This window comes from Hemitrygon akajei, chromosome 12, assembly GCF_048418815.1.
Source record: "Hemitrygon akajei chromosome 12, sHemAka1.3, whole genome shotgun sequence".
Taxonomy (NCBI): domain Eukaryota; kingdom Metazoa; phylum Chordata; class Chondrichthyes; order Myliobatiformes; family Dasyatidae; genus Hemitrygon; species Hemitrygon akajei.
The window spans coordinates 102,528,760-102,600,848 of NC_133135.1; positions in this window are offsets into that span (position 1 = coordinate 102,528,760).

Genomic DNA, 72,089 nt, shown 5'->3' on the forward strand with positions numbered 1-72,089 from the left:
TACCTCGTGACGTCCCCTCACCTGTACACTCTTCACTGGGATCTACCTCGTGATGTCCCCTCGCCTGTACACTCTTCATTGTGATCTACCTCGTGACATCCCTTCACCTGTACACTCTTAACTGGGACCTGCCTCGTGACATCCCCTCACTTGTACACTCTTCACTGGGATCTTCCTCGTGACATCCAATCACCTGTACACTCTTCACTGGGATCTGCCTCGTGACATCCCCTCACCTGTACACTCTTCACTGGGATCTTCCTCGTGACGTCCCCTCACCTGTACACTCTTCATTGGGATCTACCTCGCGACTTCCCCTCGCCTGTACACTCTTCACTGGGATCTACCTCATGACATACGCTCACCTGTACACACTTCACTGGGATCTGTCTCGTGACGTCCCCTCAACTGTACACTCTTCACAGGGATCATCCTCATGATATCCCCTCACCTGTACACTCTTCACTGGGATCTACCTCATGACATACGCTCACCTGTACACACTTCACTGGGATCTGTCTCGTGACATCCCCTCAACTGTACACTCTTCATTGGGATCTTCCTCGTGTCATCCCCTCACCTGTACACACTTCACTGGGATCTTCCTCGTGACATCCCCCTCACCTGTACACTCCTCACTGGGTTCTTCCACGTGACATCCCCTCACCTGTACACTCCTCACTGGGATCTTCCTCATGACATCCCCTCACCTGTACACTCTTCACTGGGATCTTCCTCGTGACATCCCCTCACCTGTACACGCTTCATTATGATCTGCCTCGTGCCATCCCCCTCACCTGTACACTCCTCACTGGGATCTTCCTCGTGACATCCCCTCACCTGTACACACTTCACTGGGATCTGCCTCTTGACATCCCTCTCACCTGTACACACATCACTGGGATCTGTCTCGTGACATCCCCTCAACTGTACACTCCTCACTGGGATCTTCCTCGTGACATCCCCTCACCTGTACACACTTCACTGGGATCTGCCTCGTGACATCCCCCTCACCTGTACACACCTCACTGGGATCTTCCTCGTGACATCCCCTCTCCTGTACACACTTCACTGGGATCTGCCTCGTGACATCTCCGTCACCTGTGCAGTCTTCACTGGGATCTTCCTCGTGACATCCCCTCACTTGTACCCTCTTCACTGGGATCTGCCTCGTGACATCTCCGTCACCTGTGCAGTCTTCACTGGGATCTACCTCGTGACGTCCCCTCACCTGTACACACTTCACTGGGATCTGCCTCGTGACATCCCCCTCACCTGTACACACCTCACTGGGATCTTCCTCGTAACATCCCCTCACCTGTACACTCTTCACTGGGATCTGCCTCGTGACATCCCCCTCACTTGTACACACTTCACTGGGATCTGCCTCGTGACATCCCTTCACCTGTACACTCTTCGTTGCGATCTACCTCGTGACATCCCCTCACCTGTACACTCCTCACTCGGATCAGCCTCGTGACATCCCCCTCACCTGTACACTCTTCATTGTGATCTACCTCGTGACATACCGTCACCTGTACACTCTTCATTATGATCTGCGTCGTGCCACCCGCCCTACCTGTATACTCTTCATTGGGATCTTCCTCGTGACATACCCTCACCTGTACACTCTTTATTATGATCTGCCTCGTTCCATCCCCTTCACCTGTACACTCCTCACTGGGATCTTCCTCGTGACATCCCTTCACCTGTACACACTTCACTGGGATCTGCCTGGTGACATCCCCCTCAGCTGTACACTCCTCACTGGGATCTTCCTCGTGAGATCGCCTCACCTGTACACTCTTCAATGGGATCTGCCTCGTGACATCCCCCTCACCTGTACACTCTTCAGTGGGATCTTCCTCGTGACATCCCCTCACCTGTACACTCTTCACTGGGATCTACCTCGTCACATCCCCTCACCTGTACACTCGTCACTCGATTCTGCCTTGTGACATCCCCCTCAACTGTACACTCTTCATTGTGATCTACCTCGTTCCATCCCCTTCACCTGTACACTCCTCACTGGGATCTTCCTCGTGAGATGGCCTCACCTGTACACTCTTCAATGGGATCAGCCTCGTGAGATCGCCTCACCTGTACACTCTTCACTGGGATCTGCCTCGTGACATCCCCCTCACCTGTACACTCCTCATTGGGATCTTCCTCGTGAGATCACCTCACCTGTACACTCTTAAATGGGATCAGCCTCGTGACATACCCCTCACCTGTACACTCCTCACTGGGATCTACCTCGTCACATCCCCTCACCTGTACACTCGTCACTCGATTCTGCCTTGTGACATCCCCCTCACCTGTACACTCTTCATTGTGATCTACCTCGTAACATCCCCTCACCTGTACACTCTTCATTGTGATCTACCTCATGACATACCGGCTCCTGTACACTCTTCATTGTGATCTACCTCATGACATACCGGCACCTGTACACTCTTCATTATGATCTACCTCGTGCCATCCCCCTCACCTGTTCACTGCTCACTGGGATCTTCCTCGTGACATCCCCTCACCTGTACACAATTCACTGGGATCTGCCTCGTGACATCCCTTCACCTGTACACTCTTAACTGGGAACTGCCTCGTGACATCCCCTCACCCGTACACTCTTCACTGGGATCTTCCTCGTGACATCCGATCACCTGTACACTCTTCACTGGGATCTGCCTCGTGACATCCCCTCACCTGTACACTCTTCACTGGGATCTTCCTCGTGACGTCCCCTCACCTGTACACTCTTCATTGGGATCTACCTCGCGACTTCCCCTCGCCTGTACACTCTTCACTGGGATATTCCTCGTGACGTCCCCTCAACTGTACACTCTTCACAGGGATCATCCTCATGATATCCCCTCACCTGTACACTCTTCACTGGGATCTACCTCATGACATACGCTCACCTGTACACACTTCACTGGGATCTGTCTCGTGACATCCCCTCAACTGTACACTCTTCACTGGGATCTTCCTCGTGTCATCCCCTCACCTGTACACACTTCACTGGGTTCTTCCACGTGACATCCCCTCACCTGTACACTCCTCACTGGGATCTTCCTCGTGACATCCCCTCACCTGTACATGCTTCATTATGATCTGCCTCGTGCCATCCCCCTCACCTGTACACTCCTCACTGGGATCTTCCTCGTGAGATCCCCTCACCTGTACACACTTCACTGGGATCTGCCTCGTGACATCCCCATCAACTGTACAATCCTCACTGCGAAGTTCCTCGTGACATCCCCTCATCCTGTACACTCCTCACTGGGATCTTCCTCGTGACATCCCCTCACCTGTACCCACTTCACTGGGATCTGCCTCGTGACATCCCCATCACCTGTACACACCTCACTGGGATCTTCCTCGTGACATCCCCTCACCTGTACACTCTTCACTGGGATCTGCCTCGTGACATCCCCCTCACTTGTACACACTTCACTGGGATCTGCCTCGTGACATCCCTTCACCTGTACACTCTTCGTTGCGATCTACCTCGTGACATCCCCTCACCTGTACACTCCTCACTCGGATCAGCCTCGTGACATCCCCCTCACCTGTACACTCTTCATTGTGATCTACCTCGTGACATACTGTCACCTGTACACTCTTCATTATGATCTGCGTCGTGCCACCCGCCTCACCTGTATACTCTTCATTGGGATCTTCCTCGTGACATACCCTCACCTGTACACTCTTTATTATGATCTGCCTCGTTCCATCCCCTTCACCTGTACACTCCTCACTGGGATCTGCCTCGTGACATCCCATTTACCTGTACACTCCTCACTGGGATCTTCCTTGTGAGATTGCCTCACCTGTACACTCTTCAATGGGATCTGCCTCGTGACATCCCCCTCACCTGTACACTCTTCACTGGGATCTTCCTCGTGACATCCCCTCACCTGTACACTCTTCACTGGGATCTACCTCGTCACATCCCCTCACCTGTACACTCGTCACTCGATTCTGCCTTGTGACATCCCCCTCACCTGTACACTCTTCATTGTGATCTACCTCGTTCCATCCCCTTCACCTGTACACTCCTCACTGGGAAGTTCCTCGTGACATCTCCCTCACCTGTACACTCTTCATTGTATTCTACCTCGTGACATACCGTCACCTGTACACTCTTCATTATGATCTGCCTCGTGCCATCGGCCTCACCTGTATACTCTTCATTGGGATCTTCCTCATGACATACCCTCACCTGTACACTCTTTATTATGATCTGCCTCGTTCCATCCCCTTCACCTGTACTCTCCTCACTGGGATCTTCCTCGTGACATCCCCTCACCTGTACACACTTCACTGCGATCTGCCTCGTGACATCCCCCTCACCTGTACACTCCTCACTGGGATCTTCCTCGTGAGATCCCCTCACCTGTACACTCTTCACTGGGATCTGCCTCGTGACATCCACCTCACCTGTACACTCTTCACTGGGATCTTCCTCGTGACATCCCCTCACCTGTACACACTTCACTGGGATCTACCTCGTCACATCCCCTCACCTGTACACTCATCACTCGATTCTGCCTTGTGACATCCCCCTCACCTGTACACTCTTCATTGTGATATACCTCGTTACATCACCTCACCTGTACACTCTTCATTGTGATCTACCTCATGACATACCGGCACCTGTACACTCTTCATTATGCTCTGCCTCGTGCCATCCCCCTCACCTGTACACTCTTCACTGGGATCTTCCTCGTGACATCCCCTCACCTGTACACTCTTCACTGGGATCTACCTCGTCACATCCCCTCACCTGTACACTCGTCACTCGATTCTGCCTTGTGACATCCCCCTCACCTGTACACATTTCATTGTGATCTACCTCGTTACATCCCCTCACCTGTACACTCTTCATTGTGATCTACCTCATGACACACCGGCACCTGTACACTCTTCATTATGATCTGCCTCGTGCTATCCGCCTCACCTGTATACTCTTCATTGGGATCTTCCTCGTGACATACACTCACCTGTACACTCTTTATTATGAGCTGCCTCGTTCCATCCCCTTCACCTGTACTCTCCTCACTGGGATCTTCCTCGTGACGTCCCCTCACCTGTACACTCTCCACGGGATCTTCCTCGTGATATCCCCCACAACTGTACACTCTTCACTGAGATCTACCTCGTGACGTCCCCTCACCTGTACACTCTTCATTGGGATCTACCTTGTGACATCCCCTCACCTGTACGCTGTTCACTGGGATCTACCTCATGACATACGCTCACCTGTACACACTTCACTAGGATCTGCCTCGTGTCATCCCCTCAACAGTACACTCTTCACTGGGATCTTCCTCGTGAAATCTTCTTCACCTGTACACACTTCACTGGGATCTGCCTCGTGACATCCCCTTCACCTGTACACACCTCACTGGGATCTGCCTCGTGACATCCCCTCACCTGTACACTCTTAACTGGGATCTACCTCGTGACGTCCCCGTAAGTGTACACTCTTACATTGGGATCTACCTCGTGACGTCCCCTCACCTGTACACTCTCCCTGGGATCTTCCTCGTGATATCCCCCTCACCTGTACACTCTTCATTGGGATCTTCCTCGTGACATACACTCACCTGTACACTCTTTATTATGAGCTGCCTCGTTCTATCCCCTTCACCTGTACTCTCCTCACTGGGATCTTCCTCGTGACGTCCCCTCACCTGTACACTCTCCACTGGGATCTTCCTCGTGATATCCCCCTCACCTGTACACTCTTCATTGGGATCTACCTTGTGACATCCCCTCACCTGTACACTCTTCATTGGGATCTACCTCGTGACGTCCCCTCACCTGTACACTCTCCACTGGGATCTTCCTCGTGATATCCCCCTCACCTGTACACTCTTCATTGGGATCTACCTTGTGACATCCCCTCACCTGTACGCTGTTCACTGGGATCTACCTCATGACATACGCTCACCTGTACACACTTCACTAGGATCTGCCTCGTGTCATCCCCTCAACAGTACACTCTTCACTGGGATCTTCCTCGTGAAATCTTCTTCACCTGTACACACTTCACTGGGATCTGCCTCGTGACATCCCCCTCACCTGTACACACCTCACTGGGATCTGCCTCGTGACATCCCCTCACCTGTACACTCTTAACTGGGATCTACCTCGTGACGTCCCCGTAAGTGTACACTCTTACATTGGGATCTACCTCGTGACATCCCCTCACCTGTACACTCTCCCTGGGATCTTCCTCGTGATATCCCCCTCAACTGTACACTCTTCATTGGGATCTACCTCGTGACATCCCCTCACCTGTACACTCTTCATTGGGATCTACCTCATGACATACGCTCACCTGTACACACTTCACTGGGATCTGCCTCATGACATCCCCTCAACTGTACAATCTTCACTGGGATCTTCCTCGTGACATCCCCTCACCTGTACACACTTCACTGGGATCTGCCTCGTGACAGCCCCTCAACTGTACACTCTTCATTGGGAACTTCCTCGTGACATCCCCTCACCTGTACACACTTCACTGGGATCTTCCTCGTGACATCCCCTCACCTGTACACACTTCACTGGGATCTACCTCGTCACATCCCCTCACCTGTACACTCGTCACTCGATTCTGCCTTGTGACATCCCCCTCACCTGTACACTCTTCATTGTGATCTACCTCGTTACATCACCTCACCTGTACACACTTCATTGTGATCTACCTCATGACATACCGGCACCTGTACACTCTTCATTATGATCTGCCTCGTGCCATCCCCCTCACCTGTACACTCTTCACTTGGATCTTCCTCGTGACATCCCCTCACCTGTACACTCTTCACTGGGATCTACCTCGTCACATCCCCTCACCTGTACACTCGTCACTCGATTCTGCCTTGTGACATCCCCCTCACCTGTACACACTTCATTGTGATCTACCTCGTTACATCCCCTCACCTGTACACTCTTCATTGTGATCTACCTGATGACATACCTGCACCTGTACACTCTTCATTATGATCTGCCTCGTGCCATCCGCCTCACCTGTATACTCTTCATTGGGATCTTCCTCGTGACATACACTCACCTGTACACTCTTTATTCTGAGCTGCCTCGTTCCATCCCCTTCACCTGTACTCTCCTCACTGGGATCTTCCTCGTGACGTCCCCTCACCTGTACACACTTCACAGGGATCATCCTCGTGTTATCCGCTCACCTGTGCACTCTTCACTGGGATCTACCTCGTGACGTCCCCTCACCTGTACACTCTTCATTGGGATCTACCTCGTGACGTCCCCTCACCTGTACACTCTCCACTGGGATCTTCCTCGTGATATCCCCCTCACCTGTACACTCTTCATTGGGATCTACCTTGTGACATCCCCTCACCTGTACGCTGTTCACTGGGATCTACCTCATGACATACGCTCACCTGTACACACTTCACTAGGATCTGCCTCGTGTCATCCCCTCAACAGTACACTCTTCACTGGGATCTTCCTCGTGAAATCTTCTTCACCTGTACACACTTCACTGGGATCTGCCTCGTGACATCCCCCTCACCTGTACACACCTCACTGGGATCTGCCTCGTGACATCCCCTCACCTGTACACTCTTAACTGGGATCTACCTCGTGATGTCCCCGTAAGTGTACACTCTTACATTGGGATCTACCTCGTGACATCCCCTCACCTGTACACTCTCCCTGGGATCTTCCTCGTGATATCCCCCTCAACTGTACACTCTTCATTGGGATCTACCTCGTGACATACCCTCACCTGTACACTCTTTATTATGATCTGCCTCGTTCCATCCCCTTCACCTGTACACTCCTCACTGGGATCTGCCTCGTGACATCCCACTCACCTGTACACTCCTCACTGGGATCTTGCTTGTGAGATCGCCTCACCTGTACACTCTTCAATGGGATCTGCCTCGTGACATCCCCCTCACCTGTACACTCTTCACTGGGATCTTCCTCGTGACATCCCCTCACCTGTACACTCTTCACTGGGATCTACCTCGTCACATCCCCTCACCTGTACACTCGTCACTCGATTCTGCCTTGTGACATCCCCCTCACCTGTACACTCTTCATTGTGATCTACCTCGTTCCATCCCCTTCACCTGTACACTCCTCACTGGGAAGTTCCTCGTGACATCTACCTCACCTGTACACTCTTGATTGTATTCTACCTCGTGACATACCGTCACCTGTACACTCTTCATTATGATCTGCCTCGTGCCATCCGCCTCACCTGTATACTCTTCATTGGGATCTTCCTCATGACATACCCTCACCTGTACACTCTTTATTATGATCTGCCTCGTTCCATCCCCTTCACCTGTACTCTCCTCACTGGGATCTTCCTCGTGACATCCCCTCACCTGTACACACTTCACTGGGATCTGCCTCGTGACATCCCCCTCACCTGTACACTCCTCACTGGGATCTTCCTCGTGAGATCCCCTCACCTGTACACTCTTCACTGGGATCTGCCTCGTGACATCCACCTCACCTGTACACTCTTCACTGGGATCTTCCTCGTGACATCCCCTCACCTGTACACACTTCACTGGGATCTACCTCGTCACATCCCCTCACCTGTACACTCATCACTCGATTCTGCCTTGTGACATCCCCCTCACCTGTACACTCTTCATTGTGATATACCTCGTTACATCACCTCACCTGTAAACTCTTCATTGTGATCTACCTCATGACATACCGGCACCTGTACACTCTTCATTATGCTCTGCCTCGTGCCATCCCCCTCACCTGTACACTCTTCACTGGGATCTTCCTCGTGACATCCCCTCACCTGTACACTCTTCACTGGGATCTACCTCGTCACATCCCCTCACCTGTACACTCGTCACTCGATTCTGCCTTGTGACATCCCCCTCACCTGTACACATTTCATTGTGATCTACCTCGTTACATCCCCTCACCTGTACACTCTTCATTGTGATCTACCTGATGACATACCGGCACCTGTACACTCTTCATTATGATCTGCCTCGTGCCATCCGCCTCACCTGTATACTCTTCATTGGGATCTTCCTCGTGACATACACTCACCTGTACACTCTTTATTATGAGCTGCCTCGTTCCATCCCCTTCACCTGTACTCTCCTCACTGCGATCTTCCTCGTGACGTCCCCTCACCTGTACACTCTTCACAGGGATCATCCTCGTGTTATCCGCTCACCTGTACACTCTTCACTGGGATCTACCTCGTGACGTCCCCTCACCTGTACACTCTTCATTGGGATCTACCTCGTGACGTCCCCTCACCTGTACACTCTCCACGGGATCTTCCTCGTGATATCCCCCACAACTGTACACTCTTCACTGAGATCTACCTCGTGACGTCCCCTCACCTGTACACTCTTCATTGGGATCTACCTTGTGACATCCCCTCACCTGTACGCTGTTCACTGGGATCTACCTCATGACATACGATCACCTGTACACTCTTCACTAGGATCTGCCTCGTGAAATCTTCTTCACCTGTACACACTTCACGGGGATCTGCCTCGTGACATCCCCCTCACCTGTACACACCTCACTGGGATCTGCCTCGTGACATCCCCTCACCTGTACACTCTTAACTGGGATCTACCTCGTGACGTCCCCGTAAGTGTACACTCTTACATTGGGATCTACCTCGTGACGTCCCCTCACCTGTACACTCTCCCTGGGATCTTCCTCGTGATATCCCCCTCAACTGTACACTCTTCATTGGGATCTACCTCGTGACATCCCCTCACCTGTACACTCTTCATTGGGATCTACCTCAAGACATACGCTCACCTGTACACACTTCACTGGGATCTTCCTCGTGACATCCCCTCACCTGTACACACTTCACTGGGATCTGCCTCGTGACAGCCCCTCACCTGTACACTCTTCATTGGGATCTTCCTCGTGACATCCCCTCACCTGTACACACTTCACTGTGATCTGCCGCGTGACATCCCCCTCACCTGTACACACCTCACTGGGATCTTCCTCATGTCATCCCCTCACCTGTACACTCTTCACTGAGATCTGCCTCGTGACATCCCCCCCACTTGTACACACTTCACTGGGATCTGCCTCGTGATATCCCTTCACATGTACACTCTTCGTTGCGATCTACCTCGTGACATCCCCTCACCTGTACACTCCTCACTCGGATCAGCCTCGTTACATCCCCCTCACCTGTACACTCTTCACTGGGATCTACCTCGTGACGTCCCCTTACCTGTACACTCTTCATTGTGATCTACCTCGTGACATCCCCTCACCTGTACACTATCCCTGGGATCTTCCTCGTGATATCCCCCTCACCTGTACACACTTCACTGGGATCTGCCTCGTGACATCCCCTCAACTGTACACTCTTCACTGGGATCTTCCTCGTGACATCCCCTCACCTGTACACACCTCATTCGGATCAGCCTCGTTACATCCCCCTCACCTGTACACTCTTCACTGGGATCTGCCTCGTGACATCCCCCTCACCTGTACACACCTCACTGGGATCTTCCTCATGACATCCCCTCACCTGTACACTCTTCACTGTGATCTGACTCGTGACATCCCCCTCACTTGTAAACACTTCACTGGGATCTGCCTCGTGACATCCCTTCACCTGTACACTCTACGTTGCGATCTACCTCGTCACATCCCCTCACCTTTACACTCGTCACTCGATTCTGCCTTGTGACATCCCCCTCACCTGTACACTCTTCATTGTGATCTACCTCGTTACATCACCTCACCTGTACACTCTTCATTGTGATCTACCTCATGACATACCGGCACCTGTACACTCTTCATTATGATCTGCCTCGTGCCATCCCCCTCACCTGTACACTCTTCACTGGGATCTTCCTCGTGACATCCCCTCACCTGTACACTCTTCACTGGGATCTACCTCGTCACATCCCCTCACCTGTACACTCGTCACTCGATTCTGCCTTGTGACATCCCCCTCACCTGTACACACTTCATTGTGATCTACCTCGTTACATCCCCTCACCTGTACACTCTTCATTGTGATCTACCTGATGACATACCTGCACCTGTACACTCTTCATTATGATCTGCCTCGTGCCATCCGCCTCACCTGTATACTCTTCATTGGGATCTTCCTCGTGACATACACTCACCTGTACACTCTTTATTCTGAGCTGCCTCGTTCCATCCCCTTCACCTGTACTCTCCTCACTGGGATCTTCCTCGTGACGTCCCCTCACATGTACACACTTCACAGGGATCATCCTCGTGTTATCCGCTCACCTGTGCACTCTTCACTGGGATCTACCTCGTGACGTCCCCTCACCTGTACACTCTTCATTGGGATCTACCTCGTGACGTCCCCTCACCTGTACACTCTCCACTGGGATCTTCCTCGTGATATCCCCCTCACCTGTACACTCTTCATTGGGATCTACCTTGTGACATCCCCTCACCTGTACGCTGTTCACTGGGATCTACCTCATGACATACGCTCACCTGTACACACTTCACTAGGATCTGCCTCGTGTCATCCCCTCAACAGTACACTCTTCACTGGGATCTTCCTCGTGAACTCTTCTTCACCTGTACACACTTCACTGGGATCTGCCTCGTGACATCCCCCTCACCTGTACACACCTCACTGGGATCTGCCTCGTGACATCCCCTCACCTGTACACTCTTAACTGGGATCTACCTCGTGATGTCCCCGTAAGTGTACACTCTTACATTGGGATCTACCTCCTGACATCCCCTCACCTGTACACTCTCCCTGGGATCTTCCTCGTGATATCCCCCTCAACTGTACACTCTTCATTGGGATCTACCTCGTGACATACCCTCACCTGTACACTCTTTATTATGATCTGCCTCGTTCCATCCCCTTCACCTGTACACTCCTCACTGGGATCTGCCTCGTGACATCCCACTCACCTGTACACTCCTCACTGGGATCTTCCTTGTGAGATCGCCTCACCTGTACACTCTTCAATGGGATCTGCCTCGTGACATCCCCCTCACCTGTACACTCTTCACTGGGATCTTCCTCGTGACATCCCCTCACCTGTACACTCTTCACTGGGATCTACCTCGTCACATCCCCTCACCTGTACACTCGTCACTCGATTCTGCCTTGTGACATCCCCCTCACCTGTACACTCTTCATTGTGATCTACCTCGTTCCATCCCCTTCACCTGTACACTCCTCACTGGGAAGTTCCTCGTGACATCCCCTCACCTGTACACACTTCACTGGGATCTGCCTCGTGACATCCCCCTCACCTGTACACTCCTCACTGAGATCTTCCTCGTGAGATCCCCTCACCTGTACACTCTTCACTGGGATCTGCCTCGTGACATCCACCTCACCTGTACACTCTTCACTGGGATCTTCCTCGTGAAATCTTCTTCACCTGTACACACTTCACTGGGATCTGCCTCGTGACATCCCCCTCACCTGTACACACCTCACTGGGATCTGCCTCGTGACATCCCCTCACCTGTACACTCTTAACTGGGATCTACCTCGTGATGTCCCCGTAAGTATACACTCTTACATTGGGATCTACCTCGTGACATCCCCTCACCTGTACACTCTCCCTGGGATCTTCCTCGTGATATCCCCCTCAACTGTACACTCTTCATTGGGATCTACCTCGTGACATCCCCTCACCTGTACACTCTTCATTGGGATCTACCTCATGACATACGCTCACCTGTACACACTTCACTGGGATCTGCCTCATGACATCCCCTCAACTGTACAATCTTCACTGGGATCATCCTCGTGTTATCCGCTCACCTGTACACTCTTCACTGGGATCTACCTCGTGACGTCCCCTCACCTGTACACTCTTCATTGGGATCTACCTCGTGACGTCCCCTCACCTGTACACTCTCCACGAGATCTTCCTCGTGATATCCCCCACAACTGTACACTCTTCACTGAGATCTACCTCGTGACGTCCCCTCACCTGTACACTCTTCATTGGGATCTACCTTGTGACATCCCCTCACCTGTACGCTGTTCACTGGGATCTACCTCATGACATACGCTCACCTGTACACACTTCACTAGGATCTGCCTCGTGTCATCCCCTCAACAGTACACTCTTCACTGGGATCTTCCTCGTGAAATCTTCTTCACCTGTACACACTTCACTGGGATCTGCCTCGTGACATCCCCCTCACCTGTACACACCTCACTGGGATCTGCCTCGTGACATCCCCTCACCTGTACACTCTTAACTGGGATCTACTTCGTGACGTCCCCGTAAGTGTACACTCTTACATTGGGATCTACCTCGTGACGTCCCCTCACCTGTACACTCTCCCTGGGATCTTCCTCGTGATATCCCCCTCAACTGTACACTCTTCATTGGGATCTAACCTCGTGACATCCCCTCACCTGTACACTCTTCATTGGGATCTACCTCAAGACATACGCTCACCTGTACACACTTCACTGGGATCTGCCTCGTGACATCCCCTCAACTGTACAATCTTCACTGGGATCTTCCTCGTGACATCCCCTCACCTGTACACACTTCACTGGGATCTGCCTCGTGACAGCCCCTCAACTGTACACTCTTCATTGGGATCTTCCTCGTGACATCCCCTCACCTGTACACACTTCAATGTGATCTGCCGCGTGACATCCCCCTCACCTGTACACACCTCACTGGGATCTTCCTCATGTCATCCCCTCACCTGTGCACTCTTCACTGAGATCTGCCTCGTGACATCCCCCTCACTTGTACACACTTCACTGGGATCTGCCTCGTGACATCCCTTCACCTGTACACTCTTCGTTGCGATCTACCTCGTGACATCCCCTCACCTGTACACTCCTCACTCGGATCAGCCTCGTTACATCCCCCTCACCTGTACACTCTTCACTGGGATCTACCTCGTGACGTCCCCTTACCTGTACACTCTTCATTGTGATCTACCTCGTGACATCCCCTCACCTGTACACTATCCCTGGGATCTTCCTCGTGATATCCCCCTCACCTGTACACTCTTCACTGGGATCTACCTCATGACATATGCTCACCTGTACACACTTCACTGGGATCTGCCTCGTGACATCCCCTCAACTGTACACTCTTCACTGGGATCTTCCTCGTGACATCCCCTCACCTGTACACTCCTCATTCGGATCAGCCTCGTTACATCCCCCTCACCTGTACACTCTTCATTGGGATCTACCTCATTACATCCCCCTCACCTGTACATTCTTCATTGGGATCTAACTCGTGACATACGCTCACCTGTACACACTTCACTGGGATCTGCCTCGTGACATCCCCTCAACTGTACACTCTTCACTGGGATCTTCCTCGTGACATCCCCTCACCTGTACACACTTCACTGGGATCTGCCTCGTGACATCCCCTCAACTGTACACTCTTCAATGGGATCTTCCTCGAGACATCCCCTCACCTGTACACACTTCACTGGGATCTGCCTCGTGACATCCCCCTCACCTGTACACACCTCACTGGGATCTTCCTCATGACATCCCCTCACCTGTACACTCTTCACTGTGATCTGACTCGTGACATCCCCCTCACTTGTAAACACTTCACTGGGATCTGCCTCGTGACATCCCTTCACCTGTACACTCTACGTTGCGATCTACCTCGTGACATCCCCTCACCTGTACACTCCTCACTCGGATCAGCCTCGTGACATCCCCCTCACCTGTAAACTCTTCATTGTGATATACCTCGTGACATACCGTCACCTGTACACTCTTCATTATGATCTGCCTCGTGCCATCCGCCTCACCTGTATACTCTTCATTGGGATCTTCCTCATGACATACCCTCACCTGTATACTCTTTGTTATGATCTGCCTCGTTCCATCCCCTTCACCTGTACTCCCCTCACTGGGATCTTCCTCGTGACATCCCCTCACCTGTACACACTTCACTGGGATCTGCCTCGTGACATCCCCCTCACCTGTACACTCCTCACTGGGATCTTCCTCGTGAGATCCCCTCACCTGTACACTCTTCACTGGGATCTGCCTCGTGACATCCACCTCACCTTTACACTCTTCACTGGGATCTTCCTCGTGACATCCCCTCACCTGTACACACTTCACTGGGATCTACCTCGTCACATCCCCTCACCTGTACACTCGTCACTCGATTCTGCCTTGTGACATCCCCCTCACCTGTACACTCTTCATTGTGATCTACCTCGTTACATCACCTCACCTGTACACTCTTCATTGTGATCTACCTCATGACATACCGGCACCTGTACACTCTTCATTATGATCTGCCTCGTGCCATCCCCCTCACCTGTACACTCTTCACTGGGATCTTCCTCGTGACATCCCCTCACCTGTACACTCTTCACTGGGATCTACCTCGTCACATCCCCTCACCTGTACACTCGTCACTCGATTCTGCCTTGTGACATCCCCCTCACCTGTACACACTTCATTGTGATCTACCTCGTTACATCCCCTCACCTGTACACTCTTCATTGTGATCTACCTGATGACATACCGGCACCTGTACACTCTTCATTATGATCTGCCTCGTGCCATCCGCCTCACCTGTATACTCTTCATTGGGATCTTCCTCGTGACATACACTCACCTGTACACTCTTTATTATGAGCTGCCTCGTTCCATCCCCTTCACCTGTACTCTCCTCACTGGGATCTTCCTCGTGACGTCCCCTCACCTGTACACACTTCACAGGGATCATCCTCGTGTTATCCGCTCACCTGTGCACTCTTCACTGGGATCTACCTCGTGACGTCCCCTCACCTGTACACTCTTCATTGGGATCTACCTCGTGACGTCCCCTCACCTGTACACACTCCACTGGGATCTTCCTCGTGATATCCCCCTCACCTGTACACTCTTCATTGGGATCTACCTTGTGACATCCCCTCACCTGTACGCTGTTCACTGGGATCTACCTCATGACATACGCTCACCTGTACACACTTCACTAGGATCTGCCTCGTGTCATCCCCTCAACAGTACACTCTTCACTGGGATCTTCCTCGTGAAATCTTCTTCACCTGTACACACTTCACTGGGATCTGCCTCGTGACATCCCCCTCACCTGTACACACCTCACTGGGATCTGCCTCGTGACATCCCCTCACCTGTACACTCTTAACTGGGATCTACCTCGTGACGTCCCCGTAAGTGTACACTCTTACATTGGGATCTACCTCGTGACATCCCCTCACCTGTACACTCTCCCTGGGATCTTCCTCGTGATATCCCCCTCAACTGTACACTCTTCATTGGGATCTACCTCGTGACATCCCCTCACCTGTACACTCTTCATTGGGATCTACCTCATGACATACGCTCACCTGTACACACTTCACTGGGATCTGCCTCATGACATCCCCTCAACTGTACAATCTTCACTGGGATCTTCCTCGTGACATCCCCTCACCTGTACACACTTCACTGGGATCTGCCTCGTGACAGCCCCTCAACTGTACACTCTTCATTGGGATCTTCCTCGTGACATCCCCTCACCTGTACACACTTCACTGGGATCTTCCTCGTGACATCCCCTCACCTGTACACACTTCACTGGGATCTACCTCGTCACATCCCCTCACCTATACACTCGTCACTCGATTCTGCCTTGTGACATCCCCCTCACCTGTACACTCTTCATTGTGATCTACCTCGTTACATCACCTCACCTGTACACTCTTCATTGTGATCTACCTCATGACATACCGGCACCTGTACACTCTTCATTATGATCTGCCTCGTGCCATCCCCCTCACCTGTACACTCTTCACTGGGATCTTCCTCGTGACATCCCCTCACCTGTACACTCTTCACTGGGATCTACCTCGTCACATCCCCTCACCTGTACCCTCGTTACTCGATTCTGCCTTGTGACATCCCCCTCACCTGTACACACTTCATTGTGATCTACCTCGTTACATCCCCTCACCTGTACACTCTTCATTGCGATCTACCTCGTGACATCCCCTCACCTGTACACTCCTCACTCGGATCAGCCTCGTTACATCCCCCTCACCTGTACACTCTTCACTGGGATCTACCTCGTGACGTCCCCTTACCTGTACACTCTTCATTGTGATCTACCTCGTGACATCCCCTCACCTGTACACTATCCCTGGGATCTTCCTCGTGATATCCCCCTCACCTGTACACTCTTCACTGGGATCTACCTCATGACATATGCTCACCTGTACACACTTCACTGGGATCTGCCTCGTGACATCCCCTCAACTGTACACTCTTCACTGGGATCTTCCTCGTGACATCCCCTCACCTGTACACTCCTCATTCGGATCAGCCTCGTTACATCCCCCTCACCTGTACACTCTTCATTGGGATCTACCTCATTACATCCCCCTCACCTGTACATTCTTCATTGGGATCTAACTCGTGACATATGCTCACCTGTACACACTTCACTGGGATCTGCCTCGTGACATCCCCTCAACTGTACACTCTTCACTGGGATCTTCCTCGTGACATCCCCTCACCTGTACACACTTCACTGGGATCTGCCTCGTGACATCCCCTCAACTGTACACTCTTCAATGGGATCTTCCTCGAGACATCCCCTCACCTGTACACACTTCACTGGGATCTGCCTCGTGACATCCCCCTCACCTGTACACACCTCACTGGGATCTTCCTCATGACATCCCCTCACCTGTACACTCTTCACTGTGATCTGACTCGTGACATCCCCCTCACTTGTAAACACTTCACTGGGATCTGCCTCGTGACATCCCTTCACCTGTACACTCTACGTTGCGATCTACCTCGTGACATCCCCTCACCTGTACACTCCTCACTCGGATCAGCCTCGTGACATCCCCCTCACCTGTAAACTCTTCATTGTGATATACCTCGTGACATACCGTCACCTGTACACTCTTCATTATGATCTGCCTCGTGCCATCCGCCTCACCTGTATACTCTTCATTGGGATCTTCCTCATGACATACCCTCACCTGTATACTCTTTGTTATGATCTGCCTCGTTCCATCCCCTTCACCTGTACTCCCCTCACTGGGATCTTCCTCGTGACATCCCCTCACCTGTACACACTTCACTGGGATCTGCCTCGTGACATCCCCCTCACCTGTACACTCCTCACTGGGATCTTCCTCGTGAGATCCCCTCACCTGTACACTCTTCACTGGGATCTGCCTCGTGACATCCACCTCACCTTTACACTCTTCACTGGGATCTTCCTCGTGACATCCCCTCACCTGTACACACTTCACTGGGATCTACCTCGTCACATCCCCTCACCTGTACACTCGTCACTCGATTCTGCCTTGTGACATCCCCCTCACCTGTACACTCTTCATTGTGATCTACCTCGTTACATCACCTCACCTGTACACTCTTCATTGTGATCTACCTCATGACATACCGGCACCTGTACACTCTTCATTATGATCTGCCTCGTGCCATCCCCCTCACCTGTACACTCTTCACTGGGATCTTCCTCGTGACATCCCCTCACCTGTACACTCTTCACTGGGATCTACCTCGTCACATCCCCTCACCTGTACACTCGTCACTCGATTCTGCCTTGTGACATCCCCCTCACCTGTACACACTTCATTGTGATCTACCTCGTTACATCCCCTCACCTGTACACTCTTCATTGTGATCTACCTGATGACATACCGGCACCTGTACACTCTTCATTATGATCTGCCTCGTGCCATCCGCCTCACCTGTATACTCTTCATTGGGATCTTCCTCGTGACATACACTCACCTGTACACTCTTTATTATGAGCTGCCTCGTTCCATCCCCTTCACCTGTACTCTCCTCACTGGGATCTTCCTCGTGACGTCCCCTCACCTGTACACACTTCACAGGGATCATCCTCGTGTTATCCGCTCACCTGTGCACTCTTCACTGGGATCTACCTCGTGACGTCCCCTCACCTGTACACTCTTCATTGGGATCTACCTCGTGACGTCCCCTCACCTGTACACACTCCACTGGGATCTTCCTCGTGATATCCCCCTCACCTGTACACTCTTCATTGGGATCTACCTTGTGACATCCCCTCACCTGTACGCTGTTCACTGGGATCTACCTCATGACATACGCTCACCTGTACACACTTCACTAGGATCTGCCTCGTGTCATCCCCTCAACAGTACACTCTTCACTGGGATCTTCCTCGTGAAATCTTCTTCACCTGTACACACTTCACTGGGATCTGCCTCGTGACATCCCCCTCACCTGTACACACCTCACTGGGATCTGCCTCGTGACATCCCCTCACCTGTACACTCTTAACTGGGATCTACCTCGTGACGTCCCCGTAAGTGTACACTCTTACATTGGGATCTACCTCGTGACATCCCCTCACCTGTACACTCTCCCTGGGATCTTCCTCGTGATATCCCCCTCAACTGTACACTCTTCATTGGGATCTACCTCGTGACATCCCCTCACCTGTACACTCTTCATTGGGATCTACCTCATGACATACGCTCACCTGTACACACTTCACTGGGATCTGCCTCATGACATCCCCTCAACTGTACAATCTTCACTGGGATCTTCCTCGTGACATCCCCTCACCTGTACACACTTCACTGGGATCTGCCTCGTGACAGCCCCTCAACTGTACACTCTTCATTGGGATCTTCCTCGTGACATCCCCTCACCTGAACACACTTCACTGGGATCTTCCTCGTGACATCCCCTCACCTGTACACACTTCACTGGGATCTACCTCGTCACATCCCCTCACCTATACACTCGTCACTCGATTCTGCCTTGTGACATCCCCCTCACCTGTACACTCTTCATTGTGATCTACCTCGTTACATCACCTCACCTGTACACTCTTCATTGTGATCTACCTCATGACATACCGGCACCTGTACACTCTTCATTATGATCTGCCTCGTGCCATCCCCCTCACCTGTACACTCTTCACTGGGATCTTCCTCGTGACATCCCCTCACCTGTACACTCTTCACTGGGATCTACCTCGTCACATCCCCTCACCTGTACCCTCGTCACTCGATTCTGCCTTGTGACATCCCCCTCACCTGTACACACTTCATTGTGATCTACCTCGTTACATCCCCTCACCTGTACACTCTTCATTGTGATCTACCTGATGACATACCGGCACCTGTACACTCTTCATTATGATCTGCCTCGTGCCATCCGCCTCACCTGTATACTCTTCATTGGGATCTTCCTCGTGACATACACTCACCTGTACACTCTTTATTATGAGCTGCCTCGTTCCATCCCCTTCACCTGTACTCTCCTCACTGGGATCTTCCTCGTGACGTCCCCTCACCTGTACACACTTCACAGGGATCATCCTCGTGTTATCCGCTCACCTGTGCACTCTTCACTGGGATCTACCTCGTGACGTCCCCTCACCTGTACACTCTTCATTGGGATCTACCTCGTGACGTCCCCTCACCTGTACACTCTCCACTGGGATCTTCCTCGTGATATCCCCCTCACCTGTACACTCTTCATTGGGATCTACCTTGTGACATCCCCTCACCTGTACGCTGTTCACTGGGATCTACCTCATGACATACGCTCACCTGTACACACTTCACTAGGATCTGCCTCGTGTCATCCCCTCAACAGTACACTCTTCACTGGGATCTTCCTCGTGAAATCTTCTTCACCTGTACACACTTCACTGGGATCTGCCTCGTGACATCCCCCTCACCTGTACACACCTCACTGGGATCTGCCTCGTGACATCCCCTCACCTGTACACTCTTAACTGGGATCTACCTCGTGACGTCCCCGTAAGTGTACACTCTTACATTGGGATCTACCTCGTGACATCCCCTCACCTGTACACTCTCCCTGGGATCTTCCTCGTGATATCCCCCTCAACTGTACACTCTTCATTGGGATCTACCTCGTGACATCCCCTCACCTGTACACTCTTCATTGGGATCTACCTCATGACATACGCTCACCTGTACACACTTCACTGGGATCTGCCTCATGACATCCCCTCAACTGTACAATCTTCACTGGGATCTTCCTCGTGACATCCCCTCACCTGTACACACTTCACTGGGATCTGCCTCGTGACAGCCCCTCAACTGTACACTCTTCATTGGGATCTTCCTCGTGACATCCCCTCACCTGTACACACTTCACTGGGATCTTCCTCGTGACATCCCCTCACCTGTACACTCGTCACTCGATTCTGCCTTGTGACATCCCCCTCACCTGTACACTCTTCATTGTGATCTACCTCGTTACATCACCTCACCTGTACACTCTTCATTGTGATCTACCTCATGACATACCGGCACCTGTACACTCTTCATTATGATCTGCCTCGTGCCATCCCCCTCACCTGTACACTCTTCACTGGGTTCTTCCTCGTGACATCCCCTCACCTGTACACTCTTCACTGGGATCTACCTCGTCACATCCCCTCACCTGTACACTCGTCACTCGATTCTGCCTTGTGACATCCCCCTCACCTGTACACACTTCATTGTGATCTACCTCGTTACATCCCCTCACCTGTACACTCTTCATTGTGATCTACCTGATGACATACCGGCACCTGTACACTCTTCATTATGATCTGCCTCGTGCCATCCGCCTCACCTGTATACTCTTCATTGGGATCTTCCTCGTGACATACACTCACCTGTACACTCTTTATTATGAGCTGCCTCGTTCCATCCCCTTCACCTGTACTCTCCTCACTGGGATCTTCCTCGTGACGTCCCCTCACCTGTACACACTTCACAGGGATCATCCTCGTGTTATCCGCTCACCTGTGCACTCTTCACTGGGATCTACCTCGTGACGTCCCCTCACCTGTACACTCTTCATTGGGATCTACCTCGTGACGTCCCCTCACCTGTACACTCTCCACTGGGATCTTCCTCGTGATATCCCCCTCACCTGTACACTCTTCATTGGGATCTACCTTGTGACATCCCCTCACCTGTACGCTGTTCACTGGGATCTACCTCATGACATACGCTCACCTGTACACACTTCACTAGGATCTGCCTCGTGTCATCCCCTCAACAGTACACTCTTCACTGGGATCTTCCTCGTGAAATCTTCTTCACCTGTACACACTTCACTGGGATCTGCCTCGTGACATCCCACTCACCTGTACACACCTCACTGGGATCTGCCTCGTGACATCCCCTCACCTGTACACTCTTAACTGGGATCTACCTCGTGACGTCCCCGTAAGTGTACACTCTTACATTGGGATCTACCTCGTGACATCCCCTCACCTGTACACTCTCCCTGGGATCTTCCTCGTGATATCCCCCTCAACTGTACACTCTTCATTGGGATCTACCTCGTGACATCCCCTCACCTGTACACTCTTCATTGGGATCTACCTCATGACATACGCTCACCTGTACACACTTCACTGGGATCTGCCTCATGACATCCCCTCAACTGTACAATCTTCACTGGGATCTTCCTCGTGACATCCCCTCACCTGTACACACTTCACTGGGATCTACCTCGTCACATCCCCTCACCTGTACACTCGTCACTCGATTCTGCCTTGTGACATCCCCCTCACCTGTTCACTCTTCATTGTGATCTACCTCGTTACATCACCTCACCTGTACACTCTTCATTGTGATCTACCTCATGACATACCGGCACCTGTACACTCTTCATTATGATCTGCCTCGTGCCATCCCCCTCACCTGTACACTCTTCACTGGGATCTTCCTCGTGACATCCCCTCAACTTTACACTCTTCAATGGGATCTTCCTCGAGACATCCCCTCACCTGTACACACTTCACTGGGATCTGCCTCGTGACATCCCCCTCACCTGTACACACCTCACTGGGATCTTCCTCATGACATTCCCTCACCTGTACACTCTTCACTGTGATATGACTCGTGACATCCCCCTCACTTGTAAACACTTCACTGGGATCTGCCTCGTGACATCCCTTCACCTGTACACTCTACGTTGCGATCTACCTCGTGACATCCCCTCACCTGTACACTCCTCACTCGGATCAGCCTCGTGACATCCCCCTCACCTGTAAACTCTTCATTGTGATCTACCTCGTGACATACCGTCACCTGTACACTCTTCATTATGATCTGCCTCGTGCCATCCGCCTCACCTGCATACTCTTCATTGGGATCTTCCTCATGACATACCCTCACCTGTATACTCTTTATTATGATCTGCCTCGTTCCATCCCCTTCACCTGTACTCCCCTCACTGGGATCTTCCTCGTGACATCCCCTCACCTGTACACACTTCACTGGGATCTGCCTCGTGACATCCCCCTCACCTGTACACTCCTCTCTGGGATCTTCCTCGTGAGATCCCCTCACCTGTACACTCTTCACTGGGATCTCCCTCGTGACATCCACCTCACCTTTACACTCTTCACTGGGATCTTCCTCGTGACATCCCCTCACCTGTACACACTTCACTGGGATCTACCTCGTCACATCCCCTCACCTGTACACTCGTCACTCGATTCTGCCTTGTGACATCCCCCTCACCTGTACACTCTTCATTGTGATCTACCTCGTTACATCACCTCACCTGTACACTCTTCATTGTGATCTACCTCATGACATACCGGCACCTGTACACTCTTCATTATGATCTGCCTCGTGCCATCCCCCTCACCTGTACACTCTTCACTGGGATCTTCCTCGTGACATCCCCTCACCTGTACACTCTTCACTGGGATCTACCTCGTCACATCCCCTCACCTGTACACTCGTCACTCGATTCTGCCTTGTGACATCCCCCTCACCTGTACACACTTCATTGTGATCTACCTCGTTACATCCCCTCACCTGTACACTCTTCATTGTGATCTACCTGATGACATACCGGCACCTGTACACTCTTCATTATGATCTGCCTCGTGCCATCCGCCTCACCTGTATACTCTTCATTGGGATCTTCCTCGTGACATACACTCACCTGTACACTCTTTATTATGAGCTGCCTCGTTCCATCCCCTTCACCTGTACTCTCCTCACTGGGATCTTCCTCGTGACGTCCCCTCACCTGTACACACTTCACAGGGATCATCCTCGTGTTATCCGCTCACCTGTGCACTCTTCACTGGGATCTACCTCGTGACGTCCCCTCACCTGTACACTCTTCATTGGGATCTACCTTGTGACATCCCCTCACCTGTACGCTGTTCACTGGGATCGTCCTCGTGAAATCTTCTTCACCTGTACACACTTCACTGGGATCTGCCTCGTGACATCCCCCTCACCTGTACATACCTCACTGGGATCTGCCTCGTGACATCCCCTCACCTGTACACTCTTAACTGGGATCTACCTCGTGACGTCCCCGTAAGTGTACACTCTTACATTGGGATCTACCTCGTGACATCCCCTCACCTGTACACTCTCCCTGGGATCTTCCTCGTGATATCCCCCTCACCTGTACACACCTCACTGGGATCTGCCTCGTGACAGCCCATCAACTGTACACTCTTCATTGGGATCTTCCTCGTGACATCCCCTCACCTGTACACACTTCACTGGGATCTTCCTCGTGACATCCCCTCACCTGTACACTCTTCATTGGGATCTACCTCATGACATACGCTCACCTGTACACACTTCACTGGGATCTGCCTCATGACATCCCCTCAACTGTACAATCTTCACTGGGATCTTCCTCGTGACATCCCCTCACCTGTACACACTTCACTGGGATCTGCCTCGTGACAGCCCCTCAACTGTACACTCTTCATTGGGATCTTCCTCGTGACATCCCCTCACCTGTACACACTTCACTGGGATCTTCCTCGTGACATCCCCTCACCTGTACACACTTCACTGGGATCTACTTCGTCACATCCCCTCACCTGTACACTCGTCACTCGATTCTGCCTTGTGACATCCCCCTCACCTGTACACTCTTCATTGTGATTTACCTCGTTACATCACCTCACCTGTACACTCTTCATTGTGATCTACCTCATGACATACCGGCACCTGTACACTCTTCATTATGTTCTGCCTCGTGCCATCCCCCTCACCTGTACACTCTTCACTGGGATCTTCCTCGTGACATCCCCTCACCTGTACACTCTTCACTGGGATCTACCTCGTCACATCCCCTCACCTGTACACTCGTCACTCGATTCTGCCTTGTGACATCCCCCTCACCTGTACACACTTCATTGTGATCTACCTCGTTACATCCCCTCACCTGTACACTCTTCATTGTGATCTACCTGATGACATACCGGCACCTGTACACTCTTCATTATGATCTGCCTCGTGCCATCCGCCTCACCTGTATACTCTTCATTGGGATCTTCCTCGTGACATACACTCACCTGTACACTCTTTATTATGAGCTGCCTCGTTCCATCCCCTTCACCTGTACTCTGCTCACTGGGATCTTCATCGTGACGTCCCCTCACCTGTACACACTTCACAGGGATCATCCTCGTGTTATCCGCTCACCTGTGCTCTCTTCACTGGGATCTACCTCGTGACGTCCCCTCACCTGTACACTCTTCATTGGGATCTACCTCGTGACGTCCCCTCACCTGTACACTCTCCACTGGGATCTTCCTCGTGATATCCCCCTCACCTGTACACTCTTCATTGGGATCTACCTTGTGACATCCCCTCCCCTGTACGCTGTTCACTGGGATCTACCTCATGACATACGCTCACCTGTACACACTTCACTAGGATCTGCCTCGTGTCATCCCCTCAACAGTACACTCTTCACTGGGATCTTCCTCGTGAAATCTTCTTCACCTGTACACACTTCACTGGGATCTGCCTCGTGACATCCCCCTCACCTGTACACACCTCACTGGGATCTGCCTCTTGACATCCCCTCACCTGTACACTCTTAACTGGGATCTACCTCGTGACGTCCCCGTAAGTGTACACTCTTACATTGGGATCTACCTCGTGACATCCCCTCACCTGTACACTCTCCCTGGGATCTTCCTCGTGATATCCCCCTCAACTGTACACTCTTCATTGGGATCTACCTCGTGACATCCCCTCACCTGTACACTCTTCATTGGGATCTACCTCATGACATACGCTCACCTGTACACACTTCACTGGGATCTGCCTCATGACATCCCCTCAACTGTACAATCTTCACTGGGATCTTCCTCGTGACATCCCCTCACCTGTACACACTTCACTGGGATCTGCCTCGTGACAGCCCCTCAACTGTACACTCTTCATTGGGATCTTCCTCGTGACATCCCCTCACCTGTACACACTTCACTGGGATCTTCCTCGTGACATCCCCTCACCTGTACACACTTCACTGGGATCTACCTCGTCACATCCCCTCACCTGTACACTCGTCACTCGATTCTGCCTTGTGACATCCCCCTCACCTGTACACTCTTCATTGTGATCTACCTCGTTACATCACCTCACCTGTACACTCTTCATTGGGATCCACCTCATGACATACGCTCACCTGTACACACTTCACTGGGATCTGCCTCATTACATCCCCTCAACTGTACAATCTTCACTGGGATCTTCCACGTGACATCCCCTCACCTGTACACACTTCACTGGGATCTGCCTCGTGACAGCCCCTCAACTGTACACTCTTCATTGGGATCTTCCTCGTGACATCCTCTCACCTGTACACACTTCACTGGGATCTTCCTCGTGACATCCCCTCACCTGTACACACTTCACTGGGATCTACCTCGTCACATCCCCTCACCTGTACACTCGTCACTCGATTCTGCCTTGTGACATCCCCCTCACCTGTACACTCTTCATTGTGATCTACCTCGTTACATCACCTCACCTGTACACTCTTCATTGTGATCTACCTCATGACATACCGGCACCTGTACACTCTTCATTATGATCTGCCTCGTGCCATCCCCCTCACCTGTACACACTTCACTGGGATCTTCCTCGTGACATCCCCTCACCTGTACACTCTTCACTGGGATCTACCTCGTCACATCCCCTCACCTGTACACTCGTCACTCGATTCTGCCTTGTGACATCCCCCTCACCTGTACACACTTCATTGTGATCTACCTCGTTACATCCCCTCACCTGTACACTCTTCATTGTGATCTACCTGATGACATACCGGCACCTGTACACTCTTCATTATGATCTGCCTCGTGCCATCCGCCTCACCTGTATACTCTTCATTGGGATCTTCCTCGTGACATACACTCACCTGTACACTCTTTATTATGAGCTGCCTCGTTCCATCCCCTTCACCTGTACTCTCCTCACTGGGATCTTCCTCGTGACGTCCCCTCACCTGTACACACTTCACAGGGATCATCCTCGTGTTATCCGCTCACCTGTGCTCTCTTCACTGGGATCTACCTCGTGACGTCCCCTCACCTGTACACTCTTCATTGGGATCTACCTCGTGACGTCCCCTCACCTGTACACTCTCCACTGGGATCTTCCTCGTGATATCCCCCTCACCTGTACACTCTTCATTGGGATCTACCTTGTGACATCCCCTCACCTGTACGCTGTTCACTGGGATCTACCTCATGACATACGCTCACCTGTACACACTTCACTAGGATCTGCCTCGTGTCATCCCCTCAACAGTACACTCTTCACTGGGATCTTCCTCGTGAAATCTTCTTCACCTGTACACACTTCACTGGGATCTGCCTCGTGACATCCCCCTCACCTGTACACACCTCACTGGGATCTGCCTCGTGACATCCCCTCACCTGTACACTCTTAACTGGGATCTACCTCGTGACGTCCCCGTAAGTGTACACTCTTACATTGGGATCTTCCTCGTGACATCCCCTCACCTGTACACACTTCACTGGGATCTTCCTCGTGACATCCCCTCACCTGTACACACTTCACTGGGATCTACCTCGTCACATCCCCTCACCTGTACACTCGTCACTCGATTCTGCCTTGTGACATCCCCCTCACCTGTACACTCTTCATTGTGATCTACCTCGTTACATCACCTCACCTGTACACTCTTCATTGTGATCTACCTCATGACATACCGGCACCTGTACACTCTTCATTATGATCTGCCTCGTGCCATCCCCCTCACCTGTACACTCTTCACTGGGATCTTCCTCGTGACATCCCCTCACCTGTACACTCTTCACTGGGATCTACCTCGTCACATCCCCTCACCTGTACACTCGTCACTCGATTCTGCCTTGTGACATCCCCCTCACCTGTACACACTTCATTGTGATCTACCTCGTTACATCCCCTCACCTGTACACTCTTCATTGTGATCTACCTGATGACATACCGGCACCTGTACACTCTTCATTATGATCTGCCTCGTGCCATCCGCCTCACCTGTATACTCTTCATTGGGATCTTCCTCGTGACATACACTCACCTGTACACTCTTTATTATGAGCTGCCTCGTTCCATCCCCTTCACCTGTACTCTCTTCACTGGGATCTTCCTCGTGACATCCCCTCACCTGTACACTCTTCACTGGGATCTACCTCGTCACATCCCCTCACCTGTACACTCGTCACTCGATTCTGCCTTGTGACATCCCCCTCACCTGTACACACTTCATTGTGATCTACCTCGTTACATCCCCTCACCTGTACACTCTTCATTGTGATCTACCTGATGACATACCGGCACCTGTACACTCTTCATTATGATCTGCCTCGTGCCATCCGCCTCACCTGTATACTCTTCATTGGGATCTTCCTCGTGACATAAACTCACCTGTACACTCTTTATTATGAGCTGCCTCGTTCCATCCCCTTCACCTGTACTCTCCTCACTGGGATCTTCCTCGTGACGTCCCCTCACCTGTACACACTTCACAGGGATCATCCTCGTGTTATCCGCTCACCTGTGCTCTCTTCACTGGGATCTACCTCGTGACGTCCCCTCACCTGTACACTCTTCATTGGGATCTACCTCGTGACGTCCCCTCACCTGTACACTCTCCACTGGGATCTTCCTCGTGATATCCCCCTCACCTGTACACTCTTCATTGGGATCTACCTTGTGACATCTCCTCACCTGTACGCTGTTCACTGGGATCTACCTCATGACATACGCTCACCTGTACACACTTCACTAGGATCTGCCTCGTGTCATCCCCTCAACAGTACACTCTTCACTGGGATCTTCCTCGTGAAATCTTCTTCACCTGTACACACTTCACTGGGATCTGCCTCGTGACATCCCCCTCACCTGTACACACCTCACTGGGATCTGCCTCGTGACATCCCCTCACCTGTACACTCTTAACTGGGATCTACCTCGTGACGTCCCCGTAAGTGTACACTCTTACATTGGGATCTACCTCGTGACATCCCCTCACCTGTACACTCTCCCTGGGATCTTCCTCGTGATATCCCCCTCAACTGTACACTCTTCATTGGGATCTACCTCGTGACATCCCCTCACCTGTACACTCTTCATTGGGATCTACCTCGTGACATCCCCTCACCTGTACACTCTCCCTGGGATCTTCCTCGTGATATCCCCCTCAACTGTACACTCTTCATTGGGATCTACCTCGTGACATCCCCTCACCTGTACACTCTTCATTGTGATCTACCTCGTTACATCACCTCACCTGTACACTCTTCATTGGGATCCACCTCATGACATACGCTCACCTGTACACACTTCACTGGGATCTGCCTCATTACATCCCCTCAACTGTACAATCTTCACTGGGATCTTCCACGTGACATCCCCTCACCTGTACACACTTCACTGGGATCTGCCTCGTGACAGCCCCTCAACTGTACACTCTTCATTGGGATCTTCCTCGTGACATCCCCTCACCTGTACACACTTCACTGGGATCTTCCTCGTGACATCCCCTCACCTGTACACACTTCACTGGGATCTACCTCGTCACATCCCCTCACCTGTACACTCGTCACTCGATTCTGCCTTGTGACATCCCCCTCACCTGTACACTCTTCATTGTGATCTACCTCGTTACATCACCTCACCTGTACACTCTTCATTGTGATCTACCTCATGACATACCGGCACCTGTACACTCTTCATTATGATCTGCCTCGTGCCATCCCCCTCACCTGTACACTCTTCACTGGGATCTTCCTCGTGACATCCCCTCACCTGTACACTCTTCACTGGGATCTACCTCGTCACATCCCCTCACCTGTACACTCGTCACTCGATTCTGCCTTGTGACATCCCCCTCACCTGTACACACTTCATTGTGATCTACCTCGTTACATCCCCTCACCTGTACACTCTTCATTGTGATCTACCTGATGACATACCGGCACCTGTACACTCTTCATTATGATCTGCCTCGTGCCATCCGCCTCACCTGTATACTCTTCATTGGGATCTTCCTCGTGACATACACTCACCTGTACACTCTTTATTATGAGCTGCCTCGTTCCATCCCCTTCACCTGTACTCTCCTCACTGGGATCTTCCTCGTGACGTCCCCTCACCTGTACACACTTCACAGGGATCATCCTCGTGTTATCCGCTCACCTGTGCTCTCTTCACTGGGATCTACCTCGTGACGTCCCCTCACCTGTACACTCTTCATTGGGATCTACCTCGTGACGTCCCCTCACCTGTACACTCTCCACTGGGATCTTCCTCGTGATATCCCCCTCACCTGTACACTCTTCATTGGGATCTACCTTGTGACATCCCCTCACCTGTACGCTGTTCACTGGGATCTACCTCATGACATACGCTCACCTGTACACACTTCACTAGGATCTGCCTCGTGTCATCCCCTCAACAGTACACTCTTCACTGGGATCTTCCTCGTGAAATCTTCTTCACCTGTACACACTTCACTGGGATCTGCCTCGTGACATCCCCCTCACCTGTACACACCTCACTGGGATCTGCCTCGTGACATCCCCTCACCTGTACACTCTTAACTGGGATCTACCTCGTGACGTCCCTGTAAGTGTACACTCTTACATTGGGATCTACCTCGTGACATCCCCTCACCTGTACACTCTCCCTGGGATCTTCCTCGTGATATCCCCCTCAACTGTACACTCTTCATTGGGATCTACCTCGTGACATCCCCTCACCTGTACACTCTTCATTGGGATCTACCTCATGACATACGCTCACCTGTACACACTTCACTGGGATCTGCCTCATGACATCCCCTCAACTGTACAATCTTCACTGGGATCTTCCTCGTGACATCCCCTCACCTGTACACACTTCACTGGGATCTGCCTCGTGACAGCCCCTCAACTGTACACTCTTCATTGGGATCTTCCTCGTGACATCCCCTCACCTGTACACACTTCACTGGGATCTTCCTCGTGACATCCCCTCACCTGTACACACTTCACTGGGATCTACCTCGTCACATCCCCTCACCTGTACACTCGTCACTCGATTCTGCCTTGTGACATCCCCCTCCCCTGTACACTCTTCATTGTGATCTACCTCGTTACATCACCTCACCTGTACACTCTTCATTGTGATCTACCTGATGACATACCGGCACCTGTACACTCTTCATTATGATCTGCCTCGTGCCATCCGCCTCACCTGTATACTCTTCATTGGGATCTTCCTCGTGACATACACTCACCTGTACACTCTTTATTATGAGCTGCCTCGTTCCATCCCCTTCACCTGTACTCTCCTCACTGGGATCTTCCTCGTGACGTCCCCTCACCTGTACACACTTCACAGGGATCATCCTCGTGTTATCCGCTCACCTGTGCTCTCTTCACTGGGATCTACCTCGTGACGTCCCCTCACCTGTACACTCTTCATTGGGATCTACCTCGTGACGTCCCCTCACCTGTACACTCTCCACTGGGATCTTCCTCGTGATATCCCCCTCACCTGTACACTCTTCATTGGGATCTACCTTGTGACATCCCCTCACCTGTACGCTTTCACTGGGATCTGCCTCATGACATCCCCTCAACTGTACAATCTTCACTGGGATCTTCCACGTGACATCCCCTCACCTGTACACACTTCACTGGGATCTGCCTCGTGACAGCCCCTCAACTGTACACTCTTCATTGGGATCTTCCTCGTGACATCCCCTCACCTGTACACACTTCACTGGGATCTTCCTCGTGAAATCTTCTTCACCTGTACACACTTCACTGGGATCTGCCTCGTGACATCCCCCTCACCTGTACATACCTAACTGGGATCTGCCTCGTGACATCCCCTCACCTGTACACTCTTAACTGGGATCTACCTCGTGACGTCCCCGTAAGTGTACACTCTTACATTGGGATCTACCTCGTGACATCCCCTCACCTGTACACTCTCCCTGGGATCTTCCTCGTGATATCCCCCTCACCTGTACACACCTCACTGGGATCTGCCTCATGACATCCCCTCAACTGTACAATCTTCACTGGGATCTTCCTCGTGACATCCCCTCACCTGTACACACTTCACTGGGATCTGCCTCGTGACAGCCCATCAACTGTACACTCTTCATTGGGATCTTCCTCGTGACATCCCCTCACCTGTACACACTTCACTGGGATCTTCCTCGTGACATCCCCTCACCTGTACACTCTTCATTGGGATCTACCTCATGACATACGCTCACCTGTACACACTTCACTGGGATCTGCCTCATGACATCCCCTCAACTGTACAATCTTCACTGGGATCTTCCTCGTGACATCCCCTCACCTGTACACACTTCACTGGGATCTGCCTCGTGACAGCCCCTCAACTGTACACTCTTCATTGGGATCTTCCTCGTGACATCCCCTCACCTGTACAATCTTCACTGGGATCTTCCTCGTGACATCCCCTCACCTGTACACACTTCACTGGGATCTGCCTCGTGACAGCCCCTCAACTGTACACTCTTCATTGGGATCTTCCTCGTGACATCCCCTCACCTGTACACACTTCACTGGGATCTTCCTCGTGACATCCCCTCACCTGTACACACTTCACTGGGATCTACCTCGTCACATCCCCTCACCTGTACACACGTCACTCGATTCTGCCTTGTGACATCCCCCTCACCTGTACACTCTTCATTGTGATTTACCTCGTTACATCACTTCACCTGTACACTCTTCATTGTGATCTACCTCATGACATACCGGCACCTGTACACTCTTCATTATGATCTGCCTCGTGCCATCCCCCTCACCTGTACACTCTTCACTGGGATCTTCCTCGTGACATCCCCTCACCTGTACACTCTTCACTGGGATCTACCTCGTCACATCCCCTCACCTGTACACTCGTCACTCGATTCTGCCTTGTGACATCCCCCTCACCTGTACACACTTCATTGTGATCTACCTCGTTACATCCCCTCACCTGTACACTCTTCATTGTGATCTACCTGATGACATACCGGCACCTGTACACTCTTCATTATGATCTGCCTCGTGCCATCCGCCTCACCTGTATACTCTTCATTGGGATCTTCCTCGTGACATACACTCACCTGTACACTCTTTATTATGAGCTGCCTCGTTCCATCCCCTTCACCTGTACTCTCCTCACTGGGATCTTCATCGTGACGTCCCCTCACCTGTACACACTTCACAGGGATCATCCTCGTGTTATCCGCTCACCTGTGCTCTCTTCACTGGGATCTACCTCGTGACGTCCCCTCACCTGTACACTCTTCATTGGGATCTACCTCGTGACGTCCCCTCACCTGTACACTCTCCACTGGGATCTTCCTCGTGATATCCCCCTCACCTGTACACTCTTCATTGGGATCTACCTTGTGACATCCCCTCACCTGTACGCTGTTCACTGGGATCTACCTCATGACATACGCTCACCTGTACACACTTCACTAGGATCTGCCTCGTGTCATCCCCTCAACAGTACACTCTTCACTGGGATCTTCCTCGTGAAATCTTCTTCACCTGTACACACTTCACTGGGATCTGCCTCGTGACATCCCCCTCACCTGTACACACCTCACTGGGATCTGCCTCGTGACATCCCCTCACCTGTACACTCTTAACTGGGATCTACCTCGTGACGTCCCCGTAAGTGTACACTCTTACATTGGGATCTACCTCGTGACATCCCCTCACCTGTACACTCTCCCTGGGATCTTCCTCGTGATATCCCCCTCAACTGTACACTCTTCATTGGGATCTACCTCGTGACATCCCCTCACCTGTACACTCTTCATTGGGATCTACCTCATGACATACGCTCACCTGTACACACTTCACTGGGATCTGCCTCATGACATCCCCTCAACTGTACAATCTTCACTGGGATCTTCCTCGTGACATCCCCTCACCTGTACACACTTCACTGGGATCTGCCTCGTGACAGCCCCTCAACTGTACACTCTTCATTGGGATCTTCCTCGTGACATCCCCTCACCTGTACACACTTCACTGGGATCTTCCTCGTGACATCCCCTCACCTGTACACACTTCACTGGGATCTACCTCGTCACATCCCCTCACCTGTACACTCGTCACTCGATTCTGCCTTGTGACATCCCCCTCACCTGTACACTCTTCATTGTGATCTACCTCGTTACATCACCTCACCTGTACACTCTTCATTGGGATCCACCTCATGACATACGCTCACCTGTACACACTTCACTGGGATCTGCCTCATTACATCCCCTCAACTGTACAATCTTCACTGGGATCTTCCACGTGACATCCCCTCACCTGTACACACTTCACTGGGATCTGCCTCGTGACAGCCCCTCAACTGTACACTCTTCATTGGGATCTTCCTCGTGACATCCTCTCACCTGTACACACTTCACTGGGATCTTCCTCGTGACATCCCCTCACCTGTACACACTTCACTGGGATCTACCTCGTCACATCCCCTCACCTGTACACTCGTCACTCGATTCTGCCTTGTGACATCCCCCTCACCTGTACACTCTTCATTGTGATCTACCTCGTTACATCACCTCACCTGTACACTCTTCATTGTGATCTACCTCATGACATACCGGCACCTGTACACTCTTCATTATGATCTGCCTCGTGCCATCCCCCTCACCTGTACACACTTCACTGGGATCTTCCTCGTGACATCCCCTCACCTGTACACTCTTCACTGGGATCTACCTCGTCACATCCCCTCACCTGTACACTCGTCACTCGATTCTGCCTTGTGACATCTCCCTCACCTGTACACACTTCATTGTGATCTACCTCGTTACATCCCCTCACCTGTACACTCTTCATTGTGATCTACCTGATGACATACCGGCACCTGTACACTCTTCATTATGATCTGCCTCGTGCCATCCGCCTCACCTGTATACTCTTCATTGGGATCTTCCTCGTGACATACACTCACCTGTACACTCTTTATTATGAGCTGCCTCGTTCCATCCCCTTCACCTGTACTCTCCTCACTGGGATCTTCCTCGTGACGTCCCCTCACCTGTACACACTTCACAGGGATCATCCTCGTGTTATCCGCTCACCTGTGCTCTCTTCACTGGGATCTACCTCGTGACGTCCCCTCACCTGTACACTCTTCATTGGGATCTACCTCGTGACGTCCCCTCACCTGTACACTCTCCACTGGGATCTTCCTCGTGATATCCCCCTCACCTGTACACTCTTCATTGGGATCTACCTTGTGACATCCCCTCACCTGTACGCTGTTCACTGGGATCTACCTCATGACATACGCTCACCTGTACACACTTCACTAGGATCTGCCTCGTGTCATCCCCTCAACAGTACACTCTTCACTGGGATCTTCCTCGTGAAATCTTCTTCACCTGTACACACTTCACTGGGATCTGCCTCGTGACATCCCCCTCACCTGTACACACCTCACTGGGATCTGCCTCGTGACATCCCCTCACCTGTACACTCTTAACTGGGATCTACCTCGTGACGTCCCCGTAAGTGTACACTCTTACATTGGGATCTTCCTCGTGACATCCCCTCACCTGTACACACTTCACTGGGATCTTCCTCGTGACATCCCCTCACCTGTACACACTTCACTGGGATCTACCTCGTCACATCCCCTCACCTGTACACTCGTCACTCGATTCTGCCTTGTGACATCCCCCTCACCTGTACACTCTTCATTGTGATCTACCTCGTTACATCACCTCACCTGTACACTCTTCATTGTGATCTACCTCATGACATACCGGCACCTGTACACTCTTCATTATGATCTGCCTCGTGCCATCCCCCTCACCTGTACACTCTTCACTGGGATCTTCCTCGTGACATCCCCTCACCTGTACACTCTTCACTGGGATCTACCTCGTCACATCCCCTCACCTGTACACTCGTCACTCGATTCTGCCTTGTGACATCCCCCTCACCTGTACACACTTCATTGTGATCTACCTCGTTACATCCCCTCACCTGTACACTCTTCATTGTGATCTACCTGATGACATACCGGCACCTGTACACTCTTCATTATGATCTGCCTCGTGCCATCCGCCTCACCTGTATACTCTTCATTGGGATCTTCCTCGTGACATACACTCACCTGTACACTCTTTATTATGAGCTGCCTCGTTCCATCCCCTTCACCTGTACTCTCCTCACTGGGATCTTCCTCGTGACGTCCCCTCACCTGTACACACTTCACAGGGATCATCCTCGTGTTATCCGCTCACCTGTGCTCTCTTCACTGGGATCTACCTCGTGACGTCCCCTCACCTGTACACTCTTCATTGGGATCTACCTCGTGACGTCCCCTCACCTGTACACTCTCCACTGGGATCTTCCTCGTGATATCCCCCTCACCTGTACACTCTTCATTGGGATCTACCTTGTGACATCTCCTCACCTGTACGCTGTTCACTGGGATCTACCTCATGACATACGCTCACCTGTACACACTTCACTAGGATCTGCCTCGTGTCATCCCCTCAACAGTACACTCTTCACTGGGATCTTCCTCGTGAAATCTTCTTCACCTGTACACACTTCACTGGGATCTGCCTCGTGACATCCCCCTCACCTGTACACACCTCACTGGGATCTGCCTCGTGACATCCCCTCACCTGTACACTCTTAACTCGGATCTACCTCGTGACGTCCCCGTAAGTGTACACTCTTACATTGGGATCTACCTCGTGACATCCCCTCACCTGTACACTCTCCCTGGGATCTTCCTCGTGATATCCCCCTCAACTGTACACTCTTCATTGGGATCTACCTCGTGACATCCCCTCACCTGTACACTCTTCATTGGGATCTACCTCGTGACATCCCCTCAACTGTACACTCTCCCTGGGATCTTCCTCGTGATATCCCCCTCAACTGTACACTCTTCATTGGGATCTACCTCGTGACATCCCCTCACCTGTACACTCTTCATTGTGATCTACCTCGTGACGTCCCCTCACCTGTACACTCTTCATTGGGATCTACCTCGTGACGTCCCCTCACCTGTACACTCTCCACTGGGATCTTCCTCGTGATATCCCCCTCACCTGTACACTCTTCATTGGGATCTACCTTGTGACATCTCCTCACCTGTACGCTGTTCACTGGGATCTACCTCATGACATACGCTCACCTGTACACACTTCACTAGGATCTGCCTCGTGTCATCCCCTCAACAGTACACTCTTCACTGGGATCTTCCTCGTGAAATCTTCTTCACCTGTACACACTTCACTGGGATCTGCCTCGTGACATCCCCCTCACCTGTACACACCTCACTGGGATCTGCCTCGTGACATCCCCTCACCTGTACACTCTTAACTCGGATCTACCTCGTGACGTCCCCGTAAGTGTACACTCTTACATTGGGATCTACCTCGTGACATCCCCTCACCTGTACACTCTCCCTGGGATCTTCCTCGTGATATCCCCCTCAACTGTACACTCTTCATTGGGATCTTCCTCGTGACATCCCCTCACCTGTACACACTTCACTGGGATCTTCCTCGTGACATCCCCTCACCTGTACACACTTCACTGGGATCTACCTCGTCACATCCCCTCACCTGTACACTCGTCACTCGATTCTGCCTTGTGACATCCCCCTCACCTGTACACTCTTCATTGTGATCTACCTCGTTACATCACCTCACCTGTACACTCTTCATTGGGATCCACCTCATGACATACGCTCACCTGTACACACTTCACTGGGATCTGCCTCATTACATCCCCTCAACTGTACAATCTTCACTGGGATCTTCCACGTGACATCCCCTCACCTGTACACACTTCACTGGGATCTGCCTCGTGACAGCCCCTCAACTGTACACTCTTCATTGGGATCTTCCTCGTGACATCCTCTCACCTGTACACACTTCACTGGGATCTTCCTCGTGACATCCCCTCACCTGTACACACTTCACTGGGATATACCTCGTCACATCCCCTCACCTGTACACTCGTCACTCGATTCTGCCTTGTGACATCCCCCTCACCTGTACACTCTTCATTGTGATCTACCTCGTTACATCACCTCACCTGTACACTCTTCATTGTGATCTACCTCATGACATACCGGCACCTGTACACTCTTCATTATGATCTGCCTCGTGCCATCCCCCTCACCTGTACACACTTCACTGGGATCTTCCTCGTGACATCCCCTCACCTGTACACTCTTCAGTGGGATCTACCTCGTCACATCCCCTCACCTGTACACTCGTCACTCGATTCTGCCTTGTGACATCCCCCTCACCTGTACACACTTCATTGTGATCTACCTCGTTACATCCCCTCACCTGTACACTCTTCATTGTGATCTACCTGATGACATACCGGCACCTGTACACTCTTCATTATGATCTGCCTCGTGCCATCCGCCTCACCTGTATACTCTTCATTGGGATCTTCCTCGTGACATACACTCACCTGTACACTCTTTATTATGAGCTGCCTCGTTCCATCCCCTTCACCTGTACTCTCCTCACTGGGATCTTCCTCGTGACGTCCCCTCACCTGTACACACTTCACAGGGATCATCCTCGTGTTATCCGCTCACCTGTGCTCTCTTCACTGGGATCTACCTCGTGACGTCCCCTCACCTGTACACTCTTCATTGGGATCTACCTCGTGACGTCCCCTCACCTGTACACTCTCCACTGGGATCTTCCTCGTGATATCCCCCTCACCTGTACACTCTTCATTGGGATCTACCTTGTGACATCCCCTCACCTGTACGCTGTTCACTGGGATCTACCTCATGACATACGCTCACCTGTACACACTTCACTAGGATCTGCCTCGTGTCATCCCCTCAACAGTACACTCTTCACTGGGATCTTCCTCGTGAAATCTTCTTCACCTGTACACACTTCACTGGGATCTGCCTCGTGACATCCCCCTCACCTGTACACACCTCACTGGGATCTGCCTCGTGACATCCCCTCACCTGTACACTCTTAACTGGGATCTACCTCGTGACGTCCCCGTAAGTGTACACTCTTACATTGGGATCTTCCTCGTGACATCCCCTCACCTGTACACACTTCACTGGGATCTTCCTCGTGACATCCCCTCACCTGTACACACTTCACTGGGATCTACCTCGTCACATCCCCTCACCTGTACACTCGTCACTCGATTCTGCCTTGTGACATCCCCCTCACCTGTACACTCTTCATTGTGATCTACCTCGTTACATCACCTCACCTGTACACTCTTCATTGTGATCTACCTCATGACATACCGGCACCTGTACACTCTTCATTATGATCTGCCTCGTGCCATCCCCCTCACCTGTACACTCTTCACTGGGATCTTCCTCGTGACATCCCCTCACCTGTACACTCTTCACTGGGATCTACCTCGTCACATCCCCTCACCTGTACACTCGTCACTCGATTCTGCCTTGTGACATCCCCCTCACCTGTACACACTTCATTGTGATCTACCTCGTTACATCCCCTCACCTGTACACTCTTCATTGTGATCTACCTGATGACATACCGGCACCTGTACACTCTTCATTATGATCTGCCTCGTGCCATCCGCCTCACCTGTATACTCTTCATTGGGATCTTCCTCGTGACATACACTCACCTGTACACTCTTTATTATGAGCTGCCTCGTTCCATCCCCTTCACCTGTACTCTCCTCACTGGGATCTTCCTCGTGACGTCCCCTCACCTGTACACACTTCACAGGGATCATCCTCGTGTTATCCGCTCACCTGTGCTCTCTTCACTGGGATCTACCTCGTGACGTCCCCTCACCTGTACACTCTTCATTGGGATCTACCTCGTGACGTCCCCTCACCTGTACACTCTCCACTGGGATCTTCCTCGTGATATCCCCCTCACCTGTACACTCTTCATTGGGATCTACCTTGTGACATCTCCTCACCTGTACGCTGTTCACTGGGATCTACCTCATGACATACGCTCACCTGTACACACTTCACTAGGATCTGCCTCGTGTCATCCCCTCAACAGTACACTCTTCACTGGGATCTTCCTCGTGAAATCTTCTTCACCTGTACACACTTCACTGGGATCTGCCTCGTGACATCCCCCTCACCTGTACACACCTCACTGGGATCTGCCTCGTGACATCCCCTCACCTGTACACTCTTAACTCGGATCTACCTCGTGACGTCCCCGTAAGTGTACACTCTTACATTGGGATCTACCTCGTGACATCCCCTCACCTGTACACTCTCCCTGGGATCTTCCTCGTGATATCCCCCTCAACTGTACACTCTTCATTGGGATCTACCTCGTGACATCCCCTCACCTGTACACTCTTCATTGGGATCTACCTCGTGACATCCCCTCAACTGTACACTCTCCCTGGGATCTTCCTCGTGATATCCCCCTCAACTGTACACTCTTCATTGGGATCTACCTCGTGACATCCCCTCACCTGTACACTCTTCATTGTGATCTACCTCGTTACATCACCTCACCTGTACACTCTTCATTGGGATCCACCTCATGACATACGCTCACCTGTACACACTTCACTGGGATCTGCCTCATTACATCCCCTCAACTGTACAATCTTCACTGGGATCTTCCACGTGACATCCCCTCACCTGTACACACTTCACTGGGATCTGCCTCGTGACAGCCCCTCAACTGTACACTCTTCATTGGGATCTTCCTCGTGACATCCCCTCACCTGTACACACTTCACTGGGATCTTCCTCGTGACATCCCCTCACCTGTACACACTTCACTGGGATCTACCTCGTCACATCCCCTCACCTGTACACTCGTCACTCGATTCTGCCTTGTGACATCCCCCTCACCTGTACACTCTTCATTGTGATCTACCTCGTTACATCACCTCACCTGTACACTCTTCATTGTGATCTACCTCATGACATACCGGCACCTGTACACTCTTCATTATGATCTGCCTCGTGCCATCCCCCTCACCTGTACACTCTTCACTGGGATCTTCCTCGTGACATCCCCTCACCTGTACACTCTTCACTGGGATCTACCTCGTCACATCCCCTCACCTGTACACTCGTCACTCGATTCTGCCTTGTGACATCCCCCTCACCTGTACACACTTCATTGTGATCTACCTCGTTACATCCCCTCACCTGTACACTCTTCATTGTGATCTACCTGATGACATACCGGCACCTGTACACTCTTCATTATGATCTGCCTCGTGCCATCCGCCTCACCTGTATACTCTTCATTGGGATCTTCCTCGTGACATACACTCACCTGTACACTCTTTATTATGAGCTGCCTCGTTCCATCCCCTTCACCTGTACTCTCCTCACTGGGATCTTCCTCGTGACGTCCCCTCACCTGTACACACTTCACAGGGATCATCCTCGTGTTATCCGCTCACCTGTGCTCTCTTCACTGGGATCTACCTCGTGACGTCCCCTCACCTGTACACTCTTCATTGGGATCTACCTCGTGACGTCCCCTCACCTGTACACTCTCCACTGGGATCTTCCTCGTGATATCCCCCTCACCTGTACACTCTTCATTGGGATCTACCTTGTGACATCCCCTCACCTGTACGCTGTTCACTGGGATCTACCTCATGACATACGCTCACCTGTACACACTTCACTAGGATCTGCCTCGTGTCATCCCCTCAACAGTACACTCTTCACTGGGATCTTCCTCGTGAAATCTTCTTCACCTGTACACACTTCACTGGGATCTGCCTCGTGACATCCCCCTCACCTGTACACACCTCACTGGGATCTGCCTCGTGACATCCCCTCACCTGTACACTCTTAACTGGGATCTACCTCGTGACGTCCCTGTAAGTGTACACTCTTACATTGGGATCTACCTCGTGACATCCCCTCACCTGTACACTCTCCCTGGGATCTTCCTCGTGATATCCCCCTCAACTGTACACTCTTCATTGGGATCTACCTCGTGACATCCCCTCACCTGTACACTCTTCATTGGGATCTACCTCATGACATACGCTCACCTGTACACACTTCACTGGGATCTGCCTCATGACATCCCCTCACCTGTACACTCTTCATTGGGATCTACCTCGTGACGTCCCCTCACCTGTACACTCTCCACTGGGATCTTCCTCGTGATATCCCCCTCACCTGTACACTCTTCATTGGGATCTACCTTGTGACATCCCCTCACCTGTACACTCTTCACTGGGATCTTCCTCGTGACATCCCCTCACCTGTACACACTTCACTGGGATCTTCCTCGTGACATCCCCTCACCTGTACACACTTCACTGGGATCTACCTCGTCACATCCCCTCACCTGTACACTCGTCACTCGATTCTGCCTTGTGACATCCCCCTCACCTGTACACTCTTCATTGTGATCTACCTCGTTACATCACCTCACCTGTACACTCTTCATTGTGATCTACCTCATGACATACCGGCACCTGTACACTCTTCATTATGATCTGCCTCGTGCCATCCCCCTCACCTGTTCACTCTTCACTGGGATCTTCCTCGTGACATCCCCTCACCTGTACACTCTTCACTGGGATCTACCTCGTCACATCCCCTCACCTGTACACTCGTCACTCGATTCTGCCTTGTGACATCCCCCTCACCTGTACACACTTCATTGTGATCTACCTCGTTACATCCCCTCACCTGTACACTCTTCATTGTGATCTACCTGATGACATACCGGCACCTGTACACTCTTCATTATGATCTGCCTCGTGCCATCCGCCTCACCTGTATACTCTTCATTGGGATCTTCCTCGTGACATACACTCACCTGTACACTCTTTATTATGAGCTGCCTCGTTCCATCCCCTTCACCTGTACTCTCCTCACTGGGATCTTCCTCGTGACGTCCCCTCACCTGTACACACTTCACAGGGATCATCCTCGTGTTATCCGCTCACCTGTGCTCTCTTCACTGGGATCTACCTCGTGACGTCCCCTCACCTGTACACTCTTCATTGGGATCTACCTCGTGACGTCCCCTCACCTGTACACTCTCCACTGGGATCTTCCTCGTGATATCCCCCTCACCTGTACACTCTTCATTGGGATCTACCTTGTGACATCCCCTCACCTGTACGCTGTTCACTGGGATCTACCTCATGACATACGCTCACCTGTACACACTTCACTAGGATCTGCCTCGTGTCATCCCCTCAACAGTACACTCTTCACTGGGATCTTCCTCGTGAAATCTTCTTCACCTGTACACACTTCACTGGGATCTGCCTCGTGACATCCCCCTCACCTGTACACACCTCACTGGGATCTGCCTCGTGACATCCCCTCACCTGTACACTCTTAACTGGGATCTACCTCGTGACGTCCCCGTAAGTGTACACTCTTACATTGGGATCTACCTCGTGACATCCCCTCACCTGTACACTCTCCCTGGGATCTTCCTCGTGATATCCCCCTCAACTGTACACTCTTCATTGGGATCTACCTCGTGACATCCCCTCACCTGTACACTCTTCATTGGGATCTACCTCATGACATACGCTCACCTGTACACACTTCACTGGGATCTGCCTCATGACATCCCCTCAACTGTACAATCTTCACTGGGATCTTCCTCGTGACATCCCCTCACCTGTACACACTTCACGGGGATCTGCCTCGTGACAGCCCCTCAACTGTACACTCTTCATTGGGATCTTCCTCGTGACATCCCCTCACCTGTACGCACTTCACTGGGATCTTCCTCGTGACATCCCCTCACCTGTACACACTTCACTGGGATCTACCTCGTCACATCCCCTCACCTGTACACTCGTCACTCGATTCTGCCTTGTGACATCCCCCTCACCTGTACACTCTTCATTGTGATCTACCTCGTTACATCACCTCACCTGTACACTCTTCATTGTGATCTACCTCATGACATACCGGCACCTGTGCACTCTTCATTATGATCTGCCTCGTGCCATCCCCCTCACATGTACACTCTTCACTGGGATCTTCCTCGTGACATCCCCTCACCTGTACACTCTTCACTGGGATCTACCTCGTCACATCCCCTCACCTGTACACTCGTCACTCGATTCTGCCTTGTGACATCCCCCTCACCTGTACACACTTCATTGTGATCTACCTCGTTACATCCCCTCACCTGTACACTCTTCATTGTGATCTACCTGATGACATACCGGCACCTGTACACTCTTCATTATGATCTGCCTCGTGCCATCCGCCTCACCTGTATACTCTTCATTGGGATCTTCCTCGTGACATACACTCACCTGTACACTCTTTATTATGAGCTGCCTCGTTCCATCCCCTTCACCTGTACTCTCCTCACTGGGATCTTCCTCGTGACGTCCCCTCACCTGTACACACTTCACAGGGATCATCCTCGTGTTATCCGCTCACCTGTGCTCTCTTCACTGGGATCTACCTCGTGACGTCCCCTCACCTGTACACTCTTCATTGGGATCTACCTCGTGACGTCCCCTCACCTGTACACTCTCCACTGGGATCTTCCTCGTGATATCCCCCTCACCTGTACACTCTTCATTGGGATCTACCTTGTGACATCCCCTCACCTGTACGCTGTTCACTGGGATCTACCTCATGACATACGCTCACCTGTACACACTTCACTAGGATCTGCCTCGTGTCATCCCCTCAACAGTACACTCTTCACTGGGATCTTCCTCGTGAAATCTTCTTCACCTGTACACACTTCACTGGGATCTGCCTCGTGACATCCCCCTCACCTGTACACACCTCACTGGGATCTGCCTCGTGACATCCCCTCACCTGTACACTCTTAACTGGGATCTACCTCGTGACGTCCCCGTAAGTGTACACTCTTACATTGGGATCTACCTCGTGACATCCCCTCACCTGTACACTCTCCCTGGGATCTTCCTCGTGATATCCCCCTCAACTGTACACTCTTCATTGGGATCTACCTCGTGACATCCCCTCACCTGTACACTCTTCATTGGGATCTACCTCATGACATACGCTCACCTGTACACACTTCACTGGGATCTGCCTCATGACATCCCCTCAACTGTACAATCTTCACTGGGATCTTCCTCGTGACATCCCCTCACCTGTACACACTTCACGGGGATCTGCCTCGTGACAGCCCCTCAACTGTACACTCTTCATTGGGATCTTCCTCGTGACATCCCCTCACCTGTACACACTTCACTGGGATCTTCCTCGTGACATCCCCTCACCTGTACACACTTCACTGGGATCTACCTCGTCACATCCCCTCACCTGTACACTCGTCACTCGATTCTGCCTTGTGACATCCCCCTCACCTGTACACTCTTCATTGTGATCTACCTCGTTACATCACCTCACCTGTACACTCTTCATTGGGATCCACCTCATGACATACGCTCACCTGTACACACTTCACTGGGATCTGCCTCATGACATCCCCTCAACTGTACAATCTTCACTGGGATCTTCCTCGTGACATCCCCTCACCTGTACACACTTCACTGGGATCTGCCTCGTGACAGCCCCTCAACTGTACACTCTTCATTGGGATCTTCCTCGTGACATCCCCTCACCTGTACACACTTCACTGGGATCTTCCTCGTGACATCCCCTCACCTGTACACACTTCACTGGGATCTACCTCGTCACATCCCCTCACCTGTACACTCGTCACTCGATTCTGCCTTGTGACATCCCCCTCACCTGTACACTCTTCATTGTGATCTACCTCGTTACATCACCTCACCTGTACACTCTTCATTGTGATCTACCTGATGACATACCGGCACCTGTACACTCTTCATTATGATCTGCCTCGTGCCATCCGCCTCACCTGTATACTCTTCATTGGGATCTTCCTCGTGACATACACTCACCTGTACACTCTTTATTATGAGCTGCCTCGTTCCATCCCCTTCACCTGTACTCTCCTCACTGGGATCTTCCTCGTGACGTCCCCTCACCTGTACACACTTCACAGGGATCATCCTCGTGTTATCCGCTCACCTGTGCTCTCTTCACTGGGATCTACCTCGTGACGTCCCCTCACCTGTACACTCTTCATTGGGATCTACCTCGTGACGTCCCCTCACCTGTACACTCTCCACTGGGATCTTCCTCGTGACATCCCCTCACCTGTACGCTGTTCACTGGGATCTACCTCATGACATACGCTCACCTGTACACACTTCACTAGGATCTGCCTCGTGTCATCCCCTCAACAGTACACTCTTCACTGGGATCTTCCTCGTGAAATCTTCTTCACCTGTACACACTTCACTGGGATCTGCCTCGTGACATCCCCCTCACCTGTACACACCTCACTGGGATCTGCCTCGTGACATCCCCTCACCTGTACACTCTTAACTGGGATCTACCTCGTGACGTCCCCGTAAGTGTACACTCTTACATTGGGATCTACCTCGTGACATCCCCTCACCTGTACAATCTCCCTGGGATCTTCCTCGTGATATCCCACTCAACTGTACACTCTTCATTGGGATCTACCTCGTGACATCCCCTCACCTGTACACTCTTCATTGGGATCTACCTCATGACATACGCTCACCTGTACACACTTCACTGGGATCTGCCTCATGACATCCCCTCAACTGTACAATCTTCACTGGGATCTTCCTCGTGACATCCCCTCACCTGTACACACTTCATTGGGATCTTCTTCGTGACATCCCCTCACCTGTACACACTTCACTGGGATCTTCCTCGTGATATCCCACTCAACTGTACACTCTTCATTGGGATCTACCTCGTGACATCCCCTCACCTGTACACTCTTCATTGGGATCTACCTCATGACATACGCTCACCTGTACACACTTCACTGGGATCTGCCTCATGACATCCCCTCAACTGTACAATCTTCACTGGGATCTTCCTCGTGACATCCCCTCACCTGTACACACTTCATTGGGATCTTCCTCGTGACATCCCCTCACCTGTACACACTTCACTGGGATCTTCCTCGTGACATCCCCTCACCTGTGCACACTTCACTGGGATCTACCTCGTCACATCCCCTCACCTGTACACTCGTCACTCAATTCTGCCTTGTGACATCCCCCTCACCTGTACACTCTTCATTGTGATCTACCTCGTTACATCACCTCACCTGTACACTCTTCATTGTGATCTACCTCATGACATACCGGCACCTGTACACTCTTCATTATGATCTGCCTCGTGCCATCCCCCTCACCTGTACACTCTTCACTGGGATCTTCCTCGTGACATCCCCTCACCTGTACACACTTCACTGGGATCCGCCTCGTGACAGCCCCTCAACTGTACACTCTTCATTGGGATCTTCCTCGTGACATCCCCTCACCTGTACACACTTCACTGGGATCTTCCTCGTGACATCCCCTCACCTGTACACACTTCACTGGGATCTACCTCGTCACATCCCCTCACCTGTACACTCCTCACTCGATTCTGCCTTGTGACATCCCCCTCACCTGTACACTCTTCATTGTGATCTACCTCGTTACATCACCTCACCTGTACACTCTTCATTGTGATCTACCTCATGACATACCGGCACCTGTACACTCTTCATTATGATCTGCCTCGTGCCATCCCCCTCACCTGTACACTCTTCACTGGGATCTTCCTCGTGACATCCCCTCACCTGTACACTCTTCACTGGGATCTACCTCGTCACATCCCCTCACCTGTACACTCGTCACTCGATTCTGCCTTGTGACATCCCCCTCACCTGTACACACTTCATTGTGATCTACCTCGTTACATCCCCACACCTGTACACTCTTCATTGTGATCTACCTGATGACATACCGGCACCTGTACACTCTTCATTATGATCTGCCTCGTGCCATCCGCCTCACCTGTATACTCTTCATTGGGATCTTCCTCGTGACATACACTCACCTGTACACTCTTTATTATGAGCTGCCTCGTTCCATCCCCTTCACCTGTACTCTCCTCACTGGGATCTTCCTCGTGACGTCCCCTCACCTGTACACACTTCACAGGGATCATCCTCGTGTTATCCGCTCACCTGTGCTCTCTTCACTGGGATCTACCTCGTGACGTCCCCTCACCTGTACACTCTTCATTGGGATCTACCTCGTGACGTCCCCTCACCTGTACACTCTCCACTGGGATCTTCCTCGTGATATCCCCCTCACCTGTACACTCTTCATTGGGATCTACCTTGTGACATCCCCTCACCTGTACGCTGTTCACTGGGATCTACCTCATGACATACGCTCACCTGTACACACTTCACTAGGATCTGCCTCGTGTCATCCCCTCAACAGTACACTCTTCACTGGGATCTTCCTCGTGAAATCTTCTTCACCTGTACACACTTCACTGGGATCTGCCTCGTGACATCCCCCTCACCTGTACACACCTCACTGGGATCTGCCTCGTGACATCCCCTCACCTGTACACTCTTAACTGGGATCTACCTCGTGACGTCCCCGTAAGTGTACACTCTTACATTGGGATCTACCTCGTGACATCCCCTCACCTGTACACTCTCCCTGGGATCTTCCTCGTGATATCCCCCTCAACTGTACACTCTTCATTGGGATCTACCTCGTGACATCCCCTCACCTGTACACTCTTCATTGGGATCTACCTCATGACATACGCTCACCTGTACACACTTCACTGGGATCTGCCTCATGACATCCCCTCAACTGTACAATCTTCACTGGGATCTTCCTCGTGACATCCCCTCACCTGTACACACTTCACTGGGATCTGCCTCGTGACAGCCCCTCAACTGTACACTCTTCATTGGGATCTTCCTCGTGACATCCCCTCACCTGTACACTCTTCATTGGGATCTACCTCGTGACGTCCCCTCACCTGTACACTCTCCACTGGGATCTTCCTCGTGATATCCCCCTCACCTGTACACTCTTCATTGGGATCTACCTTGTGACATCCCCTCACCTGTACGCTGTTCACTGGGATCTACCTCATGACATACGCTCACCTGTACACACTTCACTAGGATCTGCCTCGTGTCATCCCCTCAACAGTACACTCTTCACTGGGATCTTCCTCGTGAAATCTTCTTCACCTGTACACACTTCACTGGGATCTGCCTCGTGACATCCCCCTCACCTGTGCACACCTCACTGGGATCTGCCTCGTGACATCCCCTCACCTGTACACTCTTAACTGGGATCTACCTCGTGACGTCCCCGTAAGTGTACACTCTTACATTGGGATCTACCTAGTGACATCCCCTCACCTGTACACTCTCCCTGTGATCTTCCTCGTGATATCCCCCTCAACTGTACACTCTTCATTGGGATCTACCTCGTGACATCCCCTCACCTGTACACTCTTCATTGGGATCTACCTCATGACATACGCTCACCTGTACACACTTCACTGGGATCTGCCTCATGACATCCCCTCAACTGTACAATCTTCACTGGGATCTTCCTCGTGACATCCCCTCACCTGTACACACTTCACTGGGATCTGCCTCGTGACAGCCCCTCAACTGTACACTCTTCATTGGGATCTTCCTCGTGACATCCCCTCACCTGTACACACTTCACTGGGATCTTCCTCGTGACATCCCCTCACCTGTACACACTTCACTGGGATCTACCTCGTCACATCCCCTCACCTGTACACTCGTCACTCGATTCTGCCTTGTGACATCCCCCTCACCTGTTCACTCTTCATTGTGATCTACCTCGTTACATCACCTCACCTGTACACTCTTCATTGTGATCTACCTCATGACATACCGGCACCTGTACACTCTTCATTATGATCTGCCTCGTGCCATCCCCCTCACCTGTACACTCTTCACTGGGATCTTCCTCGTGACATCCCCTCACCTGTACACTCTTCATTGGGATCTACCTCGTCCCATCCCCTCACCTGTACACTCTTCATTGGGATCTACCTCATGACATACGCTCACCTGTACACACTTCACTGGGATCTGCCTCGTGACATCCCCTCAACTGTACAATCTTCACTGGGATCTTCCTCGTGACATCCCCTCACCTGTACACACTTCACTGGGATCTGCCTCGAGACAGCCCCTCAACTGTACACTCTTCATTGGGATCTTCCTCGTGACATCCCCTCACCTGTACACTCTTCACTGGGATCTGCCGCGTGACCTCCCCCTCACCTGTACACTCTTCATTGGGATCTTCCTTGTGACATCCCCTCACCTGTACACACTTCACTGGGATCTGCCGCGTGACATCCCCCTCACCTGTACACACATCACTGGGATCTTCCTCATGTCATCCCCTCACCTGTACACTCTTCACTGAGATCTGCCTCGTGACATCCCCCTCACTTGTACACACTTCACTGGGATCTGCCTCGTGACATCCCTTCACCTGTACACTCTTCGTTGAGATCTACCTCGTGACATCCCCTTCACCTGTACACTCCTCACTCGGATCAGCCTCGTTACATCCCCCTCACCTGTACACTCTTCACTGGGATCTACCTCGTGACGTCCCCTTACCTGTACACTCTTCATTGTGATCTACCTCGTGACGTCCCCTCACCTGTACACTCTCCCTGGGATCTGCCTCGTGACATCCCCTCACCTGTACACTCTTCACTGGGATCTACCTCATGACATCCCCTCACCTGTACACACTTCACTGGGATCTGCCTCGTGACATCCCCTCAACTGTACACTCTTCACTGGGATCTTCCTCGTGACATCCCCTCACCTGTACACACTTCACTGGGATCTGCCTCGTGACATCCCCACAACTGTACACTCTTCAATGGGATCTTCCTCGTGACATCCCCTCACCTGTACACACTTCACTGGGATCTGCCTCGTGACATCCCCCTCACCTGTACACACCTCACTGGGATCTTCCTCATGACATCCCCTCACCTGTACACTCTTCACTGTGATCTGACTCGTGACATCCCCCTCACTTGTAAACACTTCACTGGGATCTGCCTCGTGACATCCCTTCACCTGTACACTCAACGTTGCGATCTACCTCGTGACATCCCCTCACCTGTACACTCCTCACTCGGATCAGCCTCGTGACATCTCCCTCACCTGTACACTCTTCATTGTATTCTACCTCGTGACATACCGTCACCTGTACACTCTTCATTATGATCTGCCTCGTGCCATCCGCCTCACCTGTATACTCTTCATTGGGATCTTCCTCATGACATACCCTCACCTGTACACTCTTTATTATGATCTGCCTCGTTCCATCCCCTTCACCTGTACTCTCCTGACTGGGATCTTCCTCGTGACATCCCCTCACCTGTACACACTTCACTGGGATCTGCCTCGTGACATCCCCCTCACCTGTACACTCCTCACTGGGATCTTCCTCGTGAGATCCCCTCACCTGTACACTCTTCACTGGGATCTGCCTCGTGACATCCACCTCACCTGTACACTCTTCACTGGGATCTTCCTCGTGACATCCCCTCACCTGTACACACTTCACTGGGATCTACCTCGTCACATCCCCTCACCTGTACACTCATCACTCGATTCTGCCTTGTGACATCCCCCTCACCTGTACACTCTTCATTGTGATATACCTCGTTACATCACCTCACCTGTACACTCTTCATTGTGATCTACATCATGACATACCGGCAACTGTACACTCTTCATTATGCTCTGCCTCGTGCCATCCCCCTCACCTGTACACTCTTCACTGGGATCTTCCTCGTGACATCCCCTCACCTGTACACTCTTCACTGGGATCTACCTCGTTACATCCCCTCACCTGTACACTCGTCATTCGATTCTGCCTTGTGACATCCCCCTCACCTGTACACACTTCATTGTGATCTACCTCGTTACATCCCCTCACCTGTACACTCTTCATTGTGATCTACCTCATGACATACCGGCACCTGTACACTCTTCATTATGATCTGCCTCGTGCCATCCGCCTCACCTGTATACTCTTCATTGGGATCTTCCTCGTGACATACACTCACCTGTACACTCTTTATTATGAGCTGACTCGTTCCATCCCCTTCACCTGTACTCTCCTCACTGGGATCTTCCTCGTGACGTCCCCTCACCTGTACACTCTTCACAGGGATCATCCTCGTGTTATCCGCTCACCTGTACACTCTTCATTGGGATCTACCTCGTGACGTCCCCTCACCTGTACACTCTCCACGGGATCTTCCTCGTGATATCCCCCACAACTGTACACTCTTCACTGAGATCTACCTCGTGACGTCCCCTCACCTGTACACTCTTCATTGGGATCTACCTTGTGACATCCCCTCACCTGTACGCTGTTCACTGGGATCTACCTCATGACATACGCTCACCTGTACACACTTCACTAGGATCTGCCTCGTGTCATCCCCTCAACAGTACACTCTTCACTGGGATCTTCCTCGTGAAATCTTCTTCACCTGTACACACTTCACTGGGATCTGCCTCGTGACATCCCCCTCACCTGTACACACCTCACTGGGATCTGCCTCGTGACATCCCCTCACCTGTACACTCTTAACTGGGATCTACCTCGTGACGTCCCCGTAAGTGTACACTCTTACATTGGGATCTAACTCGTGACGTCCCCTCACCTGTACACTCTCCCTGGGATCTTCCTCGTGATATCCCCCTCAACTGTACACTCTTCATTGGGATCTACCTCGTGACATCCCCTCACCTGTACACTCTTCATTGGGATCTACCTCATGACATACGCTCACCTGTACACACTTCACTGGGATCTGCCTCGTGACATCCCCTCAACTGTACAATCTTCACTGGGATCTTCCTCGTGACATCCCCTCACCTGTACACACTTCACTGGGATCTGCCTCGTGACAGCCCCTCAACTGTACACTCTTCATTGGGATCTTCCTCGTGACATCCCCTCACCTGTACACACTTCACTGTGATCTGCCGCGTGACATCCCCCTCACCTGTACACACCTCACTGGGATCTTCCTCATGTCATCCCCTCACCTGTACACTCATCACTTAGATCTGCCTCGTGACATCCCCCTCACTTGTACACACTTCACTGGGATCTGCCTCGTGACATCCCTTCACCTGTACACTCTTCGTTGCGATCTACCTCGTGACATCCCCTCACCTGTACACTCCTCACTCGGATCAGCCTCGTTACATCCCCCTCACCTGTACACTCTTCACTGGGATCTACCTCGTGACGTCCCCTTACCTGTACACTCTTCATTGTGATCTACCTCGTGACATCCCCTCACCTGTACACTCTCCCTGGGATCTTCCTCGTGATATCCCCCTCACCTGTACACTCTTCACTGGGATCTACCTCGTGACATCCCCTCACCTGTACACTCTTCACTGGGATCTACCTCATGACATATGCTCACCTGTACACAATTCACTGGGATCTGCCTCGTGACATCCCCTCAACTGTACACTCTTCACTGGGATCTTCCTCGTGACATCCCCTCACCTGTACACTCCTCACTCGGATCAGCCTCGTTACATCCCCCTCACCTGTACACTCTTCATTGGGATCTACCTCATTACATCCCCCTCACCTGTACACTCTTCATTGGGATCTAACTCGTGACATATGCTCACCTGTACACACTTCTCTGGGATCTGCCTCGTGACATCCCCTCAACTGTACACTCTTCACTGGGATCTTCCTCGTGACATCCCCTCACCTGTACACACTTCACTGGGATCTGCCTCGTGACATCCCCTCAACTGTACACTCTTCAATGGGATCTTCCTCGAGACATCCCCCACACCTGTACACACCTCACTGGGATCTTCCTCATGACATCCCCTCACCTGTACACTCTTCACTGTGATCTGACTCGTGACATCCCCCTCACTTGTAAACACTTCACTGGGATCTGCCTCGTGACATCCCTTCACCTGTACACTCTACGTTGCGATCTACCTCGTGACATCCCCTCACCTGTACACTCCTCACTCGGATCAGCCTCGTGACATCCCCCTCACCTGTAAACTCTTCATTGTGATCTACCTCGTGACATACCGTCACCTGTACACTCTTCATTATGATCTGCCTCGTGCCATCCGCCTCACCTGTATACTCTTCATTGGGATCTTCCTCATGACATACCCTCACCTGTATACTCTTTATTATGATCTGCCTCGTTCCATCCACCTCACCTGTACACTCTTCACTGGGATCTTCCTCGTGACATCCCCTCACCTGTACACACTTCACTGGGATCTACCTCGTCACATCCCCTCACCTGTACACTCATCACTCGATTCTGCCTTGTGACATCCCCCTCACCTGTACACTCTTCATTGTGATATACCTCGTTACATCACCTCACCTGTACACTCTTCATTGTGATCTACCTCATGACATACCGGCAACTGTACACTCTTCATTATGCTCTGCCTCGTGCCATCCCCCTCACCTGTACACTCTTCACTGGGATCTTCCTCGTGACATCCCCTCACCTGTACACTCTTCACTGGGATCTACCTCGTTACATCCCCTCACCTGTACACTCGTCATTCGATTCTGCCTTGTGACATCCCCCTCACCTGTACACACTTCATTGTGATCTACCTCGTTACATCCCCTCACCTGTACACTCTTCATTGTGATCTACCTCATGACATACCGGCACCTGTACACTCTTCATTATGATCTGCCTCGTGCCATCCGCCTCACCTGTATACTCTTCATTGGGATCTTCCTCGTGACATACACTCACCTGTACACTCTTTATTATGAGCTGACTCGTTCCATCCCCTTCACCTGTACTCTCCTCACTGGGATCTTCCTCGTGACGTCCCCTCACCTGTACACTCTTCACAGGGATCATCCTCGTGTTATCCGCTCACCTGTACACTCTTCATTGGGATCTACCTCGTGACGTCCCCTCACCTGTACACTCTCCACGGGATCTTCCTCGTGATATCCCCCACAACTGTACACTCTTCACTGAGATCTACCTCGTGACGTCCCCTCACCTGTACACTCTTCATTGGGATCTACCTTGTGACATCCCCTCACCTGTACGCTGTTCACTGGGATCTACCTCATGACATACGCTCACCTGTACACACTTCACTAGGATCTGCCTCGTGTCATCCCCTCAACAGTACACTCTTCACTGGGATCTTCCTCGTGAAATCTTCTTCACCTGTACACACTTCACTGGGATCTGCCTCGTGACATCCCCCTCACCTGTACACACCTCACTGGGATCTGCCTCGTGACATCCCCTCACCTGTACACTCTTAACTGGGATCTACCTCGTGACGTCCCCGTAAGTGTACACTCTTACATTGGGATCTACCTCATGACATACGCTCACCTGTACACACTTCACTGGGATCTGCCTCGTGACATCCCCTCAACTGTACAATCTTCACTGGGATCTGCCTCGTGACATCCCCTCACCTGTACACTCTTAACTGGGATCTACCTCGTGACGTCCCCGTAAGTGTACACTCTTCATTGGGATCTACCTCATGACATACGCTCACCTGTACACACTTCACTGGGATCTGCCTCGTGACATCCCCTCAACTGTACAATCTTCACTGGGATCTTCCTCGTGACATCCCCTCACCTGTACACACTTCACTGGGATCTGCCTCGTGACAGCCCCTCAACTGTACACTCTTCATTGGGATCTTCCTCGTGACATCCCCTCACCTGTACACACTTCACTGTGATCTGCCGCGTGACATCCCCCTCACCTGTACACACCTCACTGGGATCTTCCTCATGTCATCCCCTCACCTGTACACTCTTCACTGAGATCTGCCTCGTGACATCCCCCTCACTTGTACACACTTCACTGGGATCTGCCTCGTGACATCCCTTCACCTGTACACTCTTCGTTGCGATCTACCTCGTGACATCCCCTCACCTGTACACTCCTCACTCGGATCAGCCTCGTTACATCCCCCTCACCTGTACACTCTTCACTGGGATCTACCTCGTGACGTCCCCTTACCTGTACACTCTTCATTGTGATCTACCTCGTGACATCCCCTCACCTGTACACTCTCCCTGGGATCTTCCTCGTGATATCCCCCTCACCTGTACACTCTTCACTGGGATCTACCTCGTGACATCCCCTCACCTGTACACTCTTCACTGGGATCTACCTCATGACATATGCTCACCTGTACACACTTCACTGGGATCTGCCTCGTGACATCCCCTCAACTGTACACTCTTCACTGGGATCTTCCTCGTGACATCCCCTCACCTGTACACACTTCACTGGGATCTTCCTCGTGATATCCCCCTCACCTGTACACTCTTCACTGGGATCTACCTCGTGACATCCCCTCACCTGTACACTCTTCACTGGGATCTACCTCATGACATATGCTCACCTGTACACACTTCACTGGGATCTGCCTCGTGACATCCCCTCAACTGTACACTCTTCACTGGGATCTTCCTCGTGACATCCCCTCACCTGTACACTCCTCACTCGGATCAGCCTCGTTACATCCCCCTCACCTGTACACTCTTCATTGGGATCTACCTCATTACATCCCCCTCACCTGTACACTCTTCATTGGGATCTAACTCGTGACATATGCTCACCTGTACACACTTCTCTGGGATCTGCCTCGTGACATCCCCTCAACTGTACACTCTTCACTGGGATCTTCCTCGTGACATCCCCTCACCTGTACACACTTCACTGGGATCTGCCTCGTGACATCCCCTCAACTGTACACTCTTCAATGGGATCTTCCTCGAGACATCCCCCTCACCTGTACACACTTCACTGGGATCTTCCTCATGACATCCCCTCACCTGTACACTCTTCACTGTGATCTGACTCGTGACATCCCCCTCACTTGTAAACACTTCACTGGGATCTGCCTCGTGACATCCCTTCACCTGTACACTCTACGTTGCGATCTACCTCGTGACATCCCCTCACCTGTACACTCCTCACTCGGATCAGCCTCGTGACATCCCCCTCACCTGTAAACTCTTCATTGTGATCTACCTCGTGACATACCGTCACCTGTACACTCTTCATTATGATCTGCCTCGTGCCATCCGCCTCACCTGTATACTCTTCATTGGGATCTTCCTCATGACATACCCTCACCTGTATACTCTTTATTATGATCTGCCTCGTTCCATCCCCTTCACCTGTACTCCCCTCACTGGGATCTTCCTCGTGACATTCCCTCACCTGTACACACTTCACTGGGATCTGCCTCGTGACATCCCCCTCACCTGTACACTCCTCACTGGGATCTTCCTCGTGAGATCCCCTCACCTGTACACTCTTCACTGGGATCTGCCTCGTGACATCCACCTCACCTTTACACTCTTCACTGGGATCTTCCTCGTGACATCCCCTCACCTGTACACACTTCACTGGGATCTACCTCGTCACATCCCCTCACCTGTACACTCGTCACTCGATTCTGCCTTGTGACATCCCCCTCACCTGTACACTCTTCATTGTGATCTACCTCGTTACATCACCTCACCTGTACACTCTTCATTGTGATCTACCTCATGACATACCGGCACCTGTACACTCTTCATTATGATCTGCCTCGTGCCATCCCCCTCACCTGTACACTCTTCACTGGGATCTTCCTCGTGACATCCCCTCACCTGTACACTCTTCACTGGGATCTACCTCGTCACATCCCCTCACCTGTACACTCGTCACTCGATTCTGCCTTGTGACATCCCCCTCACCTGTACACACTTCATTGTGATCTACCTCGTTACATCCCCTCACCTGTACACTCTTCATTGTGATCTACCTGATGACATACCGGCACCTGTACACTCTTCATTATGATCTGCCTCGTGCCATCCGCCTCACCTGTATACTCTTCATTGGGATCTTCCTCGTGACATACACTCACCTGTACACTCTTTATTATGAGCTGCCTCGTTCCATCCCCTTCACCTGTACTCTCCTCACTGGGATCTTCCTCGTGACGTCCCCTCACCTGTACACACTTCACAGGGATCATCCTCGTGTTATCCGCTCACCTGTGCACTCTTCACTGGGATCTACCTCGTGACGTCCCCTCACCTGTACACTCTTCATTGGGATCTACCTCGTGACGTCCCCTCACCTGTACACTCTCCACTGGGATCTTCCTCGTGATATCCCCCTCACCTGTACACTCTTCATTGGGATCTACCTTGTGACATCCCCTCACCTGTACGCTGTTCACTGGGATCTACCTCATGACATACGCTCACCTGTACGCACTTCACTAGGATCTGCCTCGTGTCATCCCCTCAACAGTACACTCTTCACTGGGATCTTCCTCGTGAAATCTTCTTCACCTGTACACACTTCACTGGGATCTGCCTCGTGACATCCCCCTCACCTGTACACACCTCACTGGGATCTGCCTCGTGACATCCCCTCACCTGTACACTCTTAACTGGGATCTACCTCGTGACGTCCCCGTAAGTGTACACTCTTACATTGGGATCTACCTCGTGACATCCCCTCACCTGTACACTCTCCCTGGGATCTTCCTCGTGATATCCCCCGCAACTGTACACTCTTCATTGGGATCTACCTCGTGACATCCCCTCACCTGTACACTCTTCATTGGGATCTACCTCATGACATACGCTCACCTGTACACACTTCACTGGGATCTGCCTCATGACATCCCCTCAACTGTACAATCTTCACTGGGATCTTCCTCGTGACATCCCCTCACCTGTACACACTTCACTGGGATCTGCCTCGTGACAGCCCCTCAACTGTACACTCTTCATTGGGATCTTCCTCGTGACATCCCCTCACCTGTACACACTTCACTGGGATCTTCCTCGTGACATCCCCTCACCTGTACACACTTCACTGGGATCTACCTCGTCACATCCCCTCACCTGTACACTCGTCACTCGATTCTGCCTTGTGACATCCCCCTCACCTGTACACTCTTCATTGTGATCTACCTCGTTACATCACCTCACCTGTACACTCTTCATTGTGATCTACCTCATGACATACCGGCACCTGTACACTCTTCATTATGATCTGCCTCGTGCCATCCCCCTCACCTGTACACTCTTCACTGGGATCTTCCTCGTGACATCCCCTCACCTGTACACTCTTCACTGGGATCTACCTCGTCACATCCCCTCACCTGTACACTCGTCACTCGATTCTGCCTTGTGACATCCCCCTCACCTGTACACACTTCATTGTGATCTACCTCGTTACATCCCCTCACCTGTACACTCTTCATTGTGATCTACCTGATGACATACCGGCACCTGTACACTCTTCATTATGATCTGCCTCGTGCCATCCGCCTCACCTGTATACTCTTCATTGGGATCTTCCTCGTGACATACACTCACCTGTACACTCTTTATTATGAGCTGCCTCGTTCCATCCCCTTCACCTGTACTCTCCTCACTGGGATCTTCCTCGTGACGTCCCCTCACCTGTACACACTTCACAGGGATCATCCTCGTGTTATCCGCTCACCTGTGCACTCTTCACTGGGATCTACCTCGTGACGTCCCCTCACCTGTACACTCTTCATTGGGATCTACCTCGTGACGTCCCCTCACCTGTACACTCTCAACTGGGATCTTCCTCGTGATATCCCCCTCACCTGTACACTCTTCATTGGGATCTACCTTGTGACATCCCCTCACCTGTACGCTGTTCACTGGGATCTACCTCATGACATACGCTCACCTGTACACACTTCACTAGGATCTGTCTCGTGTCATCCCCTCAACAGTACACTCTTCACTGGGATCTTCCTCGTGAAATCTTCTTCACCTGTACACACTTCACTGGGATCTGCCTCGTGACATCCCCCTCACCTGTACACACCTCACTGGGATCTGCCTCGTGACATCCCCTCACCTGTACACTCTTAACTGGGATCTACCTCGTGACGTCCCCGTAAGTGTACACTCTTACATTGAGATCTACCTCGTGACATCCCCTCACCTGTACACTCTCCCTGGGATCTTCCTCGTGATATCCCCCTCAACTGTACACTCTTCATTGGGATCTACCTCGTGACATCCCCTCACCTGTACACTCTTCATTGGGATCTACCTCATGACATACGCTCACCTGTACACACTTCACTGGGATCTGCCTCATGACATCCCCTCAACTGTACAATCTTCACTGGGATCTTCCTCGTGACATCCCCTCACCTGTACACACTTCACTGGGATCTGCCTCGTGACAGCCCCTCAACTGTACACTCTTCATTGGGATCTTCCTCATGACATCCCCTCACCTGTACACACTTCACTGGGATCTGCCGCGTGACATCCCCCTCACCTGTACACACCTCACTGGGATCTTCCTCATGTCATCCCCTCACCTGTACACTCTTCATTGTGATCTACCTCGTGACATCCCCTCACCTGTACACTCCTCAGTCGGATCAGCCTCGTTACATCCCCCTCACCTGTACACTCTTCTCTGGGATATACCTCGTGACGTCCCCTTACCTGTACACTCATCATTGTGATCTACCTCGTGACGTCCCCTCACCTGTACACTCTCCCTGGCATCTTCCTCGTGATATCCCCCTCACCTGTACACTCTTCATTGGGATCTACCTCGTGACATCCCCTCAGCAGTACCCTCTTCATTGGGATCTACCTCGTGACATCCCCTCACCTGTACACTCTTCACTGGGATCTACCTCATGACATATGCTCACCTGTACACACTTCACTGGGATCTGCCTCGTGACATCCCCTCAACTGTACACTCTTCACTGGGATCTTCCTCGTGACATCCCCTCACCTGTACACACTTCACTGGGATCTGCCTCGTGACATCCCCTCAACTGTACACTCTTCAATGGGATCTTCCTCGTGACATCCCCTCACCTGTACACACTTCACTGGGATCTGCCTCATGACATCCCCCTCACCTGTACACACCTCACTGGGATCTTCCTCATGACATCCCCTCACCTGTACACTCTTCACTGTGATCTGACTCGTGACATCCCCCTCACTTGTAAACTCTTCACTGGGATCTGCCTCGTGACATCCCTTCACCTGTACACTCTACGTTGCGATCTACCTCGTGACATCCCCTCACCTGTACACTCCTCACTCGGATCAGCCTCGTGACATCCCTCTCACCTGTACACTCTTCATTGTGATCTACCTCGTGACATACCGTCACCTGTACACTCTTCATTATGATCTGCCTCGTGCCATCCGCCTCACCTGTATACTCTTCATTGGGATCTTCCTCATGACATACCCTCACCTGTACACTCTTTATTATGATCTGCCTCGTTCCATCCCCTTCACCTGTACTCTCCTCACTGGGATCTTCCTCGTGACATCCCCACACCTGTACACACTTCACTGGGATCTGCCTCGTGACATCCCCCTCACCTGTACACTCCTCACTGGGATCTTCCTCGTGAGATCCCCTCACCTGTACACTCTTCACTGGGATCTGCCTCGTGACATCAACCTCAACTGTACACTCTTCACTGGGATCTTCCTCGTGACATCCCCTCACCTGTACACACTTCACTGGGATCTACCTCGTCACATCCCCTCACCTGTACACTCGTCACTCGATTCTGCCTTGTGACATCCCACTCACCTGTACACTCTTCATTGTGATCTACCTCGTTACATCACCTCACCTGTACACTCTTCATTGTGATCTACCTCATGACATACCGGCACCTGTACACTCTTCATTATGATCTGCCTCGTGCCATCCCCCTCACCTGTACACTCTTCACTGGGATCTTCCTCGTGACATCCCCTCACCTGTACACTCTTCACTGGGATCTACCTCGTCACATCCCCTCACCTGTACACTCGTCACTCGATTCTGCCTTGTGACATCCCCCTCACCTGTACACACTTCATTGTGATCTACCTCGTTACATCCCCTCACCTGTACACTCTTCATTGTGATCTACCTGATGACATACCGGCACCTGTACACTCTTCATTATGATCTGCCTCGTGCCATCCGCCTCACCTGTATACTCTTCATTGGGATCTTCCTCGTGACATACACTCACCTGTACACTCTTTATTATGAGCTGCCTCGTTCCATCCCCTTCACCTGTACTCTCCTCACTGGGATCTTCCTCGTGACGTCCCCTCACCTGTACACACTTCACAGGGATCATCCTCGTGTTATCCGCTCACCTGTGCACTCTTCACTGGGATCTACCTCGTGACGTCCCCTCACCTGTACACTCTTCATTGGGATCTACCTCATGACATACCGGCACCTGTACACTCTCCACTGGGATCTTCCTCGTGATATCCCCCTCACCTGTACACTCTTCATTGGGATCTACCTTGTGACATCCCCTCACCTGTACGCTGTTCACTGGGATCTACCTCATGACATACGCTCACCTGTACACACTTCACTGGGATCTGCCTCATGACATCCCCTCAACTGTACAATCTTCACTGGGATCTGCCTCATGACATCCCCTCAACTGTACAATCTTCACTGGGATCTTCCTCGTGACATCCCCTCACCTGTACACACTTCACTGGGATCTGCCTCGTGACAGCCCCTCAACTGTACACTCTTCATTGGGATCTTCCTCGTGACATCCCCTCACCTGTACACACTTCACTGGGATCTGCCGCGTGACATCCCCCTCACCTGTACACACCTCACTGGGATCTTCCTCATGTCATCCCCTCACCTGTACGCTCTTCATTGTGATCTACCTCGTGACATGCCCTCACCTGTACACTCCTCAGTCGGATCAGCCTCGTTACATCCCCCTCACCTGTACACTCTTCTCTGGGATCTACCTCGTGACGTCCCCTTACCTGTACACTCTTCATTGTGATCTACCTCGTGACGTCCCCTCACCTGTACACTCTCCCTGGCATCTTCCTCGTGATATCCCCCTCCCCTGTACACTCTTCATTGGGATCTACCTCGTGACATCCCCTCACCAGTACCCTCTTCATTGGGATCTACCTCGTGACATCCCCTCACCTGTACACTCTTCAGTGGGATCTACCTCATGACATATGCTCACCTGTACACACTTCACTGGGATCTGCCTCGTGACATCCCCTCAACTGTACACTCTTCACTGGGATCTTCCTCGTGACATCCCCTCACCTGTACACACTTCACTGGGATCTGCCTCGTGACATCCCCTCAACTGTATACTCTTCAATGGGATCTTCCTCGTGACATCCCCTCACCTGTACACACTTCACTGGGATCTGCCTCGTGACATCCCCCTCACCTGTACACACCTCACTGGGATCTTCCTCATGACATCCCCTCACCTGTACACTCTTCACTGTGATCTGACTCGTGACATCCCCCTCACTTGTAAACACGTCACTGGGATCTGCCTCGTGACATCCCTTCACCTGTACACACTTCACTGGGATCTGCCTCGTGACATCCCCCTCACCTGTACACACCTCACTGGGATCTTCCTCATGACATCCCCTCACCTGTACACTCTTCACTGTGATCTGACTCGTGACATCCCCCTCACTTGTAAACACGTCACTGGGATCTGCCTCGTGACATCCCTTCACCTGTACACTCTACGTTGCGATCTACCTCGTGACATCCCCTCACCTGTACACTCCTCACTCGGATCAGCCTCGTGACATCCCCCTCACCTGTACACTCTTCATTGGGATCTTCCTCATGACATACCCTCACCTGTATACTCTTTATTATGATCTGCCTCGTTCCATCCCCTTCACCTGTACTCCCCTCACTGGGATCTTCCTCGTGACATTCCCTCACCTGTACACACTTCACTGGGATCTGCCTCGTGACATCCCCCTCACCTGTACACTCCTCACTGGGATCTTCCTCGTGAGATCCCCTCACCTGTACACTCTTCACTGGGATCTGCCTCGTGACATCCACCTCACCTTTACACTCTTCACTGGGATCTTCCTCGTGACATCCCCTCACCTGTACAGACTTCACTGGGATCTACCTCGTCACATCCCCTCACCTGTACACTCGTCACTCGATTCTGCCTTGTGACATCCCCCTCACCTGTACACTCTTCATTGTGATCTACCTCGTTACATCACCTCACCTGTACACTCTTCATTGTGATCTACCTCATGACATACCGGCACCTGTACACTCTTCATTATGATCTGCCTCGTGCCATCCCCCTCACCTGTACACTCTTCACTGGGATCTTCCTCGTGACATCCCCTCACCTGTACACTCTTCACTGGGATCTACCTCGTCACATCCCCTCACCTGAACACTCGTCACTCGATTCTGCCTTGTGACATCCCCCTCACCTGTACACACTTCATTGTGATCTACCTCGTTACATCCCCTCACCTGTACACTCTTCATTGTGATCTACCTGATGACATACCGGCACCTGTACACTCTTCATTATGATCTGCCTCGTGCCATCCGCCTCACCTGTATACTCTTTATTGGGATCTTCCTCGTGACATACACTCACCTGTACACTCTTTATTATGAGCTGCCTCGTTCCATCCCCTTCACCTGTACTCTCCTCACTGGGATCTTCCTCGTGACGTCCCCTCACCTGTACACACTTCACAGGGATCATCCTCGTGTTATCCGCTCACCTGTGCACTCTTCATTGGGATCTACCTTGTGACATCCCCTCACCTGTACGCTGTTCACTGGGATCTACCTCATGACATACGCTCACCTGTACGCACTTCACTAGGATCTGCCTCGTGTCATCCCCTCAACAGTACACTCTTCACTGGGATCTTCCTCGTGAAATCTTCTTCACCTGTACACACTTCACTGGGATCTGCCTCGTGACATCCCCCTCACCTGTACACACCTCACTGGGATCTGCCTCGTGACATCCCCTCACCTGTACACTCTTAACTGGGATCTACCTCGTGACGTCCCCGTAAGTGTACACTCTTACATTGGGATCTAACTCGTGACATCCCCTCACCTGTACACTCTCCCTGGGATCTTCCTCGTGATATCCCCCGCAACTGTACACTCTTCATTGGGATCTACCTCGTGACATCCCCTCACCTGTACACTCTTCATTGGGATCTACCTCATGACATACGCTCACCTGTACACACTTCACTGGGATCTGCCTCATGACATCCCCTCAACTGTACAATCTTCACTGGGATCTTCCTCGTGACATCCCCTCACCTGTACACACTTCACTGGGATCTGCCTCGTGACAGCCCCTCAACTGTACACTCTTCATTGGGATCTTCCTCGTGACATCCCCTCACCTGTACACACTTCACTGGGATCTTCCTCGTGACATCCCCTCACCTGTACACACTTCACTGGGATCTACCTCGTCACATCCCCTCACCTGTACACTCGTCACTCGATTCTGCCTTGTGACATCCCCCTCACCTGTACACTCTTCATTGTGATCTACCTCGTTACATCACCTCACCTGTACACTCTTCATTGTGATCTACCTCATGACATACCGGCACCTGTACACTCTTCATTATGATCTGCCTCGTGCCATCCCCCTCACCTGTACACTCTTCACTGGGATCTTCCTCGTGACATCCCCTCACCTGTACACTCTTCACTGGGATCTACCTCGTCACATCCCCTCACCTGTACACTCGTCACTCGATTCTGCCTTGTGACATCCCCCTCACCTGTACACACTTCATTGTGATCTACCTCGTTACATCCCCTCACCTGTACACTCTTCATTGTGATCTACCTGATGACATACCGGCACCTGTACACTCTTCATTATGATCTGCCTCGTGCCATCCGCCTCACCTGTATACTCTTCATTGGGATCTTCCTCGTGACATACACTCACCTGTACACTCTTTATTATGAGCTGCCTCGTTCCATCCCCTTCACCTGTACTCTCCTCACTGGGATCTTCCTCGTGACGTCCCCTCACCTGTACACACTTCACAGGGATCATCCTCGTGTTATCCGCTCACCTGTGCACTCTTCACTGGGATCTACCTCGTGACGTCCCCTCACCTGTACACTCTTCATTGGGATCTACCTCGTGACGTCCCCTCACCTGTACACTCTCCACTGGGATCTTCCTCGTGATATCCCCCTCACCTGTACACTCTTCATTGGGATCTACCTTGTGACATCCCCTCACCTGTACGCTGTTCACTGGGATCTACCTCATGACATACGCTCACCTGTACACACTTCACTAGGATCTGTCTCGTGTCATCCCCTCAACAGTACACTCTTCACTGGGATCTTCCTCGTGAAATCTTCTTCACCTGTACACACTTCACTGGGATCTGCCTCGTGACATCCCCCTCACCTGTACACACCTCACTGGGATCTGCCTCGTGACATCCCCTCACCTGTACACTCTTAACTGGGATCTACCTCGTGACGTCCCCGTAAGTGTACACTCTTACATTGAGATCTACCTCGTGACATCCCCTCACCTGTACACTCTCCCTGGGATCTTCCTCGTGATATCCCCCTCAACTGTACACTCTTCATTGGGATCTACCTCGTGACATCCCCTCACCTGTACACTCTTCATTGGGATCTACCTCATGACATACGCTCACCTGTACACACTTCACTGGGATCTGCCTCATGACATCCCCTCAACTGTACAATCTTCACTGGGATCTTCCTCGTGACATCCCCTCACCTGTACACACTTCACTGGGATCTGCCTCGTGACAGCCCCTCAACTGTACACTCTTCATTGGGATCTTCCTCATGACATCCCCTCACCTGTACACACTTCACTGGGATCTGCCGCGTGACATCCCCCTCACCTGTACACACCTCACTGGGATCTTCCTCATGTCATCCCCTCACCTGTACACTCTTCATTGTGATCTACCTCGTGACATCCCCTCACCTGTACACTCCTCAGTCGGATCAGCCTCGTTACATCCCCCTCACCTGTACACTCTTCTCTGGGATATACCTCGTGACGTCCCCTTACCTGTACACTCATCATTGTGATCTACCTCGTGACGTCCCCTCACCTGTACACTCTCCCTGGCATCTTCCTCGTGATATCCCCCTCACCTGTACACTCTTCATTGGGATCTACCTCGTGACATCCCCTCAGCAGTACCCTCTTCATTGGGATCTACCTCGTGACATCCCCTCACCTGTACACTCTTCACTGGGATCTACCTCATGACATATGCTCACCTGTACACACTTCACTGGGATCTGCCTCGTGACATCCCCTCAACTGTACACTCTTCACTGGGATCTTCCTCGTGACATCCCCTCACCTGTACACACTTCACTGGGATCTGCCTCGTGACATCCCCTCAACTGTACACTCTTCAATGGGATCTTCCTCGTGACATCCCCTCACCTGTACACACTTCACTGGGATCTGCCTCATGACATCCCCCTCACCTGTACACACCTCACTGGGATCTTCCTCATGACATCCCCTCACCTGTACACTCTTCACTGTGATCTGACTCGTGACATCCCCCTCACTTGTAAACTCTTCACTGGGATCTGCCTCGTGACATCCCTTCACCTGTACACTCTACGTTGCGATCTACCTCGTGACATCCCCTCACCTGTACACTCCTCACTCGGATCAGCCTCGTGACATCCCTCTCACCTGTACACTCTTCATTGTGATCTACCTCGTGACATACCGTCACCTGTACACTCTTCATTATGATCTGCCTCGTGCCATCCGCCTCACCTGTATACTCTTCATTGGGATCTTCCTCATGACATACCCTCACCTGTACACTCTTTATTATGATCTGCCTCGTTCCATCCCCTTCACCTGTACTCTCCTCACTGGGATCTTCCTCGTGACATCCCCACACCTGTACACACTTCACTGGGATCTGCCTCGTGACATCCCCCTCACCTGTACACTCCTCACTGGGATCTTCCTCGTGAGATCCCCTCACCTGTACACTCTTCACTGGGATCTGCCTCGTGACATCAACCTCAACTGTACACTCTTCACTGGGATCTTCCTCGTGACATCCCCTCACCTGTACACACTTCACTGGGATCTACCTCGTCACATCCCCTCACCTGTACACTCGTCACTCGATTCTGCCTTGTGACATCCCACTCACCTGTACACTCTTCATTGTGATCTACCTCGTTACATCACCTCACCTGTACACTCTTCATTGTGATCTACCTCATGACATACCGGCACCTGTACACTCTTCATTATGATCTGCCTCGTGCCATCCCCCTCACCTGTACACTCTTCACTGGGATCTTCCTCGTGACATCCCCTCACCTGTACACTCTTCACTGGGATCTACCTCGTCACATCCCCTCACCTGTACACTCGTCACTCGATTCTGCCTTGTGACATCCCCCTCACCTGTACACACTTCATTGTGATCTACCTCGTTACATCCCCTCACCTGTACACTCTTCATTGTGATCTACCTGATGACATACCGGCACCTGTACACTCTTCATTATGATCTGCCTCGTGCCATCCGCCTCACCTGTATACTCTTCATTGGGATCTTCCTCGTGACATACACTCACCTGTACACTCTTTATTATGAGCTGCCTCGTTCCATCCCCTTCACCTGTACTCTCCTCACTGGGATCTTCCTCGTGACGTCCCCTCACCTGTACACACTTCACAGGGATCATCCTCGTGTTATCCGCTCACCTGTGCACTCTTCACTGGGATCTACCTCGTGACGTCCCCTCACCTGTACACTCTTCATTGGGATCTACCTCATGACATACCGGCACCTGTACACTCTCCACTGGGATCTTCCTCGTGATATCCCCCTCACCTGTACACTCTTCATTGGGATCTACCTTGTGACATCCCCTCACCTGTACGCTGTTCACTGGGATCTACCTCATGACATACGCTCACCTGTACACACTTCACTGGGATCTGCCTCATGACATCCCCTCAACTGTACAATCTTCACTGGGATCTGCCTCATGACATCCCCTCAACTGTACAATCTTCACTGGGATCTTCCTCGTGACATCCCCTCACCTGTACACACTTCACTGGGATCTGCCTCGTGACAGCCCCTCAACTGTACACTCTTCATTGGGATCTTCCTCGTGACATCCCCTCACCTGTACACACTTCACTGGGATCTGCCGCGTGACATCCCCCTCACCTGTACACACCTCACTGGGATCTTCCTCATGTCATCCCCTCACCTGTACGCTCTTCATTGTGATCTACCTCGTGACATGCCCTCACCTGTACACTCCTCAGTCGGATCAGCCTCGTTACATCCCCCTCACCTGTACACTCTTCTCTGGGATCTACCTCGTGACGTCCCCTTACCTGTACACTCTTCATTGTGATCTACCTCGTGACGTCCCCTCACCTGTACACTCTCCCTGGCATCTTCCTCGTGATATCCCCCTCCCCTGTACACTCTTCATTGGGATCTACCTCGTGACATCCCCTCACCAGTACCCTCTTCATTGGGATCTACCTCGTGACATCCCCTCACCTGTACACTCTTCAGTGGGATCTACCTCATGACATATGCTCACCTGTACACACTTCACTGGGATGTGCCTCGTGACATCCCCTCAACTGTACACTCTTCACTGGGATCTTCCTCGTGACATCCCCTCACCTGTACACACTTCACTGGGATCTGCCTCGTGACATCCCCTCAACTGTATACTCTTCAATGGGATCTTCCTCGTGACATCCCCTCACCTGTACACACTTCACTGGGATCTGCCTCGTGACATCCCCCTCACCTGTACACACCTCACTGGGATCTTCCTCATGACATCCCCTCACCTGTACACTCTTCACTGTGATCTGACTCGTGACATCCCCCTCACTTGTAAACACGTCACTGGGATCTGCCTCGTGACATCCCTTCACCTGTACACACTTCACTGGGATCTGCCTCGTGACATCCCCCTCACCTGTACACACCTCACTGGGATCTTCCTCATGACATCCCCTCACCTGTACACTCTTCACTGTGATCTGACTCGTGACATCCCCCTCACTTGTAAACACGTCACTGGGATCTGCCTCGTGACATCCCTTCACCTGTACACTCTACGTTGCGATCTACCTCGTGACATCCCCTCACCTGTACACTCCTCACTCGGATCAGCCTCGTGACATCCCCCTCACCTGTACACTCTTCATTGTGATCTACCTCGTGACATACCGTCACCTGTACACTCTTCATTATGATCTGCCTCGTGCCATCCGCCTCACCTGTATACTCTTCATTGGGAACTTCCTCATGACATACCCTCACCTGTACACTCTTTATTATGATCTGCCTCGTTCCATCCCCTTCACCTGTACTCTCCTCACTGGGATCTTCCTCGTGACGTCCCCACACCTGTACACACTTCACAGGGATCATCCTCGTGTTATCCGCTCACCTGTACACTCTTCACTGAGATCTGCCTCGTGACATCCCCCTCACTTGTACACACTTCACTGGGATCTGCCTCGTGACATCCCTTCACCTGTACACTCTTCGTTGCGATCTACCTCGTGACATCCCCTCACCTGTACACTCCTCACTCGGATCAGCCTCGTTACATCCCCCTCACCTGTACACTCTTCACTGGGATCTACCTCGTGACGTCCCCTTACCTGTACACTCTTCATTGTGATCTACCTCGTGACATCCCCTCACCTGTACACTCTCCCTGGGATCTTCCTCGTGATATCCCCCTCACCTGTACACTCTTCACTGGGATCTACCTCATGACATATGCTCACCTGTACACACTTCACTGGGATCTGCCTCGTGACATCCCCTCAACTGTACACTCTTCACTGGGATCTTCCTCGTGACATCCCCTCACCTGTACACTCCTCACTCGGATCAGCCTCGTTACATCCCCCTCACCTGTACAGTCTTCATTGGGATCTACCTCGTTACATCCCCATCACCTGTACACTCTTCATTGGGATCTAACTCGTGACATATGCTCACCTGTACACACTTCACTGGGATCTGCCTCGTGACATCCCCTCAACTGTACACTCTTCACTGGGATCTTCCTCGTGACATCCCCTCACCTGTACACACTTCACTGGGATCTGCCTCGTGACATCCCCTCAACTGTACACTCTTCAATGGGATCTTCCTCGAGACATCCCCTCACCTGTACACACTTCACTGGGATCTGCCTCGTGACATCCCCCTCACCTGTACACACCTCACTGGGATCTTCCTCATGACATCCCCTCACCTGTACACTCTTCACTGTGATCTGACTCGTGACATCCCCCTCACTTGTAAACACTTTACTGGGATCTGCCTCGTGACATCCCTTCACCTGTACACTCTACGTTGCGATCTACCTCGTGACATCCCCTCACCTGTACACTCCTCACTCGGATCAGCCTCGTGACATCCCCCTCACCTGTAAACTCTTCATTGTGATCTACCTCGTGACATACCGTCACCTGTACACTCTTCATTATGCTCTGCCTCGTGCCATCCGCCTCACCTGTATACTCTTCATTGGGATCTTCCTCATGACATACGCTCACCTGTATACTCTTTTTTATGATCTGCCTCGTTCCATCCCCTTCACCTGTACTCCCCTCACTGGGATCTTCCTCGTGACATCCCCTCACCTGTACACACTTCACTGGGATCTGCCTCGTGACATCCCCATCACCTGTACACTCCTCACTGGGATCTTCCTCGTGAGATCCCCTCACCTGTACACTCTTCACTGGGATCTGCCTCGTGACATCCACCTCACCTTTACACTCTTCACTGGGATCTTCCTCGTGACATCCCCTCACCTGTACACACTTCACTGGGATCTACCTCGTCACATCC